Source organism: Tinamus guttatus, unplaced genomic scaffold (genome assembly GCF_059628265.1).
Source record: "Tinamus guttatus ecotype Peru unplaced genomic scaffold, ASM5962826v1 Tinamus_guttatus_pri_ptg000219l, whole genome shotgun sequence".
Classification (NCBI taxonomy): Eukaryota; Metazoa; Chordata; class Aves; order Tinamiformes; family Tinamidae; genus Tinamus; species Tinamus guttatus.
In genome coordinates, this window is record NW_028288753.1 from 278,179 (window position 1) to 347,978 (window position 69,800).

General features: G+C 52.1%; 4 protein-coding genes across 4 annotated transcripts; all 4 read left to right on the forward strand.

The window, feature by feature from the left end:
- The first annotated feature begins 7,646 nt into the window (after positions 1-7,646).
- Positions 7,647-8,579, forward strand: LOC148594637 (olfactory receptor 14A16-like). Its single transcript, XM_088525008.1, has one exon. The coding sequence runs from the start codon at positions 7,647-7,649 to the stop codon at positions 8,577-8,579; it is 933 nt and encodes a 310-aa protein (XP_088381134.1).
- A 6,838-nt stretch (positions 8,580-15,417) lies between these two features.
- On the forward strand, positions 15,418-39,373 carry LOC148594638 (uncharacterized). The gene is made up of 4 exons (XM_088525009.1): positions 15,418-15,492; positions 36,351-36,529; positions 36,593-37,131; positions 39,366-39,373. Exons 1-4 carry the CDS (start codon positions 15,418-15,420, stop codon positions 39,371-39,373), a joined length of 801 nt encoding a protein of 266 aa, XP_088381135.1.
- A 7,954-nt stretch (positions 39,374-47,327) lies between these two features.
- On the forward strand, positions 47,328-48,260 carry LOC148594639 (olfactory receptor 14A16-like). The gene has a single exon (XM_088525010.1). It carries the CDS (start codon positions 47,328-47,330, stop codon positions 48,258-48,260), a length of 933 nt encoding a protein of 310 aa, XP_088381136.1.
- Positions 48,261-60,350: 12,090 nt separating this feature from the next.
- Positions 60,351-65,801, forward strand: LOC148594640 (olfactory receptor 14C36-like). The gene is made up of 2 exons (XM_088525011.1): positions 60,351-60,863; positions 65,355-65,801. Exons 1-2 carry the CDS (start codon positions 60,351-60,353, stop codon positions 65,799-65,801), a joined length of 960 nt encoding a protein of 319 aa, XP_088381137.1.
- The last annotated feature ends 3,999 nt before the right edge of the window (positions 65,802-69,800 follow it).

The window sequence follows — 69,800 nt, forward strand, 5'->3', positions numbered from 1 at the left end:
GCAGACCCCTGTTTCTCATAACTTGCAGCATTGATATCTGAACTGCAGCTGAAATCCTCTCCACTCTAGTGAGCCTAAGAGAAGACCAGGAGCAGCATGGACAGGAGGGAAGCAAGGAGCAAACCTGGGGCACAGGGACACTGCTCTGGATGAGAGCCCATGCAGACCTGGGTGCACACCCAGCTTCACAGCCCTGCAGCATCCCCGGGAGAGGGAAGCAGGATGCCCTGTCCCTGTGACGCTAAGGCAGGGAATCCTGCTCTGAAGCAGCCTCTGCATTGGAGATGGGGGGAGAGCGATTGCCCCAAACCCTATCAAGTGATGGCATTGACTGGGTGCAGAAGACCCCTCTGGAAACTCAGTAGCATTGCCCTGCAGCCAGAGACTTACCATGCACGGGGCTGGGAGCTCACTTCCACAGTGAGCTCTGCTCTGTCCTCCCGCTCCACACTGCCGTTCCCCTCTCGCTGCCTTCTCTCCTCTCCTGTCCGCAGCAGCAGGCAGTGCCCGCAGCCCTGCTGCTCTTGGCACAGGAGCTGCTCCTGCACATGCTGTCTCTGGGCAGTGCTGCCAGGCTGTCACGAGCTGCCTCCGTCCCAGGAGCCTGGCCCCGCTCAGGAGCAGAGGAACAGCTGAACTCACCAATATCTCTGTCCCTTGTGCCCCCTCCTCCTGGGAAATGTTCACTTCAATAAACTAAAATAATCACCTGTTGTCCTCTGCTAATGACTGGAGAGAGATTATTCCAAAACGGCAATTTATTTCATCAAAGGATGACTATCTACGAAAGTTGGAAATGTCCCACTCTGGAAGCCTCATCTCACATCCCTTAACCAGACAGGAGACTGAGGAGTGGACAAGTGGGTGTTCACTGACACAATGTTCAGGTGCTGATTCAAAAATATCCATCTGGCAGTACCTGCCTAGATCTGAGTGTGAAGTCGTATTCAGATCCCTCCTGTAAACTCCACAAACACACAAGTGGTGGCATTCCCCTTGCCAAACGGAAGTGAGCAGAGCACAGAGATCTGCACACAAGCTCCTTCTCAAAGCTCCACTACAATCCCTGGAGATGAAGGTTGAGAGTCAGTTGCTCCCACAGAAGCACCTGGTGACAGTGGAAGAGACTGAGAAGATGCAAGGCAGGTGCCAGTGCCTGCTTGCTCCAATGGAGCTACTGGGAGACCTGCATCATCCTAGAGCACGAGTTGGGGTCCAGGTGGGGAATTGCCTTGGCTGTGTGAAATGACCCGAGATGCCAACTATGATGAGAACCCCACTCGCTAGGAAGTTGAAGCAAGGGAAGATTGCAGGATTAACCAGCAGCTCTTGTAATTCAGTGCAGAGCCTTGATTTGATGGCACAGAAAAGTGCTGGCAGGGCCTTGTCAGATTCCTGGGGTGTCCAGCACAACCACATGTCTCTAGCAGATACAGCCGGGGACCTACAGGAAAACTGTGTCCCCTTGCAGTGACTGCTGGGCAAGTGTCCCAGAGCATCCTGCGTTTCTGTCCTGTACCCAAACACAGACACTCCAGCACTGGCTGTGGGGAAAGCCCATCCCGTCTACATCCAGGGTGCTGCGTAAATGGGAGGCACCCCCACCCTTCCACGTCTCTGCTCCAGGCCCTGCCCTCTCAAACCCTTCTAGCTCTCCTCCCCTGAACTTCTCTTCATCCCACCACATGATATGAACAGGCAATGGGCTAATAAGGACCTCTGGGTGGCTGAATCGAAGGCTGTCAACGCCCATGGACATCTTCAGTGGCACCTTGTTCTTCCTGAACCAGCGTCACGCACAGGAGAGAGTGCCCGTTGGTCTGCTTTGTGTGAGAGGAAATGCCCATGGCCCGGAACACGTGTCCCCTCGCTGGAGAAGCTCCTGCTGGGCTGTCTTGGCCCAGATCTCCTTCCCCACCATCCCCGTGTCCTCCATGCAGGTCCCATCCCTGCCGCCTGCCTCTCTCTCCAGCCCCACTGCTCCCCTCCCTCATGCGCTCCTGCACTCCAGGGATCCCGTCCATGGACGAGGATCAGCCATTTGCCTGCTGCTCCTTCTCCATCTCCAGGACTCGCTCTGGGAACAGCCCTGCATGGCCAGTGCGTTTCCGGCCTGTCCTCTGCACAGACAGACGCGTCCTCACAGCCCATGTCACAGCCCTGTCCTCTGATCAGCTTCTCACACTGAGGGGACCTCACAGGCCCTTGGCTGGGGCTGGTCCTGCTGCTGGCCAATCCCGCACGGGCCAGCAGTGACCCTCACAATGTGCCCTGGAACCTTCCGCTGGCTCTGGTCTATCAGCAGCGGGGACAGAGGTGACATCACAAGAAACCTCAGCAACCCAGAGCCTGCTGATGGCCTCAGGTCTACACAGAAGGGTGTGACCTCACAATCACCATTAGAGCCATGTCCCTGCTTTCAGCCTATCAGGGACTGGCACAGCACTGACCTCACAACCAACGTCCAGGTCATGTGCCTGCTGCTGGCCTACCAGGTCCTGAGTCGGAAATGCCAACACAACCAACACCCAAACCATGAGCCTTTTTCTGCCTTGTCACCACCAGACACTGAGCTGACGTCACAACAGCTTGTGAGAGCTAAGAGCCCCCTTTGGCGTATCAACTCCGGAGCAATTAGTGTCCTCATAGTCAGAAGTTTTGGGGCTATCAGGCAGCTGCTGCCATTTTGACACAAGCTCTGCTGTCCAGGACAGTCCCATAGTGCAGGAGTCTGCAGATGGCAATTTAGCGGTCATAGGCCATGACTGTCAGAAGAAAAAACTCTGCCAAATATAAGAAAAAAGAGAAAAAGATTTGGGCAGCACGTCCCAAATGGGAAATGGCCCTGTTGTCGAGAGGGAATTGGCTGTGGATTTGAGGAGAGTGATGGAGGTGGGGCCAATACTGAGGAGGGAGAGGTTGAGGAGGAAGAAGTACGTGGGGGTGTGGAGGCGGTGGTTGCAGGCTACGACTGTGATGATGAGGTCATTGTCCACAAGGGCAGCCAGGTAGATGCACAGTCAGGGTGAGATGTGCAAGAGCTGCAGCTCCTGTCCCCCAGGTCCTGTAACAGCATCTGTGTTAGCAAAGCCTCACTCACAGAAAAGGAAGCTGCAGCTAGGGAGGACTTTTGTGCAGTGGACACACACGAGTCCATGGGATTATGGAAATTACCCTAGGGTGTAGGGAGAGGTTGCTGGAGTCATTGCAACACTTCTCCCAAATGTCTATAAAATGCCAGGGTCGTCAGGGAAGTCCTTGATAACTGGGAGAAGGCAAACCTCACACCCACTTTCCTGGGGAATGACAGGCTGGTCAGCTCCATGTCAGTCCATAGGAAGGTGATAGGAAAGACCTTCTGGAAACCATCTCCAAGCATATGAAGGACAAGATTCGAGTGAGGGAGCATGAGGTGACCACGGGGAAACGGAGATCATGTCTGACCAACCTGACTGTCTTCTGCCTCAAACATGAAAGCAGGGGGATTTTGTGAGCCTTCAGTATATCAAGGACTTTGGAAAAGTCCCTGATAATCCCCTTATACTCAGGTTATGGAAATCTGCAGGAGACTAATGGACCATAAGGCAGGTGGATAAACCACTGGGCTGAAAACAGTGATCAGCGTATAAGTTCCATGTCACCACCAATTTCCAGCAACATCCCTCAGAGAATAGTGTATGAGGCAGAACTGTTTAACATAATTTCTATAGCCTTATGTTCTTGTATTTCTTTATGGTTCTGGTTGTGTACACTGATCTTCTGGAGAAATTATGCATTATTTTTTGTCTGAAAGGGAAAGTGGGTTTCAGAATGGGTGTAATGCAGTCACACAGTCATTAAGAGCTGGTGCTCCTGCAGGTGCCGTGGTCCTCACTGCCCAGTCTTGCTCTGCATCTCTAGTCATGCACAGGTGTCCTGTGAGAGCTTCTGGATGAGGCAAGCACCTCAGAGACACCCAGGCTCTCTCTTAGTGTCACAGACTGCTTATAGGTGGACACCTAAGCTCCTCGTAGAAAGTTAAAAGACTGTCTTGGAAAAGACACCAAAAGATCAAACACTTCAGTGTCCAAGACCAGGGAGAAACAGAGACGGCCCATGCAGGAATGACAGGAGAGTGAATGGCTGCCAGAGCTGACTCCATGGCACTGTTGTGTCTTAGACATGTTCTACAAAAGAAGCCTCTGCGCCTGGGCGGTCTGTGATCCAGCCATCCTGAGGTCATAATTAGCATAGACCCTGGTCATATCATTTTGGGGTGTGAGAAGAGGTTAGGACATAGGAGAGTTAGAAGGGTTTATGAATGCTGAGACTCCAGTGGACACTTTGGTGTGATGCGATTCTCCCATTTATGCAGCACACTTAGAGGTAGACAGTACAGTCTTTGCCTGAAGGAAATAGCGAGATCCAGTTCTTTGGGCACAGTTAGGAAACCTGAGATGCCCTGGGATATTTGCTGAGCAATCACTCCAGAAGGGCATGGTTTTTGTGTAGGTCCCATGCTGTATGTGCTGGAGACATGTGGTTGTCCTGGACAGCGAGGCATCTGAAATGGCCCTGGCAGCCTATTTCTGTGTAATTAGATGAAGTGTCTGCACTGAATTACATTGGCTGTTTGCCACATTGGAATTTTCATCTGTTTCAGTGTCATAGTGAGTGGACCTCTAATTATAGTAGGCATCCAGTGTAATTATACATGGCCAAGGAAATTCCCCACCTGATGCTCCATAAAGATGCAAATTTCCTGTTTGCTCCATCAGAGCAAGCAAACTTATACATGCCTGTGATCACCTTAGTCTCTTCAGCTATCACCACGAGTTTGCATGTGAGCAACTGACTTCCATTCTCCATCTGCAGTGATTGCAATGGGAATGCAGACAAGGAACTTGTGTGCAGACTCCTCTGTTGTGCACACTTCAGCTTGGGAAGGGGAATCTCAGCTCCTGTGTGTTTGAAGAGTTTATGGGAGTTTACTGAATCCCCCTCTAGCCCAGGGGCCTTTAAACAGGCATGAGATGTCCAGATTAATGTATCCGAATAAACACCTGGAGCATGTGTCAATCAATTCCCTCCTTGTCCCCATCTAGATGTTTTGTCTAGATAAGAGATGTGAAACACAGCTTTCACAGTAGGATGTTTCCACCTATGATAATTAGCTGTTAGGTGATGAAATAGCTGATGAAATAAATTGCAATGTTGGAATCCTTCTCTCTGTACTCATTCAAAAGGGCAATTGATAATAATTTTAGTCTATTTCAGGTAACATTTCCCAGGAGAAGGGAGCACCATGGACAGAGAAAATGATGAGTTCCGCTGGGTCTCTGGGTCTGAGCAGGGCCAGCCTCCTGTGAGTCCGTGACAACCTGGAAACGTTGTGCAGAAACAACCGAGTGCAGGAGTAGCTCCTCTGCCAAAAGCAGCAGAGCTCCAGGCACTGCCTGTTCCTGCAGATATGAGAGAAGAGAAGGCAGTGAGAAGTGAAAAGCAGTGTGGAGTGGGAGACCAAAGAAGAGCTCATTGTGGGAGAAACCTTCACAGCCTTTGACATGGTAAGTCTCTGATTACAGGGCAATGCTAATGAGCTTCCTGGAATGGTCTTCTTCCCATAACTGTTTTTTAGGGATCTCTCCTTGCAGTGGAGGGGGAGACATTTCACAGCAGGGATTCTTTGCCACACATCACATGGACATGATACTATTTCCTCCTATGGCTAGAGCTATGAAATGAAAACAGGTCTTCATGGACTCTAATTCAGAGTGTCCCTGTACTGCAAAAAAAGGGGAAAAAAATGAAAGACTATTTAAAAGAAAATGAGCTTTCCTTCCAGGGCTCTCAGTTTCCTAATTTTGTCAGGGAAAAGAAATAAAAGTACTGTTTTGACAAGGAATGGGGACTCACAGACCTTTAACCTCTGAGATCAGTAGGTCTGTGAGAAAGCTCAGCAACCCTCCTTCTACCCCCACCTCCACCTACAGCTCTCTAGCAGCACTTTTATTAATTTATCAGGGTTTATGTGATCTGCTTCTTGTGAGCTGCAAGCACAGAGATGCCCCTGCCCAGGTCTCAGTTCTGGAAGGTTTCCTTAGGGCAGAACTGACCACACAGTCAGGCAGCATCTGTGAGCAGCAACAGGAAAAATGTTGGGCAAGAGAAAGCTCCAGGAAGCTGGAGTGGGTAGGGAATTAGAGGGAACTGCTAACAGAATCATCATGGGAGCGTGGATTTGGCAAGTCATGGTCAGTCCCTCCAATAAAGGCACTTTTCTCTGCGCAAGACCCCTGTGTCTCCTCTCCCAGACATCAGAGCCTGTGCCCTGACAGCCGTGAAGTCCAGGGTATAAGCTCCCTCCTCTTCTGCCAGACATTTAGCAGAGGAGAGGGGAATATCTCCTGCTAAATGCCAGTTTACTGCTGCCCCACAAAGGGGCTGAAAGTGACTGCCCTACAGTGGTGTCATGCTCATTTCACGTAGGACACACACGTGTGTGCCCTTCTGTCTCTCTCTCTCTCTTTGCCCACTTTGGCAGCAGGGACAAGGTGTTGCCCCTTGTTTCCCCTCCAGTCCAAGCTCTTCCTTTTCTTGCTTTTGGGTTTTCTGGGATTGAGTGTTTTCAGCTGCAGTTCAGACCCTGATGCTGCAAGTTGTGGAGCACAGGGTTCTGCATGGGAATGAGCTTGCCCCAGACCTCTTCTGTCCTGTGACGCTCCAGGAAATGTGGTCTGCGAGGCTGGAAAATGATCTGACTCCCCCTTAAGAAGAACCCATGTTCAGTTCTAACAGTCCTTAGGCTGTTGCTCTGTGATGTCCTGCCTGGCTTCCACCTGTCCTCTAAAAAGGCACTGCTGTCTCATGGCATCACTGTTATATCTGAGATACATGAAAAAGGTCCAGAGATGCTCAGAGTCTGAAGATGGTGGTGGGCATCTGTATATTGGCATCTGAAAAGAGCCCTGTGGCTAGAAGGGGAGTTGCGGAGACCTCCTTCTGTTGCCTGGAGAAAAAGTGCAAAGTTTTGAAATATGCATTTAGAATCTGGACTCCTTTGCTCTCAGCAGGGGCTGGTTTCTTTCTGAAGCATCATCTTCCTCCTTCTCAAAGAGGTTCAAGCCTCATAAACCTGTCAAGGAGAGTAATAGATAAGATGTCCCCGCTCCAAGTGACAATAGATCCGTTCCTCCCAGAAATGTTGAGTATTTCCACTTCTAAAGTGAACACCCCATGTGTGACAGGGGAATCTGAAAGAAAAAGAAAATTTTAAAATCACAGACACTCCTGTCTGCAACTGTCTTCTCATTCTTTAGAACTGAGAGTGAAGATGCTGAAAAAAGCTTCCACCAGAGCAGCTGATTTCATTTCACAGAAATTCCAAATCTCAGAGCTAGTCACACCTGATCCCATTTACCCTTTGCAGGATGGATGTTCCTGAGCCATGGAGAGAGGTCTCTTTTGCTCATGACACACTCTGCCAACATAAAGCAGAGCTTAAGCAAGAGAAGAGCACAAAAAGAGTCCCAATACAGACAGAAGCAATGTGGAATTTTTAAGAAGACGAAATATTTCATTAATGTATTCATTTTCCTTTAAAACTCTCTCCTAACTTGTCCCTGTATCTTTCTCCTTGGATTTTCCTGCATGCCCAGAGTGAGCAAATGTCCAACAGCAGCTCCTTCAATGAATTCCTCCTCCTGGCATTTGCAGATACACGGGAGCTGCAGCTCTTGCACTTCTCGCTCTTCCTGGGCATCTACCTGGCTGCCCTCCTGGCCAACGGCCTCATCATCACAGCCGTAGCCTGCGACCACCGCCTCCACACCCCCATGTACTTCTTCCTCCTCAACCTCTCCCTCCTCGACCTTGGCTCCATCTCCACTACTGTCCCCAAATCCATGGCCAATTCTTTGAGGGACACCAGGGCCATTTCCTATTTGGGATGTGCTGCCCAGGTCTTCTTGTTTCTCTTTTCGGTTGGAGCGGAGTGTTCTCTCCTCACAGTCATGGCCTATGACCGCTACGTTGCCATCTGCAGACCCCTGCACTATGGCACGCTCATGGACAGCAGAGCTTGTGTCAAAATGGCAGCAGCTGCCTGGGCCAGTGGCTTGCTCAATGCTCTCCTGCACACTGGGAACACATTTTCCCTACCACTCTGTCAAGGTAACGTTGTGAACCAGTTCTTCTGTGAGATTCCCCAGATCCTCACAATCTCCTGCTCAGCCTCCTGCCTCAGGGAAGTTGGGCTTATTGTGCTTACTGCCTGTTTAATCTTTGGGTGTTTCATTTTCATTGTGATGTCCTATGTGCAGATGTTCACCATTGTGCTGAGGATCCCCTCTGAGCAGGGCCGGCACAAAGCCTTTTCCATGTGCCTCCCGCACCTGGCTGTGGTCTCCCTATTCATCAGCACCTCATTTGTTGCCTACTTGAAGCCCCCCTCCTACTCCTTCCAAGCTCTGAATCTGGTGTTGGCCATTCTTTACTCAGTGGTGCCACCAACACTGAATCCTCTCATCTACAGCATGAGGAACAAGGAGCTAAAGGATGCCTTGAAGAAATGCATTCAGCTGGTACTGGCTCACCTGTAATGAGTTGCACATCTTTCTTCACAAGCAATTCCAAGCTCATCTCATGCAACTCTCATACTGTAGAAATCCTCTCTGTGATGTTCAAACTCATTCCAGATTCCACTTCAGAGGCACAAATCCCATCTGTTTGAACCATAAGCCTTCCTTAAATCTATCACTCTGTCTGAGCTGGTTTTCCACATAATATCTCTGTAATAAAAGGGGATAGTACTGTGCCTAAATGTTGGGCTCTTCTTTCCAAGCAGGAGCCAAGAATGCAGTCAAGGAAGTGCACCCGAAAAAGCTCTGTTGCCACACCAGTTGCAAAGGGACATTAGCTAGTAAAGTGATGTGCAAGGGTATGAGGGTTAGAATCAGGTCCCACCTGTGCAATATTGGATATTGGGTGTCCATGGTCCCTGGAGAAGGTGAGTGGTCAGTAGGTCTATGCCAGGTACTGTACCACTTACCAGCTGGCCAGCAGAAGAGCAGAGGGGACCTCTGGGAGAACATGTTATTGGGAAAGGCGCTGACTAGAAACTCCCAAAACCAAATGGAGACACCCAAAGGTAAAGGGCCAAACCAAGGAAAACACCAAATCAGGGCACTGCTGTCTCAGAATAGAGAGTGAGCTGAGTCTAATGACGCACAGAACAATGTGAACACATCCTGAGCAATGTGAAAAAAAAATATATATATGAAACAACCTGGGGTTGCTCAAAATATCCTCCATAGCCACAGACTCTGGGGGAGGGAGGGCTGAGGGTTGTCGCCTGCCAAATATGATGATGATGCATCTGGGTCTGCCCGGACCAGCAAGGGCACTACGGAGTCACTCCATGCCCGCTCGCCCTGCAGAGCACTATCACCAGACCAGGGTCCTGCGAGAAGAACAGAGGAGGGGTGTAGGAACAGCCAACCAGATAAGCAGACACACTGACCTGGGAAAGACTTTCTGGGGAGTAGAGATGTCTGCGATAAGAGCGGGGTAACAATGGTGTGTTCATGGGCAGGGAATAAATGAAGAACCTCTTCCCACATGTGTCAGCTTGGGGCAGGTGGCTCTGTCCCTGTGCTCCACTGAGGTGCCCCAGGGCCAGGACTCATGTTCGTTCCTGGCGAGCGGGGCTGCCCAGAGGGACTGGGGGCTGCCCCGAGGCAGACAGGGTTAAGGCAGGGCTGATCACCGGAACATTGGAGACGTGGGGTGGGTGCCCTCCATGTCCTTGTTCCATATTTGCCCCCAGCCCAGGGCTAATGGGGAGGCTGAGAGCCCTCTGTGCAGCACCAGGGGCCACGGTGCCCTGCGGAGGGGCTGGCGCTGGTGGGTGAGTGTCCTGGGCGCTGCAGGCCCTGTGGCCGGCACTGCTGCGGGGCCACCCCAGCGCGGGCTGCTCGGCTGGGTGTGCTGGGAGAGGGCAGGGCAGGGGGGAGAGCCGGGGGCAGCCGCGCTGGGCTCCAAGGGGCCTGGCAGGGTTCAAATGGCAGCAGGCGGCTCCTGCGTGTCAGTGTCAGAGTGGGAGCACAGAGCTGGCTGCTTGCAGGGCGCAAACAGGTCTGCTGGGAAAGGGCCCAGGACATGGAGTGTGCAGGGGGGCAGCCTTAGGGTCGCACAGCCCCACTAGTCTTTCCATGGAGATTTTCTCAAAACAACTGACATGGAGAGAAAAAAACTTCCAAGATTTTTATTTGGAGCCGGCGATGGCTGCTTCCACCTAGCGCTCGTGTGGGCACATGGATGCTCTGGGACATGATTCAGCAGCATCTCTGTAGCCCCCAGGACACAGTGTCTGTCGCTCTGCACCAGCCCCGCTCTCAGGATCCTGCCGGGCTCTTTCAGCTGCGCCGCTCCTCTCGCTGCCCCGCGATGCAGCAGCAGCAGAACGCTCTGCGCAGAGCCTGAAGCGCCGTCCTGAGCCGCGAGCACCATCGCCGGGGAGCCGCGACGTCCGGGAGGGCGGCGATGCCTGCGGTGGGAAGCAGAGCTGTGGGCAATGGGCTGCAGGGCGCAGGGCTGCACCTGCCTGTCCCTGCCACCAAGGGCTTCCCAAGGGGCTGTGGCCTCAGCACAGCAGCCCCCGAGGGCTTCCTGCTGCCGCCTCGGTGCCGCTCGCTGTCCCAGACAGACCCGCCGTCCCCAGCAGGGCTCTCCACTCGGGTACGTACCTGGCTCAACGTCTGCCGTGGGGCTACAGGAGGATGATGACTTCTCCTCTTGGGGCTCCGAGTCCTCCTGCATGGACAGAGCAAGAACACTCACCCATCGGCCATCAGCTGCTGCTGCTCAGGGTACCGGTGCCCCAGGGTGCACAGGGGAAAGGGTTTGGGGCTGGGCGAGGCTGCCCACGGCTGTGCGTCCCAAGGGAAGGGACCAGCGGCTGGCACGGCAATGGGACACGGCTCGTTGTGGGGCCGTAGCAGCAGGGCTGGGCTGGGGCCGTGATGCACAGGGGAACGGAGGCAGCCGCTGCGTGGCACAAGGGGGCTCGTGACCTGGGTGAGGAGGGGGCTGCTGCTGGGGCTGCCCCTTCCCTCCTCGCTCGGCATCCAGGCCCCAGGGCTGAACGTGGCGCAGGGGTGGAGGGGACATCAGCCCTGCACCTTTGGCACTTGGAAACAGAGAGGACCCAGCATCTCTTCCACACCAGACATCACCAAGGGTCAAGGGCTGGAGGGGAAATCTGGGCACCATGGACAAGGGGGATCAATAGGATAGGGCAGCTCTGGGCACCCCCTCTGCACACCCGCCCACACAGCTCACATAGCAGCTCCCTTGGATCATGGGGACAGGTGACAGGCTCCATGCTTACCTGGGGAGCAGGGCCTGCAGCCAAGGGAGAAGCTGCTGCTTTTGCTTCCTGCAGCGGAGATTCCTCAGCTCCTCTGGGCATTGCTGGATCAACAGAGGGGCTCTCCACCTCACCAGGTCCCTCACTGGCAGCCTCTGCTTCTTTGATGTTGGGCAAGCAGGGCACCTTCTCGAGATCCCTCTCCCTTTCTGCAAACAGGCTGCGCAGACTGGGTCTGATCCATTGCAAGGAGCTGCTTTCCTCTACCTCCTCCCTTTGAAGAAGCTCTTCATCAGCCTCCTCCTCATCATCGCTCTGCTCAGCTATTTCATTCAGGTGTCTGCTCCATGTTTCAACGTTCTGCCTGGGGGCATGAGCATAGAGGCGCTCCAGCACCTCCCACTTGCCCTTGGCATCCTTAAGGAGCTCCACTTGCGTGATCTCTGGATTCCATAGATTATGGAAGGAGTTTCTGGCAAGGAGCTAGGAGGAGAGAGGCAGAATTTGTGAAGGGAGCTTCTTTTCCCAACAGGAAAGGTCTCCTGGGGCTCCTTCCACCAGTGCTGGGACAACCCGGCTGTCACAGCGTGGCACCGGGGTCGGCCCCAGCACGGGGAGGGCTCCCACCTGGCCCAGCCCTCCCTCGCACTCACCTCCTTGGGTCTCACATTGAGGGATCCTGATGCGGACAGGCAGAAACGCTCCCCATGGCCGTCCTCTTCCTCGCCCTGGCTCTCCTTCAGGCTCTGCTCCTTCCTCAGGAAAGTGACTTCCCGGATCCGTGCCAAGCTCTGCCCCATGCGGGCCAGGCAGCTCCTGTCGAGCTCCTCCAGGGCCTCTGTCTTGATGCTGAGCACCCCCAGGTACCGCGCGGTGTTGTCTTCGTGCACACGCAGCGGCCTTCCTTGCACGTGGCAGGTGATGCCCACAGGCTGTTGTTTTGGGTCCTGCCCTGCTGGTGCTCCTCGTGGTGTCCCTGTCCCACCATCCTTGCCTGGGGAAGCTGGTGTACCAGCCCTGCTGACCTCCCTTTCTCCCGCTTGAGCACAGGGATACGGCCCTTCCTCAGCTGCAGGGGCTCTTCCTTGGTCGCACTCCATGGTATGGAGCAGCCATGAGCTTGCCTGTGTGCCTTGATCGATGGTGTGTGCCAAGGCATCAGGCTGTGCTGGCTGCTGGCTGGCTCCAGGGCTCGCCTCATCAGGACGGCTCAAGGGGGCAGACCCCAGCCCCACGCCTGCGTCCTCCAGACCCACAGCAGGAGGTGTGGGGCCATGTGGGACAGGCCCCTGGCTCTCAGGTCTCAGTTCCATGCCAGTTTCTCCATCAACGCTCTGAACGAGGCTGACAGGCTCAGGTGAGAAGGGCGATGGGGATTCCAGTGGGGCCATTTCACTGCAGCACCCGGCAGTGACGTCTTGTGCAGAGCTGGGTGGCAGCACTGCAATGGAGGAGCTGCTGAGTCCAGCCTCCTCCGAAACACCTTCAGCTGCCATCGCACCCTGCTCGGGATCATCCAGGGCAGAAGAGGCCGCTGCTTCTTGAGGATTCTCCATCGCAGGCACTTGCCCTTCAGGAGGAATGGTCTGTGCTCCCAGGAGCACAAAGGAGGAGCTTCCCGAGAGCTGCTGGCTTTTCAGGGATAGACTCATCCTGTCACCATCCCCTTGAAATATCCTGCCTTCTCCCACTGATGATGTTGAAGACTCAGCCCTACATCGAGGCAGGAACTGCACATGCTCTTGATTTACCTGCATGAGAGCGCTGGTTTCTTGCTGGGGTCTTTGAAGTGGAGGCAGGGCAAGACGCGATGGCTTTAGTTTCTGCTCTTCCCTTCCCTTCCCTGAGTCCAGAGCCATCCCAGCACCAGGAACAGGTGGGAAGCATTCCCTGGCAGCAGCTTTGCTGGAATTTGCAGCCACCCTCTCCAATGCCTTGTCCATTCTCTCCAGGACTTTCCTGGCCACCTCTTCCTTGTCCAGGGCAAAGGCCCTGACTTGGGGAGAAAACCTGCAGGATGTTTCCAGAGCAGGCAGCTTGGTGTGACTTGCAGATCCTGCTGGTTTCACTGCAGAGTCCTCCAGGCCTCCCTGTGCCTGCCAAGCTGCCTTGGCTGGGAGAGATGGGAAGCTGGGCACATCTTATGTCCCCGATCTTGTCCTGCCAGTCAGTATCCTGCTGTGTCCCAAGGCAGCCTTCTTTGCAAGGCTGGAGGAGGGATGCAGATCTTGCACTGTGCAGGAGACATCGCGGGCCGTGTCCTCCACGACCTGCAATCGAAGCCCACCACACAGGCCAGGTTACTGGTGTCCTTTTCCCTCCCTCCATGCTTCCCAGATGGGCGCTTGGCTGTCACCGCCGCTCAGCTCTGTACCTGTGCGATGCCGTGTTGGGAGCAGCGTGAGCCCTGAGGGCCGGGCAGCGGCGGCAGCCGGTCCCTTTGGTGGGACGAAGCTGGGGTCCGTCTGCGCTGCCCTGCTGCGGGCAGCTCCTGCTGGCCCACCTGTGGGGAGAAGGAGGCCCGTGATGGGGTTGGTTGTGTTGGTGTGAGCAGCTCCTAAGCACGGGAAACCCCAGCCTGGCGTTGAAGGGAACCTCCTGGCTGAGCACAATCCAGCTGCGCTTGGCCTGGACCTGCTCTCCGCCCTCAGCACAGAGCTCATGGGGTTCATGTGGGCGTTGGAGCATCCATAGCATAGAATCATAGAATCACAATGTTTGGGAAAGATCTTCAGAACCATTCAGTCCAACTGTAAACCCTTCAACACCATGCCTGCTAAACCATAGCTCTTGAGTGCCTTATCTGCACATTTCTTGAATGCTGCCATTAACAGTGACTCCACCACTTCTCTGGGAAGCCTCTGCCAATGCTTTACAATTCTTTCCATGTGGAAAGTTTTCCTAATATCTAACCAGTTCCTCTCCTGGTGCAACCTGAAGCCATTTCCTCTTTTTCTATCAGTATTTTAGAGATTAGCCTTGCCTCGTACAGCCTCTTTCAGGTTGTTGTGCAGAGCAATACGGTCACCCCTGAGCCTCCTCTTCTCCACACTAAATAACCCCAGCTCCCTCAGCTCCACCTCATCAGGTCTGTGCTCCAGACCCTTCACCAGCTTGGTTGCCCTTCTTTGGAAATACTCCAGCATCTCAACGTTTTCCCATGCCCAAATCTGAATACAGTATTCAAGGTTCGTCCTCACCAGCACCGAGTAGGGCAGAGTGCAGGCTGGGCTGCTTTTTCCCATGCCCAGGAATACATGTTCCCTCACTGGAGGAGCTCCTGCCCCACTATCTTGACCCAGGTCTCCTTCTTGCCATCCTCGTGCTCTCCATACAGGTCCTGTCCCTGCCTCCCACCTCTCCCTCCAGCCCCACCACTCACCTCACTCGTGCACTCTTGCACTCCAGGGATCCCGTCTGTGGATGAGGAGCAGGCATTACCCTGCTGCTCCTTCTCCATTCTCGGAACCTCTCTGAGGACCTTTCACACGGGCACCAAGGGCAGTTGCTCCCTGCTGGTTGCGCCGCTCTCCTCAGAGTGAAGACCCCAGCAGGGACATGGTCACCATGGGGACTGCCCCATCACAGTGACCTGTGGGCACGATGCCACCCCCATCACAATGCCCTGGAAGTCACCATGGGGACACCAGGCACCGCGTCGTTTCCTCCTCTCCCCACTCCTGAGCAGGTCCCTGGGGCGCAGGACGAGTTGTCCCCTCCACAGCTCTGCGCTCCCCGGGCCTTGCAGAGGCTGCCCCTCGTCAGGCGCTCCATAGCAGACACCCACCACGAGGCCACCCTCTTCCTCTGCCCCCCGTCATCACCCCTGTGCTGTCTCCCTTGCTCTCCCCTGTGATCCTCTCCCCATGCCCAGGCCTCTTTTTCCGACAGAAATCCCCCTCCCCACAGGACTGCACGGACTGTCCTGGGCCAAGAGCAGGACTGGGGGTGACGCAGCACGCGCTGCTGCCGCGGGGTTTTGCATCCGCTCAGCTCCATGTGACGTCAACCCCCAACCTGCCACCAGGAAAAGACAAAACACTGGGGACTCTCGCGCACAGGTTCACGACATGGGCTCGTTTCTGCCCACGCTCATTTACTACCCTGAGCCCCCTGCCCTGAGCGGGGAGCGTTCAGTCGCAAAGGTGAGGAAGGGCCTGTTGCCTGACATTGGCAATCGACTCCGTCCGCCGAGGCGGCCAGGCACGTCCCACCCGTGCCTGGGCCAGAGAGCACAGACACCAATATGAGGATGCTGCAAATGGCGTTTAATATACGCAGGCTGGATCTTATAAAGGTAGCGAAGGCGGAAGCATGCCTATATAGCCAATAAGCGTTGCTCTTTACCTAATATGGCATATGCCTTAGTTCCCTATTCTTCCCGTACATCGCGAGATCTTCCGAGCGCCGTACCCTACATCTCCCCCCCCCCCATGTTAATCTAAATATCCTAAATATCACTACTTTGAACAAGCTGCTAATAGCGTACATTGTGACTGCCTTGTTTCTGTGAGCGTCGTAGCTGATGCAATACATAGTGGATTATACATGACAAAATAGGCATGCTGCAAAAGACACCAATCAATACCATAATGATAATCAACCCAAGCTTCCACAATCAATTCAATTGAGCCAGGATAGTAATCATGTCCAGATACTGTTGCCTTATGTTCTCAAGCCATCTCCAGTTTCCTGGGTTTCGTCTTATCATCTGTAGCAGATCTGATCCTACGTTTTGAATGTCCTCCGACCTCTTGTCGATCTTCTCGTAGTCTTTTGTGGTCAGGCAACAAAATTTTGGTTTTTGAATGTTCTGGACCGGCCTCCCCCCACCTGGAGAATCTCGAAGATTACGTTGATGACCTCGTGATGTGCTTTGAGTATCTTGTTGACATCCCTAAAACCTGCCGCTATCTGTTGAGACAACGTGTTTACTGCTTTATTCGTCCGCAACAAGTGACAGGTCGAGCTTTGAATTTTGTATAGCCCTGTTGATCCTAAAATCGGGCCGAGGCAAGTAATATTAGCATTCACCAGGACGAGGAATGGTGCCTCGCTCATATTACCCGGTAAAAAGACATCAGGTGACATGGGGGCAAAAAAAATTTTTTTTTTACAAGGGTTGGGGGTATTTTGTCTGGTGGTAGGTATGCAGCAGCCAGCAAGCATAGTGCGCTAGAGCAGGAAACGTTTCAGGTGGGGAGAATTATAGTACCGTTCGTCCATCTTGTACCTGAGTGTCTAACAAGTCTTCGGGTATAATTCACTCCCTGTTTCCTTCATCATCCCTGCAGCTAAATCTTCCCACACCTCTGCCTATATTTATTGTATTATAACTTGCATAGGTGGCAGAGGGGTCTGATGTAATCTTTCTCTCTCATTTCTGAGCCTTCTGAGTGACTATCTCTAGGTACCCTGTGAAATTCACATGATGGGAGCGGTATGTCACATTAACATATGACCCATATGGTGACCATGATTCCCCATACACTGTCCCACTAGGCAGTATTGTGAGATTTGCTGCTCTTTGTGTCATTAATTTGCATAAAGCGTTATCTGTTAGCGAAGCCGCAAAGCTTACAAAAGCAAAGCATGTTAGTGCATTGTGTGGAAGGAGCGTTTGTAGAAGAATTGTTTGAAAGCAGGAACTGAGAGGAAAACTAGGGCCTCACATAGCTCTGGCATTACAGAGGCCTGCTTGGGGTGCTACACAGTTGCCACTAATAGGATGGTTGGTATGCACGGACTCTGCTCCTCCACGGTTCCCTGGGCAACGCAATCTGCCCTCCTCGCAGCTGCGAAAGGGAGTAACGGAGGACGGAGCGGGATGAAAGCTCCACGGCCAAACTCTGTTGCACTCCCTGTGCTGGGCTGCTGATAAGCCGCACAGTGGCTGTCTAATGAGAGATATACGATAACAAGTCCGGTGCTGTGCCAGCAAAAGTGGCAAATGATGAACTTTGCTTAAACTTTGCTCATTATAATGTGAAAACCGTACCTCCATCTCAGAAGTTACCCGCCTCCGAGGTACAACCACCCCTCACTGAGCATGCGCTTTAGATTTTCGGTTGACTGTACCTTTAAATGAAAGCGAGAAACTTTTCCACCAATCAACAACAAGGTTAAGTATGACTTTAGTCACTCAAGCTCCACCTGAATGTAAAGAAAAGTATAAAAGGTGAACTAAGGATGAAAAGTCTGGAGGGAAGAATTCATCGTAACTCCTGGGTCAGTCGAGAGGCTGAGCCCCCTTCCCTCCCCCTGCGCCGGGACGCTGCCCGAGGAGACTCGAGACTGGACGTCTTCTCCCATTTTCTGGGGTGAGTGATGATTGCATATTTGTACATCAGAGCTAGCTAAAAACCCCATGCTCTAGTAGAGAATTTTCTGTACTAACATCCGAAACCTGCTTTGTAAATGCTGCACTTGAATAAATCACACTGTTTGTGAACTCGACTATTTGTTTGCGGGGGGGCAATCGGACCTGCAGTTGACAGACTGTTCGTGAATCCGATACCTTTTTTGATACCTCCTTCCCCCCCCCCACCATTACCACTACGGCTTTCAAACTGCAACATTTTCAACACAGGTTGAGATCAGGACTTTCCCCTTTTTCCACCCCGGTGGGGAGGCAATAATGGGATGCGCCTCTCGCCCATTGTCGGGCCTAGGATTCTGTGTTTCCTGGTCGACTCCATACAACCTGTATCAGCAGGGTAATGCAAAGAGAGCCTTTCCTCGTCTTGCCATGTCGATTGTTTGTTTTGCTGTTTCCTTTTCAACTGGACAAGGTGCTTTCTTAGGAGGTCGGGGTCCAGTCGAATCCTCCATCACTGAGGTGTATGGGTTGTGGGGGTCGTCCCATCAGCTGTTCCTGTAGGGGTAAGCTCATAGTTGCCATGAGTTTTGAGGTTCGGTCTTATCCACCTTGCGGGTACCCATTTCACTACCTCCTGCTGTCTTACGGCCACGTAGCCCCTTCCCTGGGTTACCAAGTTCCACCCAGACTCCCATATCCCTTTCTCTGGGAACCTGACCAGAACTGGGGGCCCATCCTCTATAGCTGCGACCGCCCAATGCTTATCCACTGGTGCCTTGTTCTCATTTCCACGAATGAAATGATTCAGCGAATATAGCGCTCGCATCAAAATTTCTGGTTGCTTCATACTGGGAATTCTTTGGGTATGACCTTCCCCCTCCCCAAGGATCTTGATTTTTTGTTTGAGGGTTTGATTTGCTCTCTCTACAATTGCCTGTCCTTGGCTATTGTGAGGAATTCCGTGTTGCAGTTGAATTCCCCATTTGTCAGCCCAGTCTTGCGTAGATTGGGCTGTGAAGCAGGAGCCGTTATCTGTTTTGATTATTCGCGGAACGCCTAACCATGCTATAGCCGTTATCCAATGCTGGTGAGCTGCACGCGCAGTAACCCTCTGGTGTTGTGTGGCTATGATCAGTCCACTGCATGTATCCACTGTAACTGCTAACCAGGGTCGTGGTCTGAATAAAGGGCATAATGTGAAGTCTGACTGCCAGATTTGATTTGCCTTTAGGCCACGGGGATTCACCCCAGCACCCCATAGAGTCGATCGTTGGCAATACGGGCAAGTGGCTACCACATCCCTGGCTGCTGCAATGGGAATGTTGCAATGCTTTGCAAGGGCTCTCGCTCCTATGTGGAGGTGCTCGTGTATAGCACGAGCTTGTGTTATTGTCCATACACCCTTGGCTGCTGCATCAGCTTTATTGTTGCCTTCCTGATAATATCCCTGTATACTGGCATGACTTCTCACATGGACTATGGAGGCTGTGGTGCTGCGCTGTTGCAGCGCCTCCTCCAGCATGATGGCTATTGGCGTGCCCGCCCATACATTCTCCTGTGTGCACTGATATGATGTATTGAGTAGGCTATATGGATTCAGGTCTGTCCAGTTGCTTTGAGGAATACCTAACACCAGTGCATCAATTGATCCGCTGTCCCACAAAGCCAACAACTCTTAATTTGGGTATAATTAACAATACGCCTAAGTAGCATAACATATCCATTAGTGTTAAAAGTAGCATCAGCTTCTATAATAGCGTTAAAAGTAATATTACCTCCTAAAAGCCACAATATACAGCTAATAATAACAGTAACACTTCTTCCTCTCATGTTGTTCTTCTGCAGGCTCACACTTTCCACAGCTAGGGTACCAGCTGCCTGCCTGCTACGTTTGATGTATGCGAGTTTGCTTCCAGCCAAGGTCTCGCCCATTTTTGCTGGCACCCATCTGGTTCCAGTATCTGTAACGATACAAGCATACCCTTTTCCCCAGGTTATTAAGCCCAAGGGTCCCATCCAGTTTCCCGTGTTCCAGTCTCTCAGCATCACCTTACTCGGACCCGACTTTACTTCTGTCAGGCCTCCCTTTAGCCCAGCCCTGTGTTTGACCATCAGAGGGACTAGGCTGTCCTGGGGTAATCTCAAAATTTTAAAACATATTCTGCTCTTGCCAATTTTTCGTTTTTCGTAGCTGGCGTTTCAGCGTTTGGTTCATATGTTCCACTATGTCATGGTCCTCAGGATGTAATAGTATGGTGAAAAAACAATCTTTTAAATCGATTATTAAGATGTCCGAATCATTTTGAAAGGTTCTCGATTTCCATTTCTATTTATGTTTGCATAGCTTCAATTTGGTTTCCTCCCCAGAAATTGCTTGGGATTTCTGTATATTAAGGAGGCCCCCGCTCCAGTAGCATTGAGGCTTTTACAATTTGTAAGGACTGTTGCAGGTCCTTCCGTGTCAGTTGCACTGGAGCGTGGCCATCGCTTCATTCTTGTTTCCCATGCTGAAGTACTTCCCTAGTCTCTTTCCAAGGATACAAGTCAGAGTACGGCTCCCAGTCCTCCATCGGTGGGGTGGGTGGGCGGGGGAGGTGGGGGGGAACGCCGTAGTCTGAGTTATTCCTGGCTTTCCCGTTTTCAAATTCTGCACTTTCTTGTTGTGCTTATTTAGCCCTCTCTGCTGATATATATATTACACAATAAAGATCTAAAAACCACAGATACAAACAGCACAAACACAATTTCCATCCAGTGGCACGACCTCACGTAGCTGTGCACTCCACTAGTGAGTTCCACTGTCTCAATTGCCTAATCCCATCCTCGCTGCCAATTAGGTTGCGAATGGGTTTGGGATTCGGCAATAATCTCACAGAACAAAGTGGCTACGGCTATTCAGGTGAAAGCACGTTAAAGAAGCAAAGTATGCCTAATTACTCGTGAGGTAATACTTGTTGGCAGGACACTGAGACTGAACATTCTCTTGAGTTGGCAGATGAGAGGGTTGCTGACAGGCTCCCAACTCAGCGGGCGTCCCCGCAGAGACAACGTGGGTCTCAGTGTTAGGAGTCTCACCCCTCCTTTCTCTCTGCACTGTCTGTTTATGCCCGGTGCATCCTGCCACGTAGGGCCAGTACGTGCCAGCAGGCAGACCAGGGGGCGGACAAACTCCGCCTTCAGTCACATAACCTTCCCTCCTGGGTGCGCAGGTGTGCATACCAGTAAATTGTCCCAGTCGTCAGTCTGAGGGTCCTGCCTTTCTCATCTCCCTCCCTCTCGGGTGTTTGACCTTCAAACTAATTTAGAGGATGTTTGCAGTTAAGTTGGCTACAAGCCCGGTCGAGCAGCCGCCTTCAGCTGCTTTTGGAGGAGGTCGGCTCTGAGCCTGGCTGGGCAGCCGCCTCTGCACTCCTTATCGCTCAGCCTGGGCAGGCAAACATCTTCTTTCTCAGGGTCTTGGATTCTGTTTTTCACAATAGTTTTATGACTCTACGGATCATACAAATTTCCACCTTTCAACCATACCTCGTGTCGGCATCAATATACAAAGGATACAACACATAATAGAGATGAACATAGCATATAGAAATAATAGCCCTAATAACGGTTTCCGTCCTCACTTAAAGCATTACAGTTCTTCAACCTCCACTTTTAAAGACAGATCAAATTCCTCTGCACCTCCCTCCTGGCTTTCATCAAGCCTTCAGCAACATAAGTCTCCTTGATCTCATTCGCCTTGTCTTCCCCAGCCCCCCTTTCTCCTTTTTTCAAGGCAATCTAACAAGCGGAAGCGGGGGCACAGACAGTGTAGGCGCCGCAGGTGCAGGCACAGAGGCAGGCACGGGCGGGGGGGTTAGCGATGGATCTCCAAACACCAGCCGTTGTCGGTGGCGTGGCGGTCCCGGTCCTGAAGTGCTTGCAAAGGCTGCCGTGGCTCCGATGGCCACTTTGCTTTTGGCTTTCACATCGGGTTTGAATGCTAGGTGGTGTTCGGCTTTGAACCCATTCTCTCTGCACCAGATCGAAAGCTTGCAGAGGGTCTGTTCATCAGCCTCTGTCTGCACTCCCACTGCTTCGCTCTTCCCGAGTGCCTCCCGTGCTGCCCTCCAAGTCTCCCTCTCCTCCCTTGCTCTCTGGAGGACCTGCCGTATCACTCCCCATGTCTTTAGATCTTTCGCACTCCCTTTAGACATACCATATTCCGTTAACGCGGTGGTACATCTCTGCCAGTGCTGGGGGAATAAAACTTCCCCGGCACTGTTAACCGCCCCTTCTTCAAGGAGCCGCTCAATGCAGCTCTTAACTGCGTTCGATTTCATAGAAATCCCCCATTCACGAGCACACGATAATACGACCTTGACTATCCCTTCCATGATCCGGATCCCTCGACCGCCTACGGTCCGCCGCCTCGGAGTATCACGTCGGGGTCACCACTTGTTGCCTGACATTGGCAATCGACTCCGTCCGCCGAGGCAGCCAGGCACGTCCCACCCGTGCCTGGGCCAGAGAGCACAGACACCAATATGAGGATGCTGCAAATGGCGTTTAATATACGCAGGCTGGATCTTATAAAGGTAGCGAAGGCGGAAGCATGCCTATATAGCCAATAAGCGTTGCTCTTTACCTAATATGGCATATGCCTTAGTTCCCTATTCTTCCCGTACATCGCGAGATCTTCCGAGCGCCGTACCCTACAGGGCCTTAGTGACAGTTACAAGTTGCAATTAATATGTAACCTATCGGCTTTTATTGAAGAACATGTTTCTTGTTTTGTTCGTTTTTTTCTCCCTTAGCTTCCTGTTTCTTTCCTCATAACAGGAAAGCCGAAAATCTATTGCTTTTAGCCAGGTCCTCCAGAAAACAAAGTAGAGGTAGAGGATTGAGCAGCAGAGGAAAGAGGAAAGGAAATATTGTTTAGGGAAATGCTTGCATGCCAGGTCAGACAGATGGAGGAAATCATTTCCTTCCAAGTCTTGGACACTGAAAACAATCTAAAAAGTAAAGCAGTTCTGATGTCTCGGAGGAAAAAAAAAAAGGGGGGGGGGGTATATTTTAAACGCAAATCCATTTCTATCAATGCACACTGTCGTTCAGCAGGTCCTGGTAAAATTCAACATAGCACAAACTGTCCTTGTCTCAAGGTGTTCAGGCGTGTCCCTAGATCCAGACCGTGGTTTCACATATAAGGCGTCATGAACTGCTCTTGCAGCTCCCTCCCCTGTGTCTGCAAGGACCCCACTGTGGGCAGCTGCCACCAGCCCTCTCATACGGAGACAGTCCCAGGCAGACGCTGCTTGACCATTCACCATCTCCAAGAGCACAGGGTACACACAAGTCAGAGACGAATCCAGCCCTCATTCCCGAACACATCTCCCCAGGAGCTCATTATCTTGAGCCCATGAAGAGCCCCCAGATGCAACAAGCACCTTTCAGGCTGCGAGTTGTAGAGCAAATTCTTGACTCCAGCTTTGGGGGAAGAGACCGATATTCAAGGATTGCGCTAGGACATATTACCGGGAGGACAGCTGTGACACACTGAGAGACACATTTATGGCAGGTCTCCGGATAAAGTCCTCTGAAAAATATGTGTGAAGGGCACGTTTGCTCTTTTCTGGCATGCCATCTCTAGCTTAAACACCAGAGAAAGCTTGCTGAGGACTTTTTTTAAAAAAATAAGAGACTCTTTTCATACTAAACAAAAGGTTACATACTGTCCCATATTGTCCCACATGTAAAAAATATTGTCCCGCTTCTACAAATCCAGTGATACACAGCAGAAAACACTTCTGAAGCTCACCAAAGCATCTCAGCCTGTGGGCACACTTTGTGCTCTTTCACCCCACATGACTAGGATTCCAGTTTTGAAAAATGCTGACCTACAAACCATTTACTAAACCTCAGATTCCTGCATGGATCTGCCTTGTACAGAGACCTCCCAGTGCAGGGCAGCACAAGTGACTTCTCCAATGCCCCATTTGATACATTTCACATCTTTTGGCACTGTCTGGAGATGTTGCTGAAGGATTTATCAGAAACATTTGGAACATGACATCAGTGATGAGAGATGACTGCTTCCCAGAGGTAGAGGAAAATCTCCCTGCTCATGTTCTGACTCTCCCAACTCCATGGCAGTGATATACTGAGTTCCAGATGGCACAGTGAGATTTGCCCCATCATAGGGATGCAGCCTCTAGGTCCTCAGCGCTGCTGGGTACTGCTCCTACCTTCCCCATGGCTGCCCTTTGCAGCACCTCCATGCCATGGAGTGAGGAGGGGAGGCAGTGGGGCTGCACTGGGAGCCCCTTCTCAGCAGGTCGAGGAGCAGGGGCAAGTTGGAAAGCAGTTCTGAGTGACAAGAAGGGAAGAACATCCTCCTCCTCAGCTAGAGAAGTGATCCAAGGGCAAGGGCACAAGTGAGATGGGGACTGCTGGATGAACACCGGCAGCCTGGACCTCGGCTCTTGTTCCCAGTGATCCTGCTGCTCTGCGCCAAGGGTCAGGGCTTTGGGAGCTCCTTCCTGAAGTGTCACACAAAAACTGGAAACTGCAAAAACACCTGTGGATCCTGGGCTGTGGCACAGGGCTGGGAGCTGCCACGAGTCCTGTGTGAGGGTCTTCCCTTGCTTGGGGACAACATGGCAGCCAGGACTCCTGGGGCTTCCCCAAGCCCCAAGGCTGCAATGGGGCACCTCCAACCCTTGTGTGGGTGCTGGGGGGCAGAAGGAGAGAATCCAGGGCAGGTTTCCCTGGCAGTGGCTCCCCCTCTTCCCCTCCACCATGGCGGGCAGTGCCAGAGGAAGCCCAACACAGCAGCTCACACAGCCCCCACGTCCCCACATCAAAGCCCCCAGCACCGACAGCCCCGAGCGGGGCTCCCCTCCCTGCCCCATCCCGCACAGCCCCCAGCACAGCCGGGATCCCCGCGGGACCCCTGCAACAGAGTCCAGCCCCGCCGGGGCAGCCAACGCGCCTCGGGGCCCCAACCTGCCCCGCACACAGGGCCCAGCTGCCCCCATCCCCGCGACGCCCCGTGCGGCCCCCACAAGATGGCGCCGCCTGTGGCAGGGGAGGGCGGAGGTGCTGGCGGGGTAGGAGGCCAGAGCGTTGCCATGGCAGCTGACAGCCAATGGCTGCGCTGGGCACGATGAGGTCACTGCTGCCGCAGCCCCTGATAGGCCAGCTGCAGGGAGAGGGAGTGGCTGCTGCTTGGGAGGTCCCCGCTGCGGGCAGAGCTGATTGGGCAGCAGCAGGGCTGGCTCTGCCTGGTGACTGTGAGGTCACCGCTCCCGCAGCGCCTCATTGGGCAGCAGCCGGGCCCTGCGGGGCTCTGCGCTGCTGAGATCATCTCCGCGGAGCAGCTGCTGAGCCCGGGCTGGGCTCCTGGCGGGGAAGGGCTGGGGAGGCCATTGCTGCCCTGGAGGGCAGGGCCAGAGAGCTGGGCGGGACGGCGCTGTGACGTCATGTCTTTGTGAGTGCCTGATTGGCCGGCAGCAGGCAGGCAGGCGTGGGCGGTGGGTTGGGGGTGTCTGCGGTGAGAGGAGCTGAGAGGGCAGCAGTGGTTCCTGTGTGGGGAAGGGGTTTGAGGAAGCTGCTGTCTCTGAAGGCCACAGGCAGCATCAGGGATGTGGTGGGATTGCACCTGTGAGGTCACCTCCATGCGTGGAGATGAGAGGTTGGGAGAAGTCCCATGTGCCTGTTGGAAGGTGCTGGAGGTCTAGAAGAGAATGGAAGGGGTGGAGAGTTGGGCTTCCTGCATCTTGGGGCACTTTGGGCTGTCCTGTCTGGTGCCCTGTGTGGTGCTTATCCCTGTGTGTCCTCCATGCAGAGGCACGTGTAGGCCGTCAGCCCTCGGGTTAGGTATGGAGGTCGTGGAGAGCTGCAGTGCTGGATGGCCCCAGGGTGTCCCCAGGGTCTTGGTGCTCCGAAGGGAGGAGGTGTCTGGAGAGAGCGGCGCTCCGCTCCCAGAGCCCAGCCTGCCACCCCAGGGGCCTTCTGGGAGACCAGGGATGCAGAAACATTCTCCGATCTCCATCTTCAGGGATAATCCAGACCTCTGCTGGGACCTGCCTTCAGCAGGGCCTTGAATCCTCCAATGCAGGCACAAGGAATCGGCTCTTCTGAGACAGGCTGCACAGGCTCTTTGCTTTTAAAAGTCTCCAGCAAAGTTTCTTGGTCTGTGCTGCTTGAGATGGAAATGATACATCAGAAAAGAATCAATGTGCCCTTAACACATCTTTCTTCCAGAGGGCTTTAGCTGGGACACTGCTTCCTGCCAGACTCAAAACCGTCGGTCAATCCAGGTAGCAAACGTGGGGAAGCTTTTCCAGATTCCATGAATTTTGCCAAGCTTTCCTTTGTCTGACCCGGAGGAAATCCATTTCTTATCTTGGACCTTAGTTGGTCCTTGGGCTTTTCCATGACACCTCCAAGTAGTGTTTCTCCCCTGGGTGTAGTTCCTGGCACTCGGTCTGTCTTTTGGGTCCGTAGAGCACCTTGGATCTCCCACACATTTTTGCTTCTGGGCACCTCAGGACGTGGCCACACACTGCAGTGCTGCCGTATGGAGCCCGTAAGGCACTGCTGGTCTCAGGAGCTGCATTTTGACTTGTTCACGAGGTGGTGAGATGACCATCTCCCAGCTGCTGAAGCTTGTGATCATCCCTACAACCAACGTTCCTCTCCTCCTAGTCTTTGCACAGTCCTGTGGCCAATCTTGCAGAAGGGAGGCCCCCATTCCCCTTGGATCCTGTCAGAGATGGGACTTTCCAAGCCACTGCAAAGGGAAGCATGGCTTTACTCATTTATTTGTTACTTATTTAATCTTTATCATCCTGTCTATGGCACACTGAGCACCCCTTTGCACCTTGGAGTTTATACACTTTCTCCTCTCCTCTCTCCCCTGTCTCCTCCATGTCTACTGAGTCAGCAGGGTCATGGGAAGTGCTGGTTTAGGGAGCACCCTTGAAGTTCTAAATTGTGCAGCTGAAGGCCTGATGGAGGCCTTCCTTTGACATCCCCATGTTGTGCTTGGGTCGCTCTGAGCAGCCAAGAAAATCCCTCTTCTCTAGGGACTTGCATCAGAGCGTTTTGCCTGCTTTTGTACGGAAGTGCAGAGAGGTCTACGATTGCCAAGAGCAGCATGGCCCACATCATGGCCCAGGATGCCTAGGAGTTGTGTGGCTCCCATTCCCACATGTCCTGCTTAAATTGACAAGTTCTAACGTGACCTTCACAGCACACGAGGCAGACATTGTAAAGCTGCAGCACTGGGAATCCTCCTGTTACCCTTTATTCACTCAGCAACCCAGCTGCTGGTTTGCACTTCAGGGAGTTTAAAGCTTGCTCTGCTTTCCAGGAGCCTGTCCCCCACGTTCTGCTTATATCCAGCCTTTCCCATCTCTCCAAAATATAGCATAGAATCATAAAATCATAGAATGCTCAAGGTTGGCAGGGACCTCTAGAGGTCATCTAGTCCAACCCCCTGCACATGCAGGGTCACCTAGAGCACGTGGCACAGGGCTGCATCCAAGCGGGTTTTGAAGATCTCCAGAGAAGGAGACTCCAAACCGTCTCTGGGCAGCCTGTTCCAGTGCTCTGTCACCCTCACTATTAAAAAATTTTTCCTTAAGTTCCTGTGGAACTTTTGGTGCTTCACTTTGTGGCCATTACCTCTAGTTCTGTCAGTGGCCACCAACATATCCAGTAAGGCTCTCCCCTGTAGCAGGGGAACCTCATTGTTGGCATCTTGGACTTAGCCTACAGCCAAAGAGAATAATTACACTTTATGAAATTATTCCTGCTCTCTTTCTATGCAATTAAGAAAAATCCTGTGCCTATTTGCAGCTAGTTCTCTAAGGAAAGCAAGTGTGAGCTGGGGCAGATGAACTGCAACCTTCAATTGCAGACTTCAGTGGAATAGGAAAGCTTCTAACAAGAGTGAGGGAAGTCCCCTGTGGCGGATGAGAGAAATGGAAGGACTGGGAGGTGGAGAGGAAGAGTGTCCATATGGTGCCTTAGCTCCAGGACATGCTTTTCCTCTATGTCCAGCCTTCATTAGGAGTCACTCTAGACAGACACCAGCTGGAGAATGTTGCTGTCACTTGCTCTAAAATTATAATAATAATGATAAAAGCCTTTAAAAGCAGAAATACTCATAATTATTTATGTCTCCACCTTTCAGCTACACTCCTGAAACGTCTCCAATTAACCATGCAAGACTTGAAGAAAATTACAGGGAGAGACATAGTTGGTCAGAACTTTTTGCTTTTTAATGAGTCCCCTGATGTGTTTGGTGCTGAGCCTATGAACTTCAGTTACTGAGAGGAGGCTGAACAAAACATTGAAGAATTCCAAGTCAGAAGCAACCTCCAAAGTTCTGTAGAGCATTAATGGGTCCCACTGAGAGTCGTTAGCAGCAAAGACTCCCCAGCTGATTAGAGCAGAAAATCGTAATCACTGGTAACAGGCAGGCAGAGGAAATGTGCAAGGTGGTTCTGATGCCACGTTAACCCTTGATGTGTTTTATCAGGCAAAATGTCCAAGCTCAGTCACTGAGCTTCTGGGAAGGGAAATCCTTTCCTCACGTTTTCAGGGTCATCCTGGGGACAGTGTATGGGTGGGGGTGTGCAGTGCTCAGTGCAGGACAATGATACGACACCTTTCAGGGTGTTGGCAAGGGGGACAAGGAGGTCCCAGGGTCTCCTGGCAGGCCTTGGTGGCAGAGACAACAGCCATAGCCAAGAGGATGCCGCCCTCCTTTGGGGTCCCTGAGCTTTGGCAGTGCCTTAGGCTGTCTCCAGCAGAGCCTGTCCTGTGCTGGCTCCTACCTGTGCCTGTGCCCATGCAGCCTATAAACACCCAGCCCGCTTCCCCACTTTGGTCTCACACGGGATCTCCTTCCCTTCACTGATGTCTCTCCATCCCCACTGGCTGTTCCTTGTAACACAAAGCCAAGGGATGATCCTTGCCTCGAGCTGGGTGGCCTGTTGCACTACAGCATTACCCTTCAAGTGACATTACCTCATCCTAAAGCCCAATCAGAAATACCCAAGGTAGGGATATTTCAGGATATTTCATCTTTTCATGCTGCTTCCCACTGCCAAGGAAATCTCCTGGCAGCCCCATAGTGTGGGGAAGACAATAACCTTGTCTATCAAAACAGAGTTGAACATGAGGAACTGAGGACTGACCTGAAGAGAAGGGCCTGCATGTTACAAGGGAGGCCATATGAGCCAGTGGTGCATGTTCACGTGAATAAGGCCAGACAGCTATGGGGCTGCATTAGTAGTAGCATGGCTACCTAGAGGAGGGGAGCTGTTATCCCTCTCCAAGGGGGTGTTTGCATGAAGGCAGTGGTGGGAATCAGTTTTGGGGAACAGGTGTGAAAACTGAGGTGTCCTAGGGTGCTTGCCCACCAACCATTTCTGAAAGGCCTGATTTTTCTCTTGTTTCCCTTTTGAATGTGCTAGGAACATGGTGGCTGTGCTGGACACCCCATGCATCTGACATGGCCGAGTAGGCCTGTTGTCATTTCATTAAACCAACGGTCTGCAGTGAATTATGTAAGGTCTTTGCAATGTCTGGTTCTGCAGAAGTCTGAGGGAGTGGAGCTCTAGAGGGTCATAGGCACTGAGATGTCAGATGGCCAAGAAGATTCTCCACCCGGCTGATGCAGGAGATGGACATGGGTCTCCTCATTGTTCTCTCAGAGCAAGTAGACACTTGCACAAGTCTTGGACCAACCTTTGACCCTTCTGAAGTCCAAAGGGGTGAGCGTGCGTGTGTAGCTGACTCCCTGCCACCATCTCCACTGACTAAAACGGGAGCTTGGACAAGAAGCTCCCATGCACATAGCTGTTTTCTGGACCCCAAAAGTTGGGCAGATAGAATCCTCTTCTGAGATTGTGGAGTGTTAGATGTGCTGGCATTGGATGTCCTGCTGTACTCCTCCAAATGAGGTCCTGAAGCATAAGGAAATGAACTTGCACTGTTCTCTGCCCCTGTGCATCTGTTCCGTCTGCTTATGAGATGGGAGCAGGGTCTTGTAGAGCAGGACACGTCCACCTCTCTTAGATAACCATCCTCTGATGAGACCAACTGCAATGTCTCAGTCTCTCTCCACGGCTAACAGAGAGACCATTGGTGACCATTTTGTGGACGTGAATGGACATTTCCAGGGGTGGCAGGGGTGACCTTTCAGTACCTTTCAGGAACCATCAGCCCTGGAGGCCCATGATCATCTCGCAAATGCACAGGAGACAGAAAATGTCCCATCTCCAGCTGGGTCCTGGCTCCCGAGCTGGGCCTGGCTCCTGGGACTGCGGGAGCCCATGGCAACCTGGCAGGAGCTGCAGAGAGACAGCTCTGCCCAGGAGCAGCTCCTCATAAAGGAGCACCAAGACTCAAGGCACTGCCCGCAGGCACCAGGCTGGGACGAGTCGCTCATAAGTGAAAGGCAGTCAGGAATGGGAGGACACCCGAGAATCTCAGTGCAGGGAGGAATCTTCCGAGCCCTTGACACAGTAAGTCTGTCTCTGCAGGGCAGCAGTGCTGTGGGTCCTGGAGGGATCTTCCGAATCTGGCACAGCACCTTCAGATCAATAGGATGTGTCAGGGTGTCTCTCCCAGCCTCTCCTGTTTGAATTAGGGGGTTGCTTTAGAGCAGGGATTTGCAGCTGCACGTTCAGAGGGACAGGGCATCACAACTGCCTTCTCCCTGGATGCACCCAGGTGCTCATGGGCTGTAATTCAGAGCCGTGTCCCAGTACCCCAGGGTGCTGCGTGCCCGGGGCAGTGACGCTGCCCCCTGCGAGGGTCGGCACTCAGCCTGCCCCGGGAAAGCCCCACGGTGCTGCAGGGAGATGCTCTGGGTGGGAGGAGAGAACCCCATCAGGGCAGGCTCATTTTGTGAGGGAGCCTTTCCAAGAGGACAGTCAAGGCAGTGTTAATGTTAAAGACAAGGAGCTTTCAGGAGTCTGTTTTCAGTTTTGTCCTGTTTGTTAAGGGCCAGGGGTGTATGGAAAGGAGATGCCAGGTTGGGGCAGGAGACTGAGACTCCCAGTCCCTTAAATGGAGAGATCTGTGGGGAACCTCAGCAAGTCCCTTCCCCCTCCCTGACTGCAGACAGCACCAGCATCACCTTCTCTGGCCTCACCAGGGTCTGGCTGACCTTCTCCTCCCCACCTGCAAACACAGAGATGTCCCTGGGCTGCTGCAGAGCAGAGTGAGTGTCCAGAGGATGGGACAGTGTCTGTGACACTGACAGGGAGAAGACATGGGGCAGAGGAAAAGCTGCCAGCAGGAAAAGCTCCAGCAGTGGAGATACAATCAGCAAATGGGAGGGAACTATGATTGCTATGAGAGGTGGGATTTGGATCAACCCAGTCAGTCCCTGCAACGGAGACATCTTCCTCTAAGCAAAGCCCCGTGTCTCCTCTCCCACCCCTCAAGGCCGTGGAGTCCTGGCCACGAGCCCCCTCCTTGGTAGAAGAGGGGCTGTGTCTCTCCTGCAGCCTGGTCCTTTCCCAGTGCAGGAGAAGGGGACTGAGAGGGACTGTCCTCAGATGTCACTGTCTGGGAGGTGCGTGTGCAGCTGGGGGAGCTGAAGGCTTTCCTCAGTGCTCCTCTGTCTGCTGCTCCTTACTTCCCCTTGCCAGGAGGTTCATACTGTTGCTCTTCCGTCCTTCACCTGTCTGTGCTGATCTGGTTTTGCTCTCTGGAGCTAAGGAGGGGAATTCAGCTGCAGTTCAGGCAGTAACTTCCCTCTCCCGCTGCATTCCCTCAAGCAACAGTGAAGACATTTAGGTGATGTGAGGATGGGGTCCGTCTTAGTGGAAATGAGATGCCCAGAAGGGGTCAGTTCAGCCCCTGCCTTCACTGCACTGTTCCTCTCCCTTGCTGGAGTGGGAACAGCGGTGACTGATTCAGGTCCAGACACCTCTGTTGAAGAGAGCAAACTGGAAGAGGGGTTAGATTAATCCCTCGCAGTGATCTTCCCTCTCAAACAGAGCTGTCATGAGTGTGGCCTCTCTCTCTCTCTCTCTCTCTCTGTCTCAATAGGAAGTGGAGAATATTTCCACTTCACTCCACCAAATCCCCTTCACTCAGGTCACAGTACCCATCCCCAGGTGTCCCCTGCAAATGCATGAGTGAATTTGACACCTCCATTTACACCCCCTAGTAGAGCAGGACTGACTGCCCTGGGGGCAGGCAGAGAGGCAGAGCACACTCACCCAGCACAAACCAGAGGTCAAGAAAGGGAGCGGAACAAGGTAAAGGAAAGGACCCATGTGGGGGTACCATGAGGAGTGCAATGAATTTTATTCAGAGAAGCTTGTTCTAACTTTAACTTGTTGATGCTTTTTCCTCATTGGAGAGTGCGCTGAATCAAGATTAAATGTCCAACAGCAGCTCCCTCAATGAGTTCCTCCTCCTGGGATTCTCAGACAGGCGGGAGCTGCAGCTCTTGCACTTCTCGCTCTTCCTGGGCATCTACCTGGCTGCCCTCCTGGCCAACGGCCTCATCATCACAGCTGTAGCCTGCGACCACCGCCTCCACACCCCCATGTACTTCTTCCTCCTCAACCTCTCCCTCCTCGACCTTGGCTCCATCTCCACCACTCTCCCCAAATCCATGCACAATTCCCTGTGGGACACCAGGGCCATCTCGTACTTGGGATGCGCTGCCCAGTTCTTTCTGTTTGTCTTTTTTATGTCAGCAGAGTATTCTCTTCTCACAGTCATGGCCTATGATCGCTACGTTGCCATCTGCAGACCCCTGCACTACGGGACCCTACTGAGCAGCACAGCTTGTGTCAAAATGGCAGCAGCTGCCTGGACGAGTGGCTTTCTCAATGCTCTTGTGCACACTACGAACACATTTTCCATGCCGCTCTGCCAAGGCAATGTGGTGGAGCAGTTCTTCTGTGAGATTCCCCAGATCCTCAAGCTCTCCTGCTCACATTCCAGGCTCAGGGAAGTTGGGCTTCTTGTGGTTAGTGTCTGTTTAGTCTTTGGGTGTTTCATTTTCATTGTAGTGTCCTACGTGCAGATCTTCAGAGCTGTACTGAGGATCCCCTTTGATCAGGGCCAGCACAAAGCCTTTTCCATGTGCCTCCCGCACCTGGCCGTGGTCTCTCTCTTTGTCAGCACTGACATGCTTGTCTACCTGAAGCCCTCGTCTGTCTCCTCCCCAGCTCTGGATCTCGTGCTGTCCATTCTGTACTCGGTGGTGCCTCCAGCAGTGAACCCGCTCATCTACAGCATGAGGAACAAGGAGCTCAGGGACACACTAGAAAAGATGGTTCAATGGATATGAGGTCATTGCCAATACCTGTCCCACGTTCATTCACTCATCAGAATATCCCTCATCAAGGATGTGTGTTATGCATTTATTTCCTTCTTAGTTTTCTCTTGTACATCCATCTCAGACAAATATAATAAGTAAATAAATAAGTATATCCACTTCATTGCATGTCTCCTCGGGAGCCTCTCCTTTAAATCGGACCCACATCCTGTGTTGAAGGAGGAAACCAGGATTCTTCCCCCTTCTCCAGCAGAGAGGGGGGACTTCAGAGCCCACTGCTCGAGCTCCCTCGCATGCCCCTAGTGCAGTGAGGAGAGTTTCCTTGTGCAGTGTCTCTTCCAGAACTGGCACCAAGGGAGCTCAGGGGGACAGGGTTAGGCTCAGACGAGTACAGACGGGCTGAGACCATGGGCTCCATGTCCATTAGGAGTGCTCAGCTGCCCCAGGCACCGTCAGGGTGTCATCTCACACCCCTCTCCTGTGATGGTGGCAGCCAGATGTCACTGTGGGCTCTTCCCTTCTGTCTCCAGTGCTGTAACATTACAAGTGGACGGACAGTGCAGGGGAGGAGACTCAGGCAGCAGCCTGTGGGGACAGACCCTCCACTTGACGATGTCACCCCCACACTCCCACAGCAGGCATTTCCTCACTGCAGCCTTCTCATGGGACCTGCAGCTTTCTGGAGACACATCCCAGCAGAGCAGGGCTTTCTCTTTCTAGAGTTGTTCTCTTCATTTCCATGCTGTGCTTCTATGCTCTGTTGTGTGGATATAGCCCAGGAGTTGTCATAACCTGGTGATGCTCTGTTGTGTTGCCATGTGAACATTTCCTGGAAGCACCGGCAGGACGAGGCACTGGGCACTCTTCTGTCAGCCCTGGCCTCCAGACTAATATTTCCTATCATTAAAGGGCATCTCCTCTGTGATATGTCTGAAACCAGGCATCTATTCACAGGATGGCTGCAATATGTCCAAGGTGGAGTGCAACCGCAGAAGGGCCTGATTTTCTGATTGTAAGAAAGATCTATGGGTTCCAGCGGTGAGCTCAGAGTCCCCAGATGATTAGGGATTAGACTGGGTTTATGGTTCATCTCTCAGTGACCAGTGGAGAGAGGGAATGGTCTCTGAAGTGTCTACCTGGGGCTTTCCCAGAGGAGACCACGCTGATGATAGATGTTTCTGGAGGGGCCCCCAGGAGAGCTCAGGGGATTGCAAGGGAGAGCGTGTGCCTGGGGATGGGCAATGAGTGGAGCTTCACGAAATGAGGGACGATCAACAGTGGGGTAAGCAGAAGGTAGAGCACTAAATCCAGGTGTACGTATCACAGAATCACAGAACGGTTGAGGTTGGGAGAGACTAAGGGAGATCATCTAGTTCAACACTCCTGCACAAGGAGAGACACCTAGAACACATTGCACAGAGTCGTATCCAGGCGGGTTTTGAGTATCTCCGGAGGAGGAGACTCCACAACCTCTCCGGGCACCCTGTTCCAGGGCTCTGTCACCCTCACAGTAAAGAAGATCTTCCTCACATGGCAGTGGAATTTCCTGCGTTTTAGTTTATATCCATTACTGCTTGTCCTGTCATTAGCCACTACCAAAAAGAGTTTGGCCCCAACCTCTTTACATTCTCCCCTCAGGTATTTGTACATGTTGATAAGATCCCTTCTCAATTTTCTCCAGAGTAAACAGGTCCAGCTCACTTAGTGTTTTCTCATACAAGACATGCTCCAGTCTCTTAATCCTCTTTGTTGCTCTACACTTGACCCTTTCTAGAAGTTCCACATCGCTCTTGAACCGGGGAGCCCAGAACTGCACACAGTACTCCAGGTGCAGCCTCCCCAGAGGTGAGGACAGGGGCAGGCTCCCCTCCCTGGACCTGCTGGCAACACTCCTCGTAATGCAGGCCAGGATCCTATTGCCCTTCTTGGCCACAAAGGCACATTGTTGGCAACTGGCTAATTTGTTGTCAACCTGGACTCCCAAATCCCTCTCTCTGGAGCTGCTTTCCAGCAGGTCAGCCCTTATCTGTACAGAGTTATTCCTGTCCAGGTGCAGGACCCTTAACTTGTCCTGGTTGAACCCTATGAGGTTCCTCTCTGCCCAACTCTCCATCCTGTCCAAGTTCCTCTGAATGGCAGCATAGCCCTCTGGAGTGTTGGCCCCTCCACCCAGTTTGGTATTGTCCACAAACTTGCTGAGAGTGCACTCTGTCCCCTCATCCAAATCATTGATGAATTGTTGCAGATTACTACACTGTTACAGATAGTTAGGGTCCGGCGGCCGGAAGATATCGTGCTGTACGGAAAGGTAGAGTCCCTAATAGCCAATAGCGTTAGTTTATGATGTAAGCAGACGGATGTGACGTTGTAAACCTAGCTATATAACACCTTGCTACCCATCAATAAATGCCATTTGCCGTCCACCACATTGGTGTTAGCGAGCTGATGGCCCGAGCGGCCTGGGGGTGGTCGCCGTGCCGTTCCTGAACCAGGTCGCCACGCCGTTTGAACGGCAACAAGTGGTGCCGAAACCCGGGATCATCGCCTGGACGGGTGAACGGCGGCCGGAGCGGCAGGACCAGCCCGGTGGGGAGGACGCTCCCGGACCAACAAGGAGGATGGAAGCCCTTGTGAAGGTCGTATCGTGATTACATAAATATTGGGGGATTTATTGTAAGCCAAAAGATTTTACTCTCGCTGTTGCGAGGCTTTTAAAAATTAAGGTTATAGACCAGCCGGTGGATATTCTCCACCCTGAAGTGTGGGACAAATGTACCAAGGCATTAGCCGAGGAGACGATGTCTTCGGGTCGTGGGAAAAACCTTAAGGCTTGGGGAAAAGTTGTACAGGTGTTGCAGAAGGCTATAAAGGAGCAGGAGACCTGGGTGGCAATAAGGGACTGTTTGTTGGCCACCTCGAAAACGGGAGTCGGAGCAGCCGCACAGACTTTGCACCCCCCAGATGATGGCGATTCTGCTGAGCCTAAAGATCTGCAAGAGGGCGATACGTCTCCTCAATCCCCGAACCCCGTCCCACTTACAGAGGAGCAAAAACAGCCAAAATCTGTTTGGAGCGAGCTAGCTGAGGAAGCTAGAAATATCAAAAAGAAGTCAGACCTTGGAGAAGTCTGGGTAAGGCCACCACCCTATGCCCCCCAAAATGGCGCCGAGCCACAAGGAGAAGGGCGGGGCGAGGATGCTCCTGGCGGGAACAGACGGGAACCGTTAGATAAACAAGAGGGGGAGAAGAACAAGAACAGACGGGAACCATTAGATAAGCAGGTGGGGGAGGACAACAAGAAGGAGAAAAGCGGCGGGGGTGACCGGTCAGGTGAGGGAGGCCCGAGTGAGGCGCTGAGGACCAATCAGAGCGGCCGTTAGAAAAAACGCGCCTCCGTGAGTAGGAGGCGGGGCGAGCCGAGGAGGGGAGAACAGCCCGCCCACAAGGGGAGTAGGCGGGGCCGGAGCCCAACGAAAAAGTACCGGAGCCCGGAAGTGACCAGTCAGTCGAGTTCCGGCTCTGACTCTGACTCCGGCTCAGACACTAGTGAGGACGAGCGGCTCACAACTGATTCAAACTTAAGGAAGGAGAAAAAGAAGGTAAACAGAATTAAGAGCCAGAGAACTAAGAGCCAAAATATTCCCATTCGAATTAAAGAAAAATCGCGAAGGGAAGAAACCCCTCTCACGGACTGGAGGGAAATAAAGATCTCGTGTGCCGAGTGGGCCCCATCGGCCGCGCTAGCGTTCCCAGTTCGGGTGACGGAGGCAGGACAGAGGGTCTACTTGCCGATAAACCCTAAGGATGTGCAAACGATTGTTAAAGCAATTGTGGATAAAGGGATTAATTCTGCTATGGTCTCAACCCTCATAGGTGGTGTCTTCGGGGGGGACGATATGCTCCCATTTGATATAAAACAAACTTGTAGGCTAATCTTTGATGGAGCAGGGATGATCGTTTTCAGACAAGAATGGGAAGACAACTGTACGAAGTATTTAGCCCAAGTAACTGGGGCAGATCATCCATTACACGGCTCCAGCCTGCAGCGGTTAATGGGTACAGATCCAACAATGATCACCCCCCAGGCGCAGGCCCATGGCCTGCAGGCCCATGAAGTTATGACAACTACTCGTGCGGCCAGAGAAGCTATTCGCACAGCCTGTAGAGTCGTTGCCAGACCATCACCATGGTCCACAATAAAGCAAAGTGAAAGTGAGAGCTTTACACGATTTGTAGATCGTCTCCAAGCAGCGGTCAGCTCTTCGTCCCTGCCCACAGAGGCAAAAAGCCCGGTCGTAGCGGAATGTTTACGCCAACAATGCAATTCGGCAACCAAAGAAATTTTGCGATCATTGCCGATGGGGGCAAGTATTGCAGACATGATTAAGCATGTTGCAAAGGAAGAACATCTGACCCCAATTCAGGCGGCTGTTCATGCCGCAATAGCCAACGTAATGACATGTTCTAAATGTGACCAGGCAGGCCACATTGCAGTAAACTGCCCTTGGCTGGGGGATTCGCTGGCAGCACTCCCCCCATGCCAAGATGGACCCAAAGGTCACTGTCAGAAAAGATGGCAGAGTCAAGTGGTGCCTGCTTAAGTCTATTAAACCAGACCTTCAAAATAAAACTAATGAAAATTGTGAGTTTCTGTTCACACGACCGGATCATCGGACGCCCCGGTGACAAGCGTCCCGCCCGAGCCTGCGAGTTCCACGCCGATCGAATCCAGAAAACAACAAAACAGCCTCTGCAAGAGGGGGCCGCGATGCCTTTGTATTATCTTAATTTTGCAGCTTGTCACTATAGGAGAAGTAGACTCACACCAGCCCTTTAAATGGGTACTTGAACAGATGGAACAATCTCGAGCAATTAGTACAAAAGTAACTACAGGGTCACCAATTTTCAGTGCCATGCCTTGCCAACCAGCACCCATTGAACCCTGTTCCAAACGCATCTGTTACGAAAATTGGTTCACCGGTTCGCTATGGTTAACCACCCTGATATCCACCTTGATAGGGCCGATCACAATGATCATGATGACGCTAATCTTTGGACCCTGTATATTGAATAAGCTCATGCCGTTTTTCAAGAGTCGGCTAGAGAAGGTTAACATCATGTTAGTAGAACGCCGAGAACGGCTTTAAGAATATATCCACTCAGTATTGTCCCCAAGTTATCCCAAGGTGCACCCTATTCCTATACCGCGGTATTACCTGTCATCCCCTACCTTCTACACTTTTTGCCTTATGTTTTTATGTCAAGTTTATGATATATAATCTTAAGATTGTTATAAGCTATAAGAATAGAATAATAATAAGAGTAGGTAAGAGTAACATAATAATAAGAGTAAGTAATAAGGATAAGGTAATAATGACAATAAGTAAGAGTAAGATAATAATAAGATAGCAATAAGAATAAGATAATAATGAGAATAAGTAATTAGATAAGAATAAGTAAGAATAAGATAGTCATATTTTAGCTAGTTTTGTTATGCATAGGGAGGGGGGAAATGTTGCAGATTACTACACTGTTACAGATAGTTAGGGTCCAGTGGCCGGAAGATATCGCGCTGTACGGAAAGGTAGAGCCCCTAATAGCCAATAGTGTTAGTTTATGATGTAAGCAGACGGATGTGACGTTGTAAACCTTAGCTATATAACACCTTGCTACCCATCAATAAACGCCATTTGCCGTCTACCACATTGGTGTCAGCGAGCTGATGGCCCGAGCGGCCTGGGGGTGGTCACCGTGCCGTTCCTGAACCAGGTCGCCACGCCGCTTGAACGGCAACAGAGGTGACATCTCAAGACGCCTAAGCAACCCAGAGCCTGCTGATGGCGTCAAGTCTACAGAGAAGGTTGTGACCTCACTGTCACCATCAGAGCCATATCCCTGCTTTTGGGCTATCAGGAAGAGGCACAGCAGTGACCTCACTAACAGACATCCAGGCCATTTGCCTGCTGCTGGCCTATCAGGTGCTGAGGCAAAAAGGTCAACACAATGAACATCCAAACCATGGGTCTTTTCTGGCTTGTCACCACCAGACACTGAGGTAACATCACAACAACCTGTGGGAGCTAAGAGCCCTTTGTGGCCTATCCAGAGCAATAAGTGTCCTCAGAGTCAGAATTTGGGGCTATCAGGTACTCAGGCAGAAATGACCTCAGAGTACGAATGGCAGCCATGGCCCTGCTGCTGGCGTGTCATGTTCTCACACAGAAGGGACCCTGTCGTTGGTCCCAGGAACATGGGCAAGGTTGTTCTCCAGGGTATGCCTGTTCCTGCACTGCTTTCCTAGGAGAAGGTCTAGGAGAGAGCAGTGCCCTGGCCCCAGATACATGGCACCACCTTCACCCCATGAGCCCTGAGCTCTGCTCCTCTTCCCCCTGCAGGCCTCTGAGCAGACAGCTGCTCTGCACTGGTGTGACAAGAGCCTGAGATCTCTTTGTCTACCCAGAGGGCAATAGAGCTGCCCTCCACCCCACCAGAGGCATCTCCTCCCAGCTGCTGCTGATCACTGCAGAAAGGGGCTTACCAGAGAGGGTCGAAGATCCACCTGTATTTGGGGATGTGTACTTGTAGGACTCCAGGCCTGCATTCCCCCTTTCTTGTTTTGTTCCTACTTTCCTCCTCCAACTCTGCCACAGAAATTCATTTGACCCAGTGGTGTGTGTCACGAGCCCTTACCATGAGCAATCAGAGGAGAACGCGTGCAGCCTGGGCACTGGGACCCTTTCAGCTCAGGAGGGTGATTGCTACTCAGCTTGCCCAGGCCTCTCCTGTGGGTTTAGGTCACATACACCTACTCTTTCAGTGGACTCCCCAGGCTGTCCAGATTATCAGAAGGTTGTTTTTGTGAACTCATTTCCTTCTCCAAAGTCCTGATCTATTATGCAGGGAAAAAATTAGACTGCACTGTAGACACAGGAGTGACCAGAAGAAGTATTGCTGGAAAGCAGAAGACATCAGGTAGTTTATAGCCACATGCAGACGATTCATTCCTAATCTTTTCATTCCTAATCTCCTTCAAAGTAAACTCAGGCTTCATCCCACAGCCAATGTGAAGGCTTTTGCTTTGTTGGTTTTTGGGGGACACCTGTTCCTTCTTTCCAGTGTACTCTAACCAAAAACATGCAAACCATGCAGGACTTTAGACTTGCAAAAGCATGCTCTGTCACTTAAAAGTCGTAATTCTATCACTCCTGAGCAAGTTTGGGTTCATCTACCTCCAGCGACTTTCCTACTTGGCATTAATGCCATTTTTTTTTCTGACTGTTTTAAAATGTTTGCAGCACTTGGGCCATTGATCATACTGCTCTCTCCCAGGCTGCTAGTCTGCCAGTTCTGCCCTCTCTTTATTTTCCTTCTCTTTGGTTGGGGCTGTCAGGACACCTCAGCATCCTGCTGACTTCTTGTCATGTTCTTGTCCACCAGGCCCCCCACATCTTTCCCTGCAAAGCTGCTCTCCATCCAGTGAGCCCCAGGTTGTCCTCCCACATGCAGTTATTCCATCCCAGCTACAGGACTTGCTGCAGCTCCCTGTGTTTCCATGAGCCCATGCCAGCTGCGACCCATTGCTCTCCCTCTGCTTAGCAGCCCTAAGGGCATGCTGCCTGAATTGGAGATGGAAATTTCTGTGATCTATAGAGTCATAACAATCTCCCAGGGGATGCAGAAGCCAGACCTTGAGAAACAAGATGTTTGTCTGCCTAGCCTGAGCCATAAGGAGCAGGGATGCAGCTGCTCAGCCCAGTTCACAGGCAGCCCGCCCGGAAAGGTGTTGAAGGCGGCCGCTTGGCTGGGCTTGTAGACAACTTAACCGCAGACGTCCTCCAAACTAGCTTTGGAGGCCAAACACCCGGAAATGAGGAAGAAGAGGAGGAAGGCAGGACCCTTGAACTGAGGGCTGGGACCCCCCGACTGGTATGCGTGCCTGCGAACCCAGGGGGGAGAGTTGCACAACTAGAGGTGGAGTTTGTCTGCCCCCCGGGCTGCCTCCTGGGTCGGACTGACCCTACGTGCCAGGATGCACCGGGCATAGAGAGGACAGTGCGGAGAGAACGGGGTGGGGGAGAATAAACTCCTGACTCTGAGGCCTGTGCTGTCTCCATGAGAGCCGGTCAACAACTCTCTCTCTCTGGTCTGCCCGCTCGAGAGGATGTTCATGTCCAGTATCCCACAAGCAAGTGTCACCTCATGAGTAGTTATACATGCTTTGCTGCTTTTATGTGCTTTCACCTGAATAAATGCTTGATGTAGTTACCTTGTTCTGGTGTGATTATTGCCGAATCCCGAGCCCCTCCAGAACAATCCCCTGTGTTCTCCAGCAGCTCCAGTTTCTCCTTCAGAAAAACAGGCATGTGATTATGTGCCTTAACATGTGGGACAGTTTTGGGTATGTAAATCTAGGACCATTCATCCTTTCCATTGTAAATGGAAACTGATGGGTGTGTTCTTAATCCAGCCCTTCATGACATGATTATGAGCTTATTGCTTCTGAACCCATGGAGAACCCAGCACGGCAGGCCCTTTGGGGCTCCAATTCCTTGGACCTATTCTTGACATCAGCTTTGGAAGAAAAGCCCGGGCTTCAGGAACTGCACGGGTTAGAATATCTTTATTTTTCATGGTATAGTGAGGGAGTCAGTTCTGACACAGACTTAGACTTAGATACCACTTTATGTGGCATTAGGTAAGACAGAGCAGTCTCTGTAAATTTGGAAAGAAAGAACGACTTATGGAGCAATATGATGACAAATATGGCTACAATAATAGTCATAATAAAACTAAGGTGAACAAAGAATGCTCAGTCCCGGTATGTGATAGAGCAGGATTCTGTTGTGGAGACCATAGGCAATATTGCCATGGCTGAAAAATGCCCAGGAAATCACTTTCCTCAGGACATCTTTGAGATCCTTGTTCCTCTGGCTGTACATGAGAAGGATCAATGCTGGCAGCACCACCACACACAGAACAGCCACCACCAGATCCAGAACAGGGGAAGAGACGGAGGGGTGCTTCAGGTATACAAAAACTGAGGGACTGACGAACACCGAGGGAGACCACGGCCAGGTGTGGGAGGCACATGGAAAAGGCTTTGTGCCGGCCCTACTCTGATGGGATCCTCAGCACAATGGTGAAGATCTGCATGTAGGACAGCATGATGAAAATGAAACACCCAAAGATTAAACAGACATTAACCACAAGAAACCCAGGTTCCCTGAGGTTGGGGTCTGAGCAGGAGAGCTTGAGGATCTGGGGATCTCACAGAAGAACTGCTCCACCTCATTGCCTTGGCAGAGGGGTAGGGAAAACCTGTTCCCAGTGTGCAGGAAAGCATTGAGCAAGCCACTTGCCCAGGCAGCTGCTGCCATTTTGGCACAAGCTCTGCTGTCCAGGACAGTCCCATAGTGCAGGGGTCTGCAGATGGCAACGTAGCGATCATAGGCCATGACTGTCAGAAGAGAAAATTCTGCTGAATATAAGAAAAAAGAGAAAAAAAATTGGGCAGCACATCCCAAATAGGAAAATGCCCTGTTGTTCCAGAGGGAATCGTGCATGGATTTGAGGAGAATGATGGAGGTGGAGCCAATGTTGAGGAGGAAGAGGTTGAGGAGGAAGAAGTACATGGGGGTGTGGAGGCGGTGGTCGCAGGCTACGGCTGTGATGATGAGGCCATTGTCCAGGAGGGCAGCCAGGTAGATGCCCAGTCAGAGTGAGATGTGCAAGAGCTGCAGCCCCTGTCTCCCAAGTCTTGTAACAGCATCTGTGTTAGCAAAGTTTCACCCACAGAAAAGGAAGCTGCAGCTAGGGAGGACTTTTGTGCAGTGGTCACACACGAGCCCATGGGATTATGGAAATTACCCTATGGTGTAGAGAGAGGTGGCTGGAGTCATTGCAACACTTCTCCCAAATGTCTATAAAATGCCAGGGTCATCAGGGAAGTCCTTGATAACTTGGAAAAGACCAACATCACACCCATTTTCCTGGGGAATGACAGGCTGGTCAGCTCCATGTCAGTCCATAGGAAGGTGATGGGAAAGACCTTCTGGAAACCATCTCCAAGCATATGAAGGACAAGATTCAAGTGAGGGAGCATGAGGTGACCAAGGGGAAATGGAGATTGTGTCTGACCAACCTGACTGTCTTCTGTCTCAAACATGAAAGCAGGGGGATTTTGGAGCCTTCAGTATATCAAGGACTTTGGAAAAGTCCCTGATAATCCCCTTATACTCAGGTTATGGAAATCTGCAGGAGACTAATGGACCATAAGGCAGGTGGATAAACCACTGGGCTGAAAACAGTGATCAGCGTATAAGTTCCATGTCACCACCAATTACCAGCAGCATCCCTCAGAGAATAGTGTATTAGGCAGGACTGTTTAACATAATTTCAATAGCCTTATGTTCTTGTATTTCTTTATGGTTCTGATTGTGTACACTGATCTTCTGGAGAAATTCTGCATTATTTTTTGTCTGAAAGGGAAAGTGGGTTTCAGAATGGGTGTAATGCAGTCACACAGTCATTAAGAGCTGGTGCTCCTGCAGGTGCCATGGTCCCCACTGCCCAGGCTTCCTCTGCATCTCTAGTCATGCACAGGTGTCCTGTGAGAGCTTCTGGATGAGGCAAGTACCTCAGAGACACCCAGGCTCTCTCTTAGTGTCACAGACTGCTTATAGTTGGACACCTAAGCTCCTCATAGAAATTTAAAAGACTGTCTTGGAAAAGACACCAAAAGATCAAACACTTCAGTGTCCAAGACCAGGGAGAAACACAGACAGCCCATGCAGGAATGATAGGAGAGTGAATGGCTGCCAGAGCTGACTCCATGGCACTGTTGGGTGTGAGACATGTTCTACTAAAGAAGCCTCTGGGCCTGGGCAGTCTGTGATCCAGCCATCCTGAGGTCATAATTAGCATAGACCCTGGTCATATCATTTTCGGGTGTGAGAAGAGGTTAGGACATAGGAGAGCTAGAAGGGTTTAAGAATGCTGAGACTCTAGTGGACACTTTGGTGTGATGTGATTCTCCCATTTATGCAGCACACTTAGAGGTAGACAGTACAGTCCCTGCCTGAAGGCAATAGCGAGATCCAGTTCTTTGGGCACAGTTAGGAAACCTGGGATGCCCTGAGATATTTGCTGAGCAATCACTCCAGAAGGGCATGGATTTCATGTAGGTTCCATGCTGTATGTGCTGGAGACATGTGTTTGTCCTGGACAGCCAGGCATCTGAAATGGCCCTGGCAGCCTATTTCTGTGTAATCAGACGAAGTGTCTGCACTGAATTACATTGGCTGTTTGCCACATTGGAGTTTTCATGTTTCAGTGTCATAGTGAGTGGACCTCTAATTATAGTAGGCATCCAGTGTAATTACACATGGCCAAGGAAATTCCCCACCTGGTCCCCACCTGATGCTCCATAAAGATGCGAATTTCCTGTTTGCTCCATCAGAGCAAGCAAACCCTTATACATGCCTGTGATCACCTTAGTCTCTTCAGCTATCACCACGAGCTTGCATGTGAGCAACTGACTTCCATTCTCCATCTCCAGTGATTGCAATGGGAATGCAGACAAGGAACTTGTGTGCAGACGCCTCTGTTGTGCACACTTCAGCTCGGGAAGAGGAATCTCAACTCCTGTGTGTTTGTAGAGTTTATGGGAGTTTACTGAATCTCCCTCTAGCCCAGGGGCCTTTAAACAGGCATCAGATATCCAGATTAACGTATCTGAATGAACGCCTGAAGCATGTGTCAATCAATTCCCTCCTTGTCCCCATCTAGATGTTTTGTCTAAATAAGAAATGTGAAACACAGCTTCCACAGTGGGATGTTTCCACCTATGATAATTAGCCATTAGCTGATGAAATAGCTGATGAAGTAAATTGCAATGTTGGAATCCTTCTCTCTGCACTCATTCAAAAGGGCAATTGATAATAATTTTAGTCTATTTCAGGTAACATTTCCCGGAAGAAGGGAGCACCATGGACAGAGAAAATGATGAGTTCCGCTGGGCCTCTGGTTCTGAGCAGGGCCAGCCTCCTGGGAGTCCGTGACAACCTGGAAACATTGTGCAGAAACAACCGAGTGCAGGAGTAGCTCCTTTGCCAAAAGCAGCAGAGCTCCAGGCACTGCCTGTTCCTGCAGATACGAGATAAGAGAAGGCAGTGAGAAGTGAAAGGCACTGTGGAGTGGGAGACCAAAGAAGAGCTCATTGTGGGAGAAACCTTCACAGCCCTTGACATGGTAAGTCTCTGATTACAGGGCAATGCTAATGAGCTTCCTGGAATGGTCTTCTTCCCATGACTGTTTTTTAAGGATCTCTCCTTGCAGTGGAGGGGGAGACATTTCACAGCAGGGATTCTTTGCCACACATCAAATGCACATTATACTATTTCCTCTTGTGGCTAGAGCTATGAAATGAAAACAGGTCTTCATGGACTCTAATTCAGAGTGTCCCTGTACTGCAAAGAAAGGGGAAAAAAATGAAAGACTATTTAAATAAAATGAGCTTTCCTTCCAGGGCTCTCAGTTTCTTAATTTTGTCAGGGAAAAGAAATAAAAGTACTGTTTTGACAAGGAATGGGGACTCAAAGACCTTTACTCTCTGAGATCAGTAGGTCTGTGAGAAAGCTCAGCAACCCTCCTTCTACCCCCACCTCCACCTACAGCTCTACTAGCAGCACTTTTATTAATTTATCAGGGTTTATGTGATCTGCTTCTTGTGAGCTGCAAGCACAGAGATGCCCCTGCCCAGGTCTCAGTTCTGGAAGGTTTCCTTAGGGCAGAACTGACCACACAGTCAGGCAGCATCTGTGAGCAGCAACAGGGAAAAACTTTGGGCAGGAGAAAGCTCCAGGCAGCTGAAATGGGTAGGTAAATATAGGGAACTGCTAACAGAATCATCATGGGAGCGTGGATTTGGCAAGTCATGGTCAGTCCCTCCAATAAAGGCACTTTTCTCTGCGCAAGACCCCTGTGTCTCCTCTCCCAGACATCAGAGCCTGTGCCCTGACAGCCATGAAGTCCAGGGTATAAGCTCCCTCCTCTTCTGCCAGACATTTAGCAGAGGAGAGGGGAATATCTCCTGCTAAATGCCAGTTTACTGCTGCCCCACAAAGGGGCTGAAAGTGACTGCCCTACAGTGGTATCATGCTCATTTCACGTAGGACACACACGTGTGTGCCCTTCTGTCTGTTTCTCTCTTTGCCCACTTTGGCAGCAGGGACAAGGTGTTGCCCCTTGTTTCCCCTCCAGTCCAAGCTCTTCCTTTTCTTGCTTTCGGGTTTTCTGGGATTGAGTGTTTTCCGCTGCAGTTCAGACCCTGATGCTGCAAGTTGTGGAGCACAGGGTTCTGCATGGGAATGAGCTTGCCCCAGACCTCTTCTGTCCTGTGACACTCCAGGAAATGTGGTCTGCGAGGCTGGAAAATGATCTGACTCCCCCTTAAGAAGAACCCATGTTCAGTTCTAACAGTCCTTAGGCTGTTGCTCTGTGGTGTCCTGCCTGGCTTCCACCTGTCCTCTAAAAAGGCACTGTTGTCTCATGGCATCACTGTTATATCTGAGATACATGAAAAAGGTCCAGAGATGCTCAGAGTCTGAACATGGTGGTGGGCATCTGTATATTGGCATCTGAAAAGAGCCCTGTGGCTAGAAGGGGAGTTGCGGAGACCTCCTTCTGTTGCCTGGAGAAAAAGTGCAAAGTTTTGAAATATGCATTTAGAATCTGGACTCCTTTGCTCTCAGCAGGGGCTGGTTTCTTTCTGAAGCATCATCTTCCTCCTTCTCAAAGAGGTTCAAGCCTCATAAACCTGTCAAGGAGAGTAATAGATAAGATGTTCCCGCTCCAAGTGACAATAGATCCGTTCCTCCCAGAAATGTTGAGTATTTCCACTTCTAAAGTGAACACCCCATATGTGACAGGGGAATCTGAAAGAAAAAGAACATTTTAAAATCACAGACACTCCTGTCTGCAACTGTCTTCTCATTCTTTAGAACTGAGAGTGAAGATGCTGAAAAACCCTTCCACCAGAGCAGCTGATTTCATTTCACAGAAATTCCAAATCTCAGAGCTAGTCACACCTGATCCCATTTACCCTTTGCATGTACAGCAGGATGGATGTTCCTGAGCCATGGAGAGAGGTCTTTTCTGCTCATGACACACTCTGCCAACATAAAGCAGAGCTTAAGCAAGAGAAGAGCACAAAAAGAGTCCCAATACAGACAGAAGCAATGTGGAATTTTTAAGAAGACGAAATATTTCATTAATGTATTCATTTTCCTTTAAAACTCTCTCCTAACTTGTCCCTGTATCTTTCTCCTTGGATTTTCCTGCATGCTCAGAGTGAGCAAATGTCCAACAGCAGCTCCTTCAATGAATTCCTCCTCCTGGCATTTGCAGATACACGGGAGCTGCAGCTCTTGCACTTCTCGCTCTTCCTGGGCATCTACCTGGCTGCCCTCCTGGCCAACGGCCTCATCATCACAGCCGTAGCCTGCGACCACCGCCTCCACACCCCCATGTACTTCTTCCTCCTCAACCTCTCCCTCCTCGACCTTGGCTCCATCTCCACTACTGTCCCCAAATCCATGGCCAATTCTTTGAGGGACACCAGGGCCATTTCCTATTCGGGATGTGCTGCCCAGGTCTTCTTGTTTCTCTTTTCGGTTGGAGCGGAGTGTTCTCTCCTCACAGTCATGGCCTATGACCGCTACGTTGCCATCTGCAGACCCCTGCACTATGGCACGCTCATGGACAGCAGAGCTTGTGTCAAAATGGCAGCAGCTGCCTGGGCCAGTGGCTTGCTCAATGCTCTCCTGCACACTGGGAACACATTTTCCCTACCACTCTGTCAAGGTAACGTTGTGAACCAGTTCTTCTGTGAGATTCCCCAGATTCTCACAATCTCCTGCTCAGCCTCCTGCCTCAGGGAAGTTGGGCTTATTGTGCTTACTGCCTGTTTAATCTTTGGGTGTTTCATTTTCATTGTGATGTCCTATGTGCAGATGTTCACCATTGTGCTGAGGATCCCCTCTGAGCAGGGCCGGCACAAAGCCTTTTCCATGTGCCTCCCGCACCTGGCTGTGGTCTCCCTATTCATCAGCACCTCATTTGTTGCCTACTTGAAGCCCCCCTCCTACTCCTTCCAAGCTCTGAATCTGGTGTTGGCCATTCTTTACTCAGTGGTGCCACCAACACTGAATCCTCTCATCTACAGCATGAGGAACAAGGAGCTAAAGGATGCCTTGAAGAAATGCATTCAGCTGGTACTGGGTCACCTGTAATGAGTTGCACATCTTTCTTCACAAGCAATTCCAAGCTCATCTCATGCAACTCTCATACTGTAGAAATCCTCTCTGTGATGTTCAAACTCATTCCAGATTCCACTTCGGAGGCACAAATCCCAACTGTTTGAACCATAAGCCTTCCTTAAATCTATCACTCTGTCTGAGCTGGTTTTCCACATAGTATCTCTGTAATAAAAGGGGATAGTACTGTGCCTAAATGTTGGGCTCTTCTTTCCAAGCAGGAGCCAAGAATGCAGTCAAGGAAGTGCACCCAAAAAAGCTCTGTTGCCACACCAGTTGCAAAGGGACATTAGCTAGTAAAGTGATGTGCAAGGGTATGAGGGCTAGAATCAGGTCCCACTTGTGGAATATTGGATATTGGGTGTCCATGGTCCCTGGAGAAGGTGAGTGGTCAGTAGGTCTATGCCAGGTACTGTACCACTTACCAGCTGGCCAGCAGAAGAGCAGAGGGGACCTCTGGGAGAACATGTTATTGGGAAAGGCGCTGACTAGAAACTCCCAAAACAAAATGGAGACACCCAAAGGTAAAGGGCCAAACCAAGGAAAACACCAAATCAGGGCACTGCTGTCTCAGAATAGAGAGTGAGCTGAGTCTAATGACGCACAGAACAATGTGAACACATCCTGAGCAATGTGAAAAAAATATATATATATGAAACAACATGGGGTTGCTCAAAACGTCCTCCATAGCCACAGACTCTGGGGGAGGGAGGGCTGAGGGTTGTCGCCTGCCAAATATGATGATGATGCACCTGGGTCTGCCCTGACCAGCAAGGACACTATGGAGTCACTCCATGCCCGCTCGCCCTGCAGAGCACTATCACCAGACCAGGGTCCTGAGGGAAAAACAGAGGAGGGGTGTAGGAACAGCCAACCAGATAAGCAGACACACTGACCTGGGAAAGACTTTCTGGGGAGTAGAAATGTCTGCAATAAGAGCAGGGTAACAATGGTGTGTTCATGGGCAGGGAATAAATGAAGAACCTCTTCCCACACGTGTCAGCTTGGGGCAGCTGGCTCTGTCCCTGTGCTCCACTGAGGTGCCCCATGGCCAGGACTCGTGTTCGTTCCTGGCGAGGGGGGCTGCCCAGAGGGACTGGGGGCTGCCCCGAGGCAGACAGGGTTAAGGCAGGGCTGATCACGGGAACATTGGAGACGCGGGTCGAGTGCCCTCCATGTCCTTCCTTGTGCCATATTTGCCCCCAGCCCAGGGCTAATGGGGAGGCTGAGAGCCCTCTGTGCAGTACCAGGGGCCACGGTGCCATGCGGAGGGGCTGGCGCTGGTGGGTGAGTGTCCTGGGCGCTGCAGGCCCTGTGGCCGGCACTGCTGCGGGGCCACCCCAGCGCGGGCTGCTCCGCTGGGTGTGCTGGGAAAGGGCAGGGCAGGGGGGAGAGCCGGGGGCAGCCGCGCTGGGCTCCAAGGGGCCTGGCAGGGTTCAAATGGCAGCAGGCAGCTCCTGCGTGTCAGTGGCAGCGTGGGAGCACAGAGCTGGCTGCTTGCAGGGCACAAACAGGTCTGCTGGGAAAGGGCCCAGGACACGGAGTGTGCAGGGGGGCAGCCTTAGGGTCCCACAGCCCCACTAGTCTTTCCATGGAGATTTTCTGAAAGCAACTGACATGGAGAGAAAAAACTTCCAAGATTTTTATTTGGAGCCGGCGATGGCTGTTTCCACCTAGCGCTCGTGTGGGCACATGGGTGCTCTGGGACATGATGCAGCAGCATCTCTGTAGCCCCCAGGACACAGTGTCTGTCGCTCTGCGCCAGCCCCGCTCTCAGGATCCTGCCGGGCTCTTTCAGCTGCGCCGCTCCTCTCGCTGCCCCGCGATGCAGCGGCAGCAGAACGCTCTGCGCAGAGCCCGAAGCGCCGTCCTGAGCCGCGAGCGCCATCGCCGGGGAGCCGCGACGTCCGGCAGGGCGGCGATGCCTGCGGTGGGAAGCAGAGTTGTGGGCAATGGGCTGCAGGGCGCAGGGCTGCACCTGCCTGTCCCTGCCGCCAAGGGCTTCCCAAGGGGCTGTGGCCTCAGCACAGCAGCCCCCGAGGGCTTCCTGCTGCCGGCCTCGGTGCCGCTCGCTGTCCCAGACAGACCCGCCGTCCCCAGCAGGGCTCTCCACTCGGGTACGTACCTGGCTCAACGTCTGCCATGGGGCTGCAGGAGGATGATGACTTCTCCTCCTGGGGCTCCGAGGCCTCCTGCATGGACAGAGCAAGAACACGCACCCATCAGCCATCAGCTGCTGCTGCTCAGGGTACCGGTGCCCCAGGGTGCACAGGGGAAAGGGTTTGGGGCTGGGGGAGGCTGCCCACGGCTGTGCGTCCCAAGGGAAGGGACCAGCGGCTGGCACGGCAATGGGACACGGCTCGTTGTGGGGCTGTAGCAGCAGGGCTGGGCTGGGGCCGTGACACACAGGGGAATGGAGGCAGCCGCTGCGTGGCACAAGGGGGCTCGTGACCTGGGTGAGGAGGGGGCTGCTGCTGGGGCTGCCCCTTCCCTCCTCGCTGGGCATCCAGGCCCCAGGGCTGAACGTGGAGCAGGGGTGGAGGGGACATCAGCCCTGCACCTTTGGCACTTGGAAACAGAGAGGACCCAGCATCTCTTCCACACCAGACATCACCAAGGGTAAACGGCTGGAGGGGAAATCTGGGCACCATGGACAAGGGGGATCAATAGGATAGGGCAGCTCTGGGCACCCCCTCTGCACACCCGCCCACACAGCTCACATAGCAACTCCCTTGGATCATGGGGACAGGTGACATGCTCCATGCTTACCTGGGGAGCAGGGCCTGCAGCCAGGGGAGAGGCTGCTGCTTTTGCTTCCTGCAGCGGAGATTCCTCAGCTCCTCTGGGCATTGCTGGCTCAACAGAGGGGCTCTCCACCTCACCAGGTCCCTCACTGGCAGCCTCTGCTTCTTTGATGTTGGGCAAGCAAGGAACCTTCTCGAGGTCCATCTCCCTTTCCGCAAATAGGCTGCGCAGACTGGGTCTGATCCATGGCAAGGAGCTGCTTTCCTCTACCTCCTCCCTTTGAAGAAGCTCTTCGTCAGCACCCTCCTCATCATCGCTCTGCTCAGCTATTTCATTCAGGTGTCTGCTCCATGTTTCAACGTTCTGCCTGGGGGCATGAGCATAGAGGCGCTCCAGCACCTCCCACTTGCCCTTGGCATCCTTAAGGAGCTCCACTTGCGTGATCTCTGGATTCCATAGATTATGGAAGGAGTTTCTGGCAAGGAGCTAGGAGGAGAGAGGCAGAATTTGTGAAGGGAGCTTCTTTTCCCAACAGGAAAGGTCTCCTGGGGCTCCTTCCACCAGTGCTGGGACAACCCGGCTGTCACAGAGTGGCACCGGGGCCGGCCCCAGCACCGGGAGGGCTCCCACCTGGCCCAGCCCTCCCTTGCACTCACCTCCTTGGGTCTCACATTGAGGGATCCTGATGCTGACAGGGAGAAACGCTCCCCATGGCCGTCCTCTTCCTCGCCCTGGCTCTCCTTCAGGCTCTGCTCCTTCCTCAGGAAAGTGACTTCCCGGATCTGCGCCAAGCTCTGCCCCGTGCGGGCCAGGCAGCTCCTGTCGAGCTCCTCCAGGGCCTCTGTCTTGATGCTGAGCACCCCCAGGTACCGCGCGGTGTTGTCTTCGTGCACACGCAGCGGCCTTCCTTGCACGTGGCAGGTGATGCCCACAGGCTGTTGTTTTGGGTCCTGCCCTGCTGGTGCTCGTCGTGGTGTCCCTGTCCCACCATCCTTGCCTGGGGAAGCTGCTGTACCAGCCCTGCTCACCTCCCTTTCTCCACCTTGAGTGCAGGGATCCAGCCCTTCCTCAGCTGCAGGGGCTCTTCCTTGGTCGCACTCCATGGTCTGGAGCAGCCATGAGCTTGCCTGTGTGCCTTGATCGACAGTGTGTGCCAAGGCATCAGGCTGTGCTGGCTGCTGGCTGGCTCCAGGGCTCGCGTCATCAGGACAGCTCAAGGGGGCAGACCCCAGCCCCACACCTGCATCCTCCAGACCCACAGCAGGAGATGTGGGGCCATGTGGGACAGGTGCCTGGCTCTCAGGTCTCAGTTCCGTGCCAGTTTCTCCATCAACGCTCTGAACGAGGCTGACAGGCTCAGGTGGGAAGGGCGATGGGGATTCCAGTGGGGCCATTTCACTGCAGCACCCGGCAGTGACGACTTGTGCAGAGCTGGGTGGCACCACTGCAATGGAGGAGCTGCTGAGTCCAGCCTCCTCCGAAACACCTTCAGCTGCCATCACACCCTGCTCGGGATCAGCCGGGGCAGAAGAGGCCGCTGCTTCTTGAGGATTCTCCATCGCAGGCACTTGCCCTTCAGGAGAAATGGTCTGTGCTCCCGGGACAAAGAAGGAGCTTCCCAAGAGCTGCTGGCTTTTCAGGGATAGACTCGTCCTCTCATGATCCCCTTGAAATATCCTGCCTTCTCCCATTGATGATGTTGAAGACACAGGCCTGGATCGAGGCAAGAACTGCACATGCTCTTGATTTACCTGGATGAGAGCACTAGTTTCTTGCTGGGGTCTTTGTAGTGGATGCAGGGCAAGACGCGATGGCTTGAGCTGCTCTTCCTTTCTCTTCTGTGAGTCCAGAGCCATCCCAGCACCAGGAACAGGTGGGAAGCATTCCCTGGCAGCAGCTTTGTTGGAATTTGCAGCCACCCTCTCCAATGCCTTGTCCATTCTCTCCAGGACTTTCCTGGCCACCTCTTCCTTGTCCAGGGCAAAGGCCCTGCCTTGGGGAGAAGACCTGCAGGATGTTTCCAGAGCAGGCAGCTTGGTGTGACTTGCAGATCCTGCTGGTTTCACTGCAGAGTCCTCCAGGCCTCCCTGTGTCTGCCAAGCTGCCTTGGATGGCAGAGATGGGAAGCTGGGCACATCTGATGTCCCCGATCTTGTCCTGCCAGTCAGTATCCTGCTGTGTCCCAAGGCAGCCTTCTTTGCAAGGCTGGAGGAGGGATGCAGATCTTGCACTGTGCAGGAGACATCGCTGGCCGTGTCCTCCACCACCTGCAATCGAAGCCCACCACAAAGGCCAGGTTACTGGTGTCCTTTTCCCTCCCTCCATGCTCCCCAGATGGGCGCTTGGCTGTCACCACCGCTCAGCTCTGTACCTGTGCGATGCCGTGTTGGGAGCAGCGTGAGCCCTGAGGGCCGGGCAGCGGCGGCAGCCGGTCCCTTTGGTGGGACGAAGCTGGGGTCCGTCTGCGCTGCCCTGCTGCGGGCAGTTCCTGCTGGCCCACCTGTGGGGAGAAGGAGGCCCGTGATGGGGTTGGTTGTGTTGGTGCGAGCAGCTCCTAAGTACAGGAAACCCCAGCCTGGCATTGAAGGGAACCTCCTGGCTGAGTACAATCCAGCTGTGCTTGGCCTGGACCTGCTCTCTGCCCTCAGCACAGAGCTCATGGGGTTCATGTGGGCCTTGGAGCATCAAGATCATGGAAATCATAGAATCACTATGTTTGGGAAAGATCTTCAAAACCATCAAGGCCAACTCTAAACCCCTCAACACCATGCCTGCTAAACCATAGCTCTAAAGTGCCTTATCTGCACATTTCTTGAATGCTGCCAGGGACAGTGATTCTACCACTTCCCTGGGAAGCCTCTGCCAATGCTTTACAATTCTTTCCATGTGGAAAGTTTTCCTAATATCTAACCAGTTCCTCTCCTGGTGCAACCTGAAGCCATTTCCTCTTTTTCTACCAGTATTTTAGAGATTAGCCTTGCCTCGTACAGCCTCTTTCAGGTTGTTGTGCAGAGCAATACGGTCACCCCTGAGCCTCCTCTTCTCCACACTAAATAACCCCAGCTCCCTCAGCTGCTCCTCATAAGGTCTGTGCTCCAGACCCTTCACCAGCTTCGTTGCCCCTCTTTGGAAATACTCCAGCATCTCAACGTTTTCCCATGCCCAAATCTGAATACAGTATTCGAGGTGCGTCCTCACCAGCACCGAGTACAGGGGGAGAGTGCAGGCTGGGCTGCTTTTTCCCATGCCCAGGAATACATGTTCCCTCACTGGACGAGCTCCTGCCCCACTATCTTGACCCAGGGCTCCTTCCTCGCCATCCTCGTGCTCTCCATACAGGTCCTGTCCCTGCCTCCCACCTCTCCCTCCAGCCCCACCACTCACCTCACTCGTACACTCTTGCACTCCAGGGATCCCGTCTGTGGATGAGGAGCAGGGATTACCCTGCTGCTCCTTCTCCATTCTCGGAACCACTCTGAGGACCTCTCACACGGGCACCAAGGGCAGTTGCTCCCTGCTGGTTGCGCCGCTCTCCTCAGAGTGAAGACCCCAGCAGGGACACGGTCACCTTGGGGACTGCCCCATCACAGTGGCCTGTGGGCACGATGCCACCCCCATCACAAAGCCCTGGGAGTCGCCATGGGGACACCAGGCACCGCGTCGTTTCCTCCTCTCCCCACTCCTGAGCAGGTCCCTGGGGCGCAGGACGAGTTGTCCCCTCCATAGCTCTGCGCTCCCCGGGCCTTGCAGAGGCTGCCCCTCGTCAGGCGCTCCATAGCAGACACCCACCACGAGGCCACCCTGGTGCTCTGCCCCCCGTCATCACCCCTGTGCTCTCGATTGCCTCTTGCTTCACCCCAAGGCAGAGCTCCCTGCATCCCGCTGCTCCCTCCCTGCGCTTCTCTTTCCCACATCACCCCGTGGCTATTCCTTTCCATCCCAGGCCATCACTTCCTCACTCCTCCCCAAGTTGCTCCCACTTTGAGGCTCTCCTCACCAGCGTGGCCCCCTGCTCGACCATCAGGTCAGCACATGGGAACAGCCGCGTTTTACACCCCCTCAGCACCATGTGACGCCAACCCCCAACCGGCCACCACGAAAAGACTAAACACTGGGGACTCTTGCGCTTAGGTTCCCAACATGGGCTTGTTTCTGCCAACACTCATTTACCACCCCCGAGACTCCTGCTCTGTGGGTGCAGCAGTGAGTAAAAAGAGTGGAGAAGGGAGTTTAATACCATTTATTAATTGCAATCAATATGTAAAGAAATTGTTCTTGTCCCCATCTAGGTGCCCTGCCTAGCTAAGAGACACTAGCTATCGTCTTAATATGTAAGAAATCGCTATTGGTTTTATTGATATGTAAAGGGTTTTTAACAAGGTTCTAGAAGTGGAAATGAGTGGAAATGAGTTGCAAGTGTAGGAGAACAGTTAAAGGAAGGGAAAGAAGGGAAAGCATGAGAAAATTACTAAAAGCATAGGGAAAAGTGCAAATTGTGGCAAATGAGAGCAAGAGTTGGAAAATAATAGATGGCAAATGTAAGCATTGGAAAAAGAATTGAAATGGCGGGAAGAATTGCAAAAGCATTTGAGAAGTGTCCAGATTGTGGAAAATAGGGAAAAACATGGGTAAGGAAGGATAGTGTAGGAATACGGTCAAAAGTGTGAGAATGGTTACAAAAGTGGAAATAGTGTGAAATGATGAGAAAAAAAAAAAAAGGAAAGTGCAAAAAGAACACCGAGAGCTCTATAATATTGAGAAAGCATCGGAAAAGAAGGAGAGGTTGGGTAAAAGATGAAAGGGTAGGAAAATCTTCACAAGTGTGGGAAAATTCTCACAGGTATGGGAGGGAATATTTGTGAAAGCAAAGGAAAAAAGTCAAAGTATAGGAAAATTATCAAAGTAGAGGAAAATGTGGAAAAAATGTGGGAAGAAGTGGCAAAGTATAAGAATACCAGTGAAAATGAATCTGTGGGGAAAACATCCAAAGCAGGAGAAAAACAGACCGCGTGTGAAGACTTGTGGAAGGGTCCAGGGTCCCCCACATCTCCAGCGTGCCCTTGTCCTCAGAAGGCGTCTGCCCCCAGGGAGGAGGGACGCTCCTGCCTTCTTGTCACCGCCAGGTGCCTGCAATGTGCCCCTGCTCTGCTGCCTGTTGCTGAGGGTCCCCAAGGCAGCCCCACTGTCTGCAGACCCCTCTCCTACCATGGAGCAGGCCTGCCCGCGCGGTGCCTGGAGACCCCAGCAAGGCTGCGCTTAGAGGTGGAGGTGTCACTGTCCTCGGTGAAAGTCTGATTGGGGCCAAGGGCAGGAAGGGACAAGAGACAACAAGGACAAGCAGCAGCAAAGGGAATTTCAAGAGAGTTTAAGGACAATCTAATAATAATTTTTGTAGCTGAGCAGCACTGGGACAGGAGCCAGGAGATTTTCCTGGCGAAACCACCTACCAACCTGATATAAGAGTAAAGCTAAGCCTTCCCAGAGCAACCTGGTTGCCTTCCGCCTCAAGAGGAATGCCTGTGTGCAAAAGGACAAAAAAGGGGATTTTGTGAACCCTCATTTTAGCAAGGGTGTTGAAAAGGTTTCTCATAGTCTCCTAGTCAAATTGTGAACTGATCTGCAGAGGATCAGTGGACCATAAGGTAGGTGGATGGAGCATCAGGCTCACTGAGAACAGTGATCAGCAGTACAGTGCTGCCAAGCGGCAGCTGGCTGTTAGTGGCATCCCTCAGTGATCAGCATGTGGGACAGGACTGCTTCAGCATAACATCAGAACACCAAGTTACTGAAGAAGTCCCTGGATGTGGGCAGCCTGTGATTTGGCAGCCTGAGGTCACCCTTAGCCCATTTCCTCTTCATATCCTCTAGGGGTGTGAAGAGTTTCTGGACAGGGAGTGATAGAAAGTGTCAAGGGTGCAGCGACTAGAGCAGAGACCTTGGGGTGATGTGCCTCTCCCATTCCTGAAGCACGCTTGACTGTAGATAAGGAGGACTTGGCCTAAGGCAGTGGTGTCATCCATTTGTTTGGGTGCTGTCAGGAAACCACTCCAAGGGGTCCTGGTTTTCCTATAGGTGCCCTGCTGTATCTGCTAGAGACATGGGGTTGTGCTGGACACCCCAGGCAGCCCACCTGTCCCTGCAGGCCTGTTTTGGTGTCACTGAGTCAAGTGGTTGCACTGATCGACATCAAGTGCTTGCAGTGTCTGCATGTGCCTCAGCTGCCTAGTGAGAGGAGCTCTGGTGGCAGTGGGCATGTGGTGTCCTTTCAGGTCACCAACTCCCTACCTGGTCCCCAGTTCATGCTCTTGATGGAAGTGGATGCATGCCTTCAAGCACCTTGCTCGCTTTCAGTGTCACCATATGCTTGTGTGTGAGCAGCTGGCTTTCCCCCTCCATCCCCAGTGATTTTAAAGGGGACATAGAGCAGGATCTTGCTTGCACACAGCCTTGCTGTGCTCCCTTCTGCCTGCACAAGAGGAATCCCACCTCCTGGGTGCTTTTGTAGAGCACATGGGAAGGATCTGAATTCCCCTCCAGTCCAGGACCTCCTAGGCCAGCCTGAGAAGCCTGACCTGGCTCATCTGAGTCAACACCTGAACTCTGGGAAAATGAGCTCTCTTCTTGTCCCCATCTAGGTGTCCTGCCCAGCTAAGAGATGCCAATAGGGTCTTCCAGAGTGGGACATTTCCACCTCTTGCAAACAACCATTCTCTGATGAGAACAACTGCAATGCTGGCATCAATCTTCCTTCAGTGCTTAGACAGGGACCACTGTTGATTATTTCACTCTATTCCAGTGAACATTCCCCAGGAGGAGGGAGCACGAGGGATGGAGACATTCATGAGTACAGCTGGGCCTCTGCTCCTGAGCGGGGTCAGGCTCCTGGGATGGAGGGAGCTCATGGCAACCTGTTGATGCTGCTGAGAGAGAGCTTTGTTCAGGAACAGCTCCAGTGCCAGGAGCAGCAGCGCTCTGGGCACTGCCTGCTGAGGCTGCCAAAAGATGAGAAAAGACAGCGAGAAGTAAAAGGCAGTGTGGAAGTGGAAGGCGAGGCCAGAGGAGAGCTCATTGTGAGATAAACCTTCCCAGCCCTGGACACGGTGAGTCTCTGGATGCAGGGAAATGCTGCTGAGCTTCCTGGAAAGGACTCATCACTCAATTGCGTTTTTCAAGGATGGTTCTCATGGTTTTTCCTTTGCATAGCAGGAGGAAATGCTTCAGAGCAGGGATTCCCTGACACCCACAGACAGGGTGTCCTGCTCTGTTCTCCCAGGGGTGACTGCAGTGGTGTGAAGGCAGGTGTGCATGGGCAGCCATTCAGAGCAGGGTCCCTGTGCCCAGGGCAGTGACTCTGCCACCTGCAAGGGTCAGCACTCAGCCTGCCCATGGAACTGCTCACCTTGCTGTGGGGAGAAGCTCCGGGTGAGAGGGGAGACTCCCAGCAGAGCAGCTTCAGCCTCTCATCAAGACGCTGCTGTGTCTTTCAGAGCTGCCCTCAGCTCCACATCACCCCCCGCATATTTCTCAGGGACTTTTTCTAGAGGACAGTCATGGAAGGAGCAGGGTTTACCTTAAAGACAGGCAGTTGTCCTGAGTCAGTGCTTTAATTTTGCTACTGTTTGCACAGTGCTGACAGGGAAAGGACATGGGAGAGAGAAGGAGCTTCTGGTAGGAAAAAGGTCCGAGCAGTGCAGGTATGATCAGTGAATGAGCAGAAACTACAACTATAGATGCTACAAGCTGGGGATTTTGGAGACCACCCTGTCATCCCTTCCATGCAGACATGTTCCTCCAAGCAAGCCCCCTGTGTCTGCTCTCCCAGGCAGCCAAGTCCCTGCCCCCAGGCCATGGGGTCCCGGGCGTGATGTCCTTCCTCAGCAGTCCGAGCTCAGCAGAGGAGAGGAACAATTCTCCTGTGATGTGCCTATTTCCCACTATGTGACAAAGAGCCTGAGAGCAACCATCCTGCAATGTTGCCATCTGCGAGGTGGTGTGCACAACCGAGTGACGTGACGCTAACAATTTCCTCAGCGCCTGTCTCTTGCTCCTTGCTTTCCCTTTGCCATGAGGTTAACGTTGTTGTTCCTCATTGCCTCACCTCTCTGGGTCTGGTGCTTGCTCTCCTGCTCTCTGAGCCTGAGGAGAAGGGGGATTCACATGTGCTTATGGCATGAACCCTCTGGGTCCTCACTAGAGTTGTCTTCATGGCAGTGGCATGTGCAGTTCTTCCCTTCCAAGTTCCTCAGCAACAGATTTATCCGGAGAGGGATAGATCTGTCTCTCTGGGGTGTCCTGCCAGGCTGCAAGCCATCCTGCAGGCAACCACAGCTCTTCCATATCATACTTGTGAGTGCTGCGAGTCCTCACACTCTTCATGTGAGTCAGAAACATCATCAAATGCTCTGAAGAGCTCTCCAAAGTACTCAATGCCCATGTGGAGGGAGAGAGAATTTGGAAAGCTTATCTTTCAGACTGAACTCCTGCACTCTCAGCTCCATCCTGACCCTTTCTTAGAGTCATCTGTGAGGGTGATAGTCCTTTAGCTGGGAGAGGTGCAAACACAGGGCAGCAGGGAACAAGGATCCTGGACAGAGCTGGTCCTTTGACTCTGTACAAAGTCACCGTGAGCCACTTTAACTCTTGGGATGCCTAAGATAATGCGAGCAACCGAAATGCCACATATTTATAACCACCAAATAATATGTAATGGAGGCATCTGAAAAGAAAAAGAAATACAGAAAGAGACCCCTCCACTACACCCCATTTTCTGGAGAAAATCAGTGTTTAAATGGCCACAAAACAGGTGGATGTAATCCGCTGCAGGATGCTTGCCTCAGAACTAGTCACTTCCCACTGCCACTACTGTGTCTGGAGAAAGAGTGAAGATGTACGATGACCTGAGGACGAGGTCTATCTCACTGGGACAGAGGGGTTTGGAAGGCTCTGGGTCTGCCCCTGCCTTCGCTGCACTGTTTCTCTCCCTGACTGGAGTGGGAGCAGTGCAATAGATTCAGACAGACACCCTTGTGCAAGAGGGCAAGGTTGGGCCTGTGAATCCCTCATATGTGCAGCAGTCGAACACCTCCATTTTACACCCTCTGACTGAGCAGAGCTGACACCTGTGTAGCCCATGGGCAGAGGCCCCTGCACAACATGGCACAGACAGCACAAACCAGGGCTGAGGAAAGGGAACTGAACAAGACAAAGGATGCAAGGCTGGGGAAGCTATGAGGAGTGGAGAGGGTTGTCTTTAGAAAAACCTATTCTAACTTGTCGATGTCTTTTCCTCCTTGGACAGTGCTATGAACCAAGCGAGATCAAATGTCCAACAGCAGCTCCCTCAATGAGTTCCTCCTCCTGGCATTCGCAGACACACGGGAGCTGCAGCTCTTGCACTTCTCGCTCTTCCTGGGCATCTACCTGGCTGCCCTCCTGGCCAACGGCCTCATCATCACAGCCGTAGCCTGCGACCACCGCCTCCACACCCCCATGTACTTCTTCCTCCTCAACCTCTCCCTCCTCGACCTGGGCTCTATCTCCACCACTGTCCCCAAATCCATGCACAATTCCCTCTGGAACACCAGGACCATTTCCTACTTAGGATGTGCTGCTCAGGTCTTTTTCTTTGTTTTCTTTATGTCAGCAGAATTTTCTCTCCTCACAGTCATGGCCTATGACCGCTACGTTGCCATTTGCAGACCCCTGCACTACAGGACCCTCCTGGACAGCAGAGTGTGTGTCAAAATGGCAGCAGCTGCCTGGGGCACTGGTTTTGTCACTGCTCTCCTGCACACTGGGAACACATTTTCCATACCACTCTGCCAAGGAAATGTGGTGGAGCAGTTCTTTTGTGAAATCCCCCAGATTCTCAAGCTCTCCTGCTCAGATTCCTACCTTCAGATTCCTTCCTTCATAGAAACTGGGGTTCTTGTGCTTAGTCTTTCTTTAGTCTGTGGGTGTTTCATTTTCATTGTGGTGTCCTATGTTCAGATCTTCGCAGTTGTGCTGAGGATCCCCTCTGAGCAGGGCCGGCACAAAGCCTTTTCCATGTGCCTCCCACACCTCGCCGTGGTCTCCCTCTTTGTCAGCACTGCATTTTTTGCAGACCTTAAGCCCCCCTCCATTTCCTTCCCATCTCTGGATCTAATGGTTACTGTTCTGTACTCGTTGGTGCCTCCAACACTGAACCCCCTCATCTACAGCATAAGGAACAAGGAGACAAGGGAAGCACTGAAGAAACTGATTCCAGTGGTACTAGTTTAGCAGCAATGAGCTGCCTATGTCTCTTCACAAGGGATATTGTTTCTAAGGCATTGATTTGTTTTGGTTATTCTTATCTGTGATATCCATAATTGTGCACAAATCTTTGAATGCATCCCTTCTCCAGAGGCACAAACCCAATCTGTCTGATCCAGAGGCCTTCTCTCATTCTGTCCTTCACGGGGTCAGAGCTGCCCTCCCAGGAAGCACCTCTGTAGCAAAAGGGGATTTTCTCAGCACTGTGCCTGAAGGCTGGGCTCTTCTTACCAAGCAGGAGCCAAGAATGACCTCAGGGAACTGCACCCACAAAGGCCTTCTGGCTGTGCCTGGGTTTGCATGGGCCAAAGAGCATCAGCTCCTGGAAGGATGTGTTAGGGAATGAGGTCTGGATTCAGCTGCCACTTGCGGGTCCCCAGTGCCCTGGAGAGGGTGAGTGGTCACGAGGTGTCTGCTGGAGATTGTCCCACAGATTACAGCCTGTGACAGAGGCCATCCTTCTGGGAGGGCTATGGAGCAGCCATGGAGCACAGGATACCTCCAGGGGCAGCACGTGCTTGGAGTGGGCAGTGAGCGCTGTCCTGGGAGAGGGGCTGCACAGAGGGGCTGCAGGCAGCTGCGGTTGAGGATCTTCTGGCCACGAGAGCAGTGGGGACGTGGAGTGAGCGGCCTCCATTTCCTTGTGTCACTGCTGCCCCTTTTCCCCCTGCCCTGGGCCCCCTCCCCTCTGCCAAAGCGAGCCCAGCATCGTCTGGGGAATCTCTTTCCCATGGGGATGGGGGCCCTTCACCGTCCCTTCCCAGCCCTGGTCTCTGCAGTCCCCTGTGCAGGGCTCTGCCCACTTGCCCCCACCACAGTCACGGCTGCACTGGGAGCCCATGAAAACACCGATGCTCCTTCCCTGGAGCTGCATCCACCCAAACCTGGAGCCCAGCTCCCACAGAGCCATCTATTGTCCAGTGGCCCAGCCATACAGCCCAGGGCAAGGGGTTTCACCCCAACTTCCTTCCTGCTCCTTCTGATCCCAGCACTGCTGCTGCAGTGCCCATGTCAAATCCTTCTGCTGCCTTGTGGCCGTGGGGTAGCTCCAGTTCAGCCAGGGATGCGCTGAGCCCTTCAGGATTGGGCTGAGGTGGGTCTGGCACTACCAGGGTGGGTGGGAGAGGGCAGCCCCCTCTGCCACGCTGGGGTTGGGGTTGAGCACAGCTTTTCCCTGGGAGCTCCCTGCAGAGCCGCTCCAGGGGATCCTCCACCTGTGCCCTGGCAGCAGCACCAGCGCTCAGGGTGCTGGGGTGGGAGTGCACAGAGGACGTGAGGGGATGGGCTGACCCAGGGGAGCATCGAGACCATCTTTGTGTCAGATTTATTGTCCCTCTAATAAAAGGAGAAGTTTCCTAGTTGCAGCCAGGAGTCCTATCAGTAACATCTCCAAATACAGGTGCATTTCAGACCCTCTCTGGCAAGCCCCTTTCTGCAGTGATCTGCAGCAGCTGAGAGGAGATGCCTCTGGTGGGGTGGAGGGCAGCTGCATTGGAGAGGCCCCTTCCAGCCCAGGAGGATTTTCTGGGCACTCAAACAAAGATTCCAATCTGGGACCTTCATGTTTCAGCCCCGGAAGACTCAGCGCAGGGCTGATTAGCTGCACATGGGACTTCTTTGAACCGGGCTTTGTTACAAGTCACATCTCCTCAACCATGGAAATGCCCCCAGAAGCTGATCCCATCACATCTGACCTCAACAAGACCTACAGTATTTCTCTGCTTTTATTCCTGTGTACCTAAACTTTCTTCTTAGCTTCTCAGCATTGGGATGAATACTCAGCTCCTGGGACAGAGAAGGCTCCATGGGCACCCAGCCCCACTGCTGCACTCAGAGCTTCACTCTGTTGACCTAAGCCAGTCCCAGAGTGCTCCCTGCAGCTGTCTGAATGGACAAAGGTGGGACATGTCCCTTCCTCTTCCTCCCAAGCATGTCATTTGAGGAAGCACAGGAAGAACAGGCCTGGAGGCATCCTCATGGCATGGCAATGCCTGTGGCTGGGGTAACTGATCATCCCCCTCCTGCAAATGCTTCCCAAGCCAGGTGCTTGGAGACAAGTGACTGGTAGTGATTATGGGATGGGTGAGGACCTTCCCCTCTGGGTGGGCAGAGAGACCTCATGCTCTTGTCACACCAGCGGAAAGCAGTTGTCCGCTCAGAGGCCTGTGGAAGAAGAGGGACAGAGCTCAGGGCTCATGGGGTGAAGGTGGTGCCATGTATCTGGAGCCAGGGCACTGCTCTCTCCTAGACCTTCTCCTAGGAAAGCAGTGCAGGAGCAGGCATACCCTGGAGAACAACCCTGCCCATGTTCCTAAGGCCAATGACAGGGTCCCTTCTGCGTGACAATGTGACACACCAGCAGCAGGGCCATTGCTGCTGTTCGTCCTCTGAGGTCATTTCTGCCTGAGTACCTGATAGCCCCAAAACTTCTGGCTGTGAGGACACTTACTGCTCTGGAGTTGATACGCCAAAGGGGGCTCTTAGCTCTCACAGGCTGTTGTGACGTCAGCTCAGTGTCTGGTGGTGACAAGACAGAAAAAGGGTCATGGTGATGGTTGTGTTGGCATTTCTGACTCAGGACCTGGTAGGCCAGCAGCAGGCACATGATCTGGACGTTGGTTGTGAGGTCACTGCTGTGCCAGTACCTGATAGGCTGAAAGCAGGGACATGGCTCTAATGGTGATTGTGAGGTCACGTCGTTCTCTGTAGACCTGAGGCCATCAGGAGGCTCTGGGATGCTGAGGTTTCTTGTGATGTCACCTCTGTCCCCGCTGCTGATAGGCCAGAGCCAGCGGAAGGTTCCAGGGCACATTGTGAGGTCACTGCTGCCCCGTGCGGGATTGGCCGGCAGCAGGACCAGCACCAGCCAAGGGCCTGTGAGGTCCCCTCAGTGTGAGCAGCTGATCAGAGGACAGAGCTGTGACACAGACTGTAAGTGTGATCATCCTCCAGCTCAAAGCAGTGTGAGTGCAGGACAGCTGGAACGTGGGTAATAGAGAAGCTCTCATCGCACTGCCACAAGTGATAGGGAAGCCTTTCCTCTCAGCACTCGCGGCAGAAAGGACAATGATTGCTATCTTCAAAGAGCGCTGCCCAGGTGGGAGAGGGGCATCTCAAAGAAAATATATAATGTCAAAAAAAAAAAAAAAAAACCTTTCTTCTACAATCCACATCCTTTAGATATGGGTGTGAAGATGCTGAACAGCCCTGTTACGTGAAAAGTGATTTTATTGTGAGTGTCAGAATTACTCACTTCCCTCCACATTCCATGGGCAGAGGTCCCAAATCCTTACAACACACCGAGTCAGCACAAAATGGGGTTCAAGCCAGGTAAGTGCGCAGATGTCCCTTCCCCATCCCCTCCCACTAGTAAAGAGAGAATCAGTATGATGTGTTTTTAATGAGAAATTGAGTATTTTTTTAATTTACTGGTTTTTCTTTCTTCAAAGGTCTTTTCCTAAAATGCCACATCTTTTTTTTCCTCCCAGGACAGTGCACTATGCCCTGAGATAGCAAATGTCCAACAGCAGCTCCTTCAGTGAGTTCCTCCTCCTGCCATTCACAGACAGGAGGGAGCTGCAGCTCTTGCACTTCTGGCTCTTCCTGGGCATCTACCTGGCTGCCCTCCTGGCCAACGGCCTCATCATCACAGCTGTAGCCTGTGACCACCGCCTCCACACCCCCATGTACTTCTTCCTCCTCAACCTCTCCCTTCTTGACCTTGGCTCCATCTCCACCACTGTCCCCAAATCCATGGTCAATTCCCTGTGGGACAACAGGGCCATTTCCTACTTAGGATGTTCTGCACAGGTCTTTATGTTTCTTTTCTTGATAATAGGACAGTATTTCCTCCTCACAGTCATGGCCTATGACCGTTATGTTACCATCTGCAGACCCCTGTATTATGGGACCCTCATGGACAGCAGAGCTTGTGTCAAAATGGCAGCAGCTGCCTGGAGTAGCAGTTTTGTCAATGCTCTCCTGCACACTGGGAACACATTTTCCTTACCACTCTGCCAAGGTAATGAGGTGGATCAGTTCTTCTGTGAAATCCCCCAGATCCTCAGGCTCTCCTGCTCTAATTCCTATCTCAGGGAAGTTGGAGTCCTTGTAATTGCTTTTTGTGTACACTCTGGGTGTTTCATTTTCATTGTGTTGTCCTACGTGCAGATCTTCAGAGCAGTGCTGAGGATCCCCTCTGAGCAGGGCCAGCACAAAGCCTTTTCCATATGCCTCCCGCACCTGATTGTGGTCTCCCTATTCATCAGCACAGCCATGTTTGCCTACTTGAAGTCTCCCTCCAACTCCTCCCCAGCTCTGGATCTGGTGCTGGCTGTTCTGTATGCGGTGGTGCCTCCAACAGTGAACCCCCTCATCTACAGCCTGAGGAACAAGGAGCTCAAGGATGCCCTGAGGAAAGTAATTTCATGGACATTATTCAGAAATGGTAATATTGGCGTTGCTCTCCACATGTGAATCCCACTGTATCCTGTACCAGGACTGAGCAATATTTCTTTATGTTTATTAGATTTACTATTACTAGCATTTGTTAACATGCTGCTACACAAATGGTTGGATTTGTTCCTCCTTGAATTAGTCTACTTTGTCTCATATGGTTTCCAAATAAATTGGTGTCTAAGTCTGGGTCAGAGCTGACCCCCTCACTCTGTCATTAAAAGCAGAAAGTTCCACCCAGTGCAGTGCCTGAAGGCTGCTCTTTAGAGGAAGCTGGTTTTAAGAATAGGCTCAAGGAATTGTACCCCAAAGGCCTTGCTTCACAGGATTCTCCATGTGTTCAGGAGAAACTCATCAGGGATGTTGTCTCCAAGCATGTGGAGGAAAGGACGGGCTTCAGCAGTGGTCAGCATGAATTCACCGAGAGGAAATCAAGGTGAATCAGTCTGAGAGTCTTCTAGGATAGAAGGACTGGACGGGTGGATGAGGGTAGATTGGTGCATGTTGTCTGCCTTGACTTCAGCAAAGTCTTGAACACTGTCTCCCATAACATCCTCATGGGCAAGGTCAAGAAGTGTGTGTTTAGATGAGTGGACAGCAGCTGAATGGCAGAGCTCCATGGGTTGTGATCAGTGGCGCAGAGTCTAGCTGGAGTTCTGCAGCTATTGGTGGTCCCCAGATGTCAATATTGGGTTCAGTCATTCAGAGGGAAATGAACAGGCTGGAGAGTTGGGCCTCATAAAGTTCAAGGTCCTACACGTAGGGAAGAATTACTGAATGCACTGGTACAGACTGGGGTTGACCTGCTGGAGGGCAGCTCTGCAGAGAAGGACCTGGCCATCCTGGTGGACTGCCAGCTGACCACGAGCCAGCAATGACTCCTTGTGGCCAAGAAGGACGGTGGCCTCCTGGGACGCATTAGGAAGAATGTTACCAACAGGTCAAGGAAGGAGATCCTCTCTCTACACTTGGCCTTGGTGAGGTCCAATCTGGAGTCCTGTGTCCACTTCTGTGTTCCTCAGTACAAGAGGGACATGGAACTACTGGAGAGAGTCCTACTGGAGGACTATAGAGATGATTAGGGGATTGGAACAACCCTGCTCTGAGGAGAGGCTGAGAGAGCTGCAGCTGTAGAGCCAGGATAGGAGAGGGCTGAGGTGGGATCCCATCACTGTGTACAAATACATCAAGAAAGAGTCTCCTTCTCTGGAGATATTCCAAACCTGCCTGGACATGATCCTGTGCAATGTGCAGTAAGTGAGCCTGCTTGTGCAGGGCCCTGGACAAGATGCTCTCCACAAGTCCCTTCCAGCTTCCTCTATTCTCTAATACTTGAAATGCCTGCACTGAAATATATCAGCATTCTACACTGTAAGGATCTGCCTGTGCCTCATCCTTCTAGTGACTGGTACTCGTGTAGGAGGAAAAGGTGTCCAGGGTCACCTGAGATGGCCAAGGAAATCAACAGTGCCCTGGCACAGTTGTGGGTGACCATGGACATATGTCATAAACATGCAGGACCAGATGCAGCTCTGCAGAGAGGGACCTGGGCGTCATGGTGGACAAGTTCCATGATTCCTTGTCCCCCTTCACTTTAAGGTATTCAGGTTCAGGACTGCCAGGCAGGGATTCCCATATACCCTTCATTTTTCTTTTGCATTACCTTTTATGATACACAAGCCTGTGGTTCATGCTCACCACAACGGGGCCTGCCGCCCACAGGGCTGCATTAGGAAGTGCCTGGACACTCAGGTGAGAGCAGTTCTAAGTCCCCATGACTCAGCCCTGTTTTGGCCACATGTGGAATTGTGTGTCCCACTGTGGTACACCCAGTGCTGCAGCAATGAGGAGGAACAGGAGAGGCTCCAGAGGGGGTCTGCAGAGATGGGGTTGGAGACCTAAAGCACATGGCCTGTGCGGAGAAGCTGAGGGACCTGGGTTTCTTCAGCCTGGTGAGGTGTTACAGCTAAGGTGAATATAACACTGGCCAATGACTGCCAGAAGGGTGGTTTCCGAGATGATGGAGTCTATTCTGGAAATGGGAAAGAGCATGAGAAGTTGAAAGAGCCACCAACAGCAGCTTCAAATGTACAGACTGCACTTCAGGAAAACAAGATATTTCACTTCAAGGGTAGTTCTGCGGTGTAAGAGATCATGCAGAAGGCATCTAGGATCATCCCATGCCTCTGTTTCAAAGAACAGTGAACAACACCTAGAGACATCATTTGAGATGGAGAGATCCTGGGCTGAGAGCAAGGTGGGAAGCAGTTTGGATGTCTACAGGCTGCAGGCAAACAGGCACAGAAATAACAAAGTGTAGGAGAGCCTGAGGGGGAGATGGCCAAGGGCATTGCCATGGACAAAAGACTCCAAAAGAACTAGATCTATGTCACGTGTGCTATGGCTGGTGTCTCTGATATTGAGGATTGGGAGAGGAAGCTTCTCGCTCATGGCCACAGGGTCTCCTTGCCTGCTTTCCCCCAGGGACACAAGGTGTGCTGCCCTTGGCCTTGAACACCTCCACCCACGCACTGACCCAGCAGGAGACCTGGGCAAAGCATGGTGGAAAGAACCCCCCTACTCAGAGTCTGGACACCTGTGCTTGGCCAAGGTACTTGAAAACCACGTGAAGTGTTAACCTGGCATCAGAGCAACCTGCACTTTGTCTTTGCTTACCTGCAATCAGGATCTCCAACTTTCTGCTCTACTCAGCCCCTGGGGAGACTTTGCTGCTAATGGTCCTCAAGAGGACCAATTAACTCTCCAAGAAAGTTGGCCATTTGCTTCTGACTGTAACTGCTGGAGAGATTTCCTCAGTCTCCTCCTGGAGATTCTCAACCTCCTGGAGGTTCATAGACTCAGCACCAAATACTCCCAGGGCTCATTACAATGAAAAAAAAATATGTAAGGATATGTCATATTTTTCTTCAATCTTCAATTCTTGTGTGGCTAATTGGAAAGCAATGTATTGAAATGAAGCAGAATTCAATGAGCACCTGAGAAAGAAGGATGGCTGTTTTTCAGCTTTCTTTTTTCATTCTGTTTTCAGAACAAATCAACCACATTCTCCAGTTCCTACGGTGTCTCCCAATGAAGTCTGCACATGTGGGAAAAGCAGTGTTTTTGAGAGGAGACCTGTATGGACAACGTTCCTGTTCACATCCCCAGCCCTGCCATTTCTCTCCTTGGTCACTGGGGACTTGGATAGCTCTGGTTCAAATCTAACCTTTTTCTGCTCCAGGCTTCAGCTGAATGTGACAGCTGTTGCAGTTCATCCAGTGTCCTATGAGATAAAAAAACTAATCACCTGTATGACAAGCATAAGCTTCATCCTCTGTCCTAAGAAACAGAATGCAATCCTGATCACTATGTTGAGTCCAAATTGCCTCCAGGGAGGTTCCCAGGCTACAAGGAATAACCTTCCTTGAGATGTTTTTGACAGAAAGATACAACACCCTGCATAGAAACACTCTAAAACAGCTATCTGAAGAAGTAACTACACTCCTGAAAGGCAAGGCAAGATTGAAATTCTCCACTTGCTCAAAGGAGCAACTGGAGAGTTGAGAGGTATCTGAACAATAAAGAGAAATCATAGAATCATAGAATCATTATCGTTGGAAAACACCTTCAAGATCCCTGAGTCCAATCGTAAAACCTTCAACACCATACCTGCTAAACCATGTCCCTAAGTGCCTCATCTACACATTTCTTAAATACTGCCCCACCACTTCTTCAGGCAGCCTGTTGCAACTCTTGATTACTCTTTCTGTGTAGAATTTTCTCCTAAAATCTATCCTGAACCTCCCCTGGCACAACTTGAGGCCTTCTCCTCTTGTCCTATTTTCATATATTGGAGAAGAGATCAACCCTGCCTCACTACAACCTCCTTTAAGGCAGACGTAAAGAGCGATAAGGTCACCTCGACCTTCCTCTTCTCCACACTAAATAACTTCAACTCCCTCAGCCGCTCCTTATAAGGTCTGTGCTCCAGTCCCTTTACCAGCTTTGTTCCTCTTCTTT

Bases quoted from the DNA above. Each gene is read 5' to 3' on its own strand.
- LOC148594637 (XM_088525008.1), top strand. From the start codon at position 7,647: ATGTCCAACAGCAGCTCCTTCAATGAATTCCTCCTCCTGGCATTTGCA.
- LOC148594638 (XM_088525009.1), top strand. From the start codon at position 15,418: ATGGGCTCGTTTCTGCCCACGCTCATTTACTACCCTGAGCCCCCTGCC. The intron at 15,493-36,350 runs GTGAGGAAGGGC...AGCGGCCGTTAG, and splicing joins GGGAGCGTTCAGTCGCAAAG to AAAAAACGCGCCTCCGTGAG. The intron at 36,530-36,592 runs GCTCACAACTGA...TAAGAGCCAGAG, and splicing joins GACACTAGTGAGGACGAGCG to AACTAAGAGCCAAAATATTC.
- LOC148594639 (XM_088525010.1), top strand. From the start codon at position 47,328: ATGTCCAACAGCAGCTCCTTCAATGAATTCCTCCTCCTGGCATTTGCA.
- LOC148594640 (XM_088525011.1), top strand. From the start codon at position 60,351: ATGTCCAACAGCAGCTCCCTCAATGAGTTCCTCCTCCTGGCATTCGCA. The intron at 60,864-65,354 runs GTGGAGCAGTTC...CAAGGTAATGAG, and splicing joins CACTCTGCCAAGGAAATGTG to GTGGATCAGTTCTTCTGTGA.